This window comes from Trachurus trachurus (genome assembly GCF_905171665.1).
Source record: "Trachurus trachurus genome assembly, chromosome: 18".
In the NCBI taxonomy this organism is placed as follows: Eukaryota; Metazoa; Chordata; class Actinopteri; order Carangiformes; family Carangidae; genus Trachurus; species Trachurus trachurus.
The window spans coordinates 14,880,172-14,942,538 of NC_139909.1; the positions used below are offsets into that span (position 1 = coordinate 14,880,172).

General features: G+C 41.4%; 3 protein-coding genes across 3 annotated transcripts; 2 read left to right on the forward strand and 1 right to left on the reverse strand.

Annotated features, from left to right (window-relative positions):
- Positions 1-7,077: 7,077 nt before the first annotated feature.
- LOC311001576 (vang-like protein 2) lies at positions 7,078-11,488 on the forward strand (the record flags this gene model as incomplete). The annotated part of the gene is made up of 7 exons (XM_083992660.1): positions 7,078-7,163; positions 7,316-7,439; positions 7,544-8,151; positions 9,148-9,284; positions 10,128-10,263; positions 10,348-10,597; positions 11,231-11,488. The coding sequence occupies exons 1-7, from the start codon at positions 7,093-7,095 to the stop codon at positions 11,486-11,488; spliced, it is 1,584 nt and encodes a 527-aa protein (XP_083848786.1). The 5' UTR covers positions 7,078-7,092.
- A 2,730-nt stretch (positions 11,489-14,218) lies between these two features.
- LOC311001691 (CD48 antigen) lies at positions 14,219-18,704 on the forward strand. Its single transcript, XM_083992807.1, has 8 exons — positions 14,219-14,267; positions 15,122-15,340; positions 15,440-15,550; positions 16,893-17,159; positions 17,611-17,697; positions 17,792-17,824; positions 17,906-17,953; positions 18,081-18,704. Exons 1-7 carry the CDS (start codon positions 14,231-14,233, stop codon positions 17,941-17,943), a joined length of 792 nt encoding a protein of 263 aa, XP_083848933.1. The 5' UTR covers positions 14,219-14,230; the 3' UTR covers positions 17,944-17,953; positions 18,081-18,704.
- Positions 18,705-19,631: 927 nt separating this feature from the next.
- LOC311002203 (SLAM family member 6-like) lies at positions 19,632-24,687 on the reverse strand. Its single transcript, XM_083993473.1, has 7 exons — positions 24,575-24,687; positions 22,664-22,969; positions 20,931-21,218; positions 20,396-20,512; positions 20,257-20,315; positions 20,065-20,139; positions 19,632-19,955 (listed from the first exon to the last, which is right to left on the reverse strand). Exons 1-7 carry the CDS (start codon positions 24,651-24,653, stop codon positions 19,881-19,883), a joined length of 999 nt encoding a protein of 332 aa, XP_083849599.1. The 5' UTR covers positions 24,654-24,687; the 3' UTR covers positions 19,632-19,880.
- Between the last annotated feature and the right edge of the window lie 37,680 nt (positions 24,688-62,367).

Here is a 62,367-nt window from a genome sequence, read left to right on the forward strand (position 1 = left end):
CTCTCTCCTGTGGTGGCACCAAACAGTGTTTATATCCCATTAAGCCACGAGAGGAACCTTCACCAAGTAGCTTTCCAATCTGAGACCTCCCTCAACCGAAAAACTGAAATTAATTTTTAGCAAAGCTGTGTAAAAAAACTGAAATTTCCGATCAAGGACACCTACAGCTAGATGAAACAAAAATGAATTTAAGAAAAAGCTTGACATTTTGATAAATTAGTTTGTTTGCTTTCCCGGCAAAGAGTTGGATAAGAAGATCAACACCTTTCTGATGGTTAATATGGCAGCAGCTGCTTAGCTTAGCTTAGCTTAGCTTAGCTTAGCATAAACATGGAAGCAAAAGGAAAGTATTTTTGTACAGATTGGACAAAAACGATTCAACATGTTAATTAGAGAGTTGTCTAAGTACTGGTAGATGGAGACACAGTGAAGCTGTTTCCAGTGTTTTGGCAAAGCTAAGCTAACATGCTACAGGTTAGTTGTATTGATCTCCTTGTCTAAGTCTTTGCATACAAGCGAATGAGCATATTCCCCAAAAAGTCAAACTGATTTAATATTTTTGGATCATACATTGAAGTTTACTGTCCTTGATGTTGATACATGTTTATTATTAACGTTCGCCTTGGTTGAGGCTCATATAACCAGCAAAAACTGACACTTAGGCCAAGATTTCCTCTTTCTTTTTTTATTTTTCAAAGTGCATCTACAGATCGAAACACACTAAATATAAAATATGTATTTAAACTGCTACAAAGGGGGAACATCTGCACGAGAGGTTCTTCCCTGTACCAGCTGTTTTTTTTTGTTTTTTCTCTGACACTCTGGGCAGAGTCGCACTGGACTGAATTTTTATTTGAGCTGGTTTCAAATACTAATCTCGCAGCGCTATAGTGAGTTACCCAGCGTCTTTACCAGCGTCAGACCTGACACAACAGCACCACCACCACCACCATCAAACTGAAACCACACTAACTAACTATCAGCCACTGAGTCTACTGCTAAAATGATGTTTCACTGCCTGGAGGAAGGTTTTCACTGTTTAGCTAATGCACGTCGCTGAAGAGGAGTTTGACTATCACATATGTACAGGTGTAAGACAAATAACACAATAACAAAAAAAGAAAAAAGTAGTGCTAATGGTGGTCAGGTCGGCTTGAGTTTCACAGCCGAGCCTGGACGGACTGGCTGAAGAATTAGTGCTAAAATGTAAAAATGTTCTACCAAAGTGAAATATCTTTTCAGAGGTGTTGAAGGGAACTGTTTCTTTTCTTTGTCCTCACTTTTTTTTTCTTTGGCTGCTCTGGTTCAATCACCTCAGACCAGGAAACTGAAGTTTAGTCTATGAAATGACAAAAAAAAAGACAAGAAAGACAATTCCTCAATATTAACTTTCTTCCATATTGGTTTTTTTGACCATAGTTTTCGCACAAGGAATGAAAAGCGTCGTATTATCACTTGGTCTGAGTTGGTTGACTCAAAATTACAATCTTATTCTTCTTCTCTAAAACTCTTTCCTTTCCTTTTCCACCTCTATCAGCATTTTCATCCCCAATTTCTACCTCTACACCTCTGTTTATTTGTATCTTCAATTTCCACCCATTTTTTTTCCTTTTCTTTTTTACATTTATCTCATACATTGACATCAGCGTTGTGGCCCTAACCGGCTGTAAAGAAGCTATAACTGATTCCTTTAAAATAAGAAAAAAAAAAGAAAAATGTTGCACAAACAAAACTTCCCTGCACGGTGCAAACTACTGTATGCATACACACAACTTTAACTTTCATCTCATTGTGTTTTTATTTTGTCTTTTATTGAAAAAAAAAATCGTGTTCACTCATGTAATATAGAGAAATCAGACCCACTTGTTTTATATATGTTAATTTTTTCTGTAAAGCCTTAGTCCTCGTATTTGATTTTATTTTTGTAGATATGATTAAGAAAAGGATGTATAAATTATTTTCTTCGCCCTTGTTTTTAAAATTGGTGAGATTGTTAGCTGCACAGAAGGAAAAAGGAGCAAGCTCATGTTTAAGATCCATGTGTTTTGTGAGATTAAAAGAAAATGGATAAAGAAAAATTGTGACTTTTTTTTAATGTATATCAAGGACAAGATTTGTAGAATTTCTACCAATTTACAATAATGACTTTACTCCCTCAGTGTCCATATTGTTTCCATTACTTCAGGTAATTTACCCCACACCATGGTGATCTGCTACAAGATATTAGTAAGTACAGTATAGTAACATAACCAACGTCCCTGTTGTAACATCAGTTCATCTTGGCGCGATGGAGTTCATTGTCTGCAAATTGCAGTAGGTTTTCTTTTATATAAGACAAGAAGAGGTTGTTCTTTCCATATAGAAGAATCCATTGAAATATGTATGAAAAGAACAACCTCTTTTTGTCTTATACATAAGAAAACCTAGCTTTTGCAATTCCTTTTCTGTTTTTTCTGCAGGAGACAGGATTTGTCAGCTCATCCAAAAATAATTGTGTCTTCAGGTAAAAGTTTTCAAGGTTGTGTCCCATGTTTAAACCTTAAATGTCACAGCTGCCTTCATCTGGAAATCAAAAACCTGAACATCTTCATTTAGCTCCTTTGTTTTTGAAACAAACATTACTTATTAATAGCTTTTGCCACTTCATGCATTATTAAAGAGCAGCTCTTTACATGATAACCCAAAATTACATCACCTCAGTTTTGCAGTACACAGTTATTTTAAGGTAGCCTGATGTACATGAACAGTTTAAATCTATTGTAGGCTATATGTTTCATCTTTGAGTGATGTGTAGGCTCCTGTGTATGATTGCACCGCTTTTATTTTGAAAACCCCACACCAGAAACACGGAATGTTGGCAAATTGGATGTCCGGACAGACCCCACCATCCCCATCCCCACCCCCTCTCACACACACACACACACTCCTCTCCGCCCCTCCCCTCCCGCTCAGCGGGGCTGCGCTCCTCTCTCAGCAGCAGCAGCGGCAGATGCGGGAGCCGGGATGAGGTGCGTGTCTTTTGTGCGGCTCCGATGCTTCGACTTGCAAACAAACGAACCGAAGAAAACTGCGCTGGTGGCGGAGCAGGCTCGACTTGACCCGCGGGGGCTGTGGCTGTAGATGACGGTGGACGGGATCCGGGAGAAAGTGAAGCTGGAGCTTTAGGAGACACTTTTTTTTTTGTTGGAGACGCGCGGCTCTGAATCGCTGCTGCTGCTGCTCTTTGTGCTGCCGGTTGCAGCTTCTTCCCCCCGGGCTTAAAGGTAAGACCCCACCCCCCCCACACACACACACAAACACACACTCCCCCGCTGGGCACTAACTCTGTTATTCTGTGCGGTTTGTACAGTAGAAAACTGAATGTAGCCTAATGAGAAACTACAAAATGTACATTTGCTTCCACTTTTATCCCCCAAAACACATTTTTATATCCTCCATTTGTCCACAGCAGCCCATGTGATGGTGATGATGATGAGCTGGCAGAAAACTACTGACCTCACGTTCACTAAAGCTCAGTTTCACCACCAGTGTGCACGCGCACGACGTTTTTTCTTTCTTTCTTCTTTCACTAGCAGCGCGTTCTGTTCATGTTCGTCTCTGTGCGTTTTATCAGCGATGCGCTTTTACGCACGGTGCCAAATTGAGCAGTTTTTCCAGGCTGCGTTTATGGGGGGGTTGATTTTATTTGTGTTTGTGTAGCTGTTGTTGTTGACTGTGGTCACATGCGTGTGAGCTTACTGTGTAGTCACCGGTCTGTTGCTCGCAGCGGCAGCACTTGTCCTCACCCTGGGTGTGTTCCGCTCTGTCGCTCAAAGCGTGCGCAGCCTCGATCACTGGCCACTGTGACCTCTGATTAACTCACACCGACTGTGTGTTTATAAAGTAAAAGCCCATAGAAGCCCGGTGGTGCATGGGTCGGCTCTGTGTAGAGGGGCAGCAGCCACGCCTCGCTGTTCCCACCGCCACCCTGAGGCCTGGAGGGCCCCCGGGAGCCACACAGGGCAGGCTGAGTAGTCACTCCGTTTTTCACCCATATAGCGCCAGTTCACAGCAGAAGTTATCGGAAGGCACTTTAGAAATAGAGCAGGTCTAGACCTTGTCTTTGTAACAGTTTCCACAATGGGCAAGCAAACATGGCAACAGTGGCGAGGAAAAACTTCCTTAAAGAGGCGGAACCAGACTCAAGGTGGGTGGCCATCTGCCCCTAGAGGGGGGTATATGGTAATAAGTATGGACAACATATAATAACATTGATATAAATATATATAGTATAGTAGTAGTGTGTAGTATAATATAGTTGCATTTGAAGCAGGTATTAGACAGGATCACATGGCAGATGGTGGTTCACAGTTTCAGATCCAGACTCTGAAGCTCTGTTTAGTTTAGTTTATTCAATCTTTTGCACAAATTATGTACAGTCAAGCATCAATCACAATCAATCGACCTTCAATAAAACATTCCTTAGTTCAAACTTAGTTCATAAATATTACATAGATCGAAAAGTAGGCTAAAGCTATCCATCTTATGTGATGCCTGCCCTACCCTGTAAATGAGGTAATCTGGAGAACCCTCCAGATCAAAGGAAATATCACACTACTTAAGCATGATTTTAAAGATGATACATCTCATAAAACAAGAAAATATATTGTTTTACAGTGTGCACTTTATTTCCAGGATGATGCTGAACATGAGCTCCAGTCTAAATCAATCAGCTGTGGATTGATTACAGTGGGAGCGGCTCATCGGTGCGATCGATGGCATCGACTGTCTCAGACTGCTGGTCTGGGCAGAGCCGGTTGCGTTCATGTTAATGGAGCTGTAACACGAGCAGTGGAAGCTCCGACTGCTATTACAACTTAACATTCGCCCACAGCCTCAGCTCCAGTGTGCGAACGCATCTCATCCGTCGCCATCTGTGTGTCAGATTCTGCCTCTGGGCCGCAGCGTGAGTCAGTGGTCCGTCAGTGGCGGTTCAGCAGCTCATACTGCACTTTCTCTGATTTGATAATGTATATACAATTATGGGATTCACATGATAATGATCACAGAGTCCAGAGACGACGCCTGCACTGGAGACACATTGTTTACATCCTGAACATGCTCTTCTTGTCCTTTATGTTCAGAGAAACAAACCAGCTGATTCAAAGTCTTTTCCCAAAGATCTACCCTAAAACACTTAGTTAATTGGGGGTTGAAGGATGAAGCTCCACCCCACATGCTCACCCTATGCATTGTGGGATCTGGTCCAGTCACTTTCCTCTGGCCTAAAGATAATCTCTCATGCCGTTAGAGAGTATGAGTTCTTAGGCCATGTGACTTCCATTTTTAACCCGAGGGAGGGAAGGGGGCAGAGAGAAGCTGTGACAATGAGCCACTATATTTGATTTTTTCAAGAATGAATGACTTGTTTTCTCCTGAGCAGCCTCTGTGAAAACATATTATTCAGCCGTCCACACGTTCTCAGTCGGACTCAAGTGGTGTGTGTGGGGGGTGGGTGTTAGTGTTCGCTTTGCTTTTATGCTTCGGTTCAGTGTTTTTCTGGAAAACAAATCCTTTCCCAAGTGGCAGGCTTATTGCACTGGCTGCACAGGCTTTTCCTCCAGTATCTCTCTGTATGAAGATGCATCCATTTGCTCTTCCACACTCATGAGTGGATGTGGTGCGTTAGGGATGAGTTACAATGTTTTGGTTTTTATCAGACCACAATGCCGGCTTTAGATTCTCATGTTTCTGCGGCTGAAATACTGATCGCCTCTCTCTCTCTTTCGCTGTTTAAATCAAACAAGCCCCTCATTGGCTCACAAGGACCCACTAATGTGTCTGTTTGAAAATGTCCCAGGTGAAGAGTCCACATGTGAATCACATGGAAGCCATTACGGAAGTCTGAAGTGTCCTAATGCAGAGGATGGACGCAGGAGGTCATGGTGCAAATGGAGAGCGCGAGGAGATTTGTTATTAGATTAAGAGTCTGCTTGTTCTGCAGCCAGTTGGGAAAGTACCCTGCTTGTTGGGAGCAGAAAATAAAAGCTCTGTGCTCTCTGACTCCAACTTCAAATATCAAACACAAACAGACTTTGGACAAAAGGACGAGCAGGAATGTTGAAAAAAAAAAAAAAAATGAAATCAGACTCGTGGCCTGGTGAGTGATTTCTGTCTCTCTGAGGTGTTTGGTTTGTTGAGGGGAGGAGAGAGAGAGAGCGAGAAAAGGAGGTGGGGGGCTGCTGAGTTGATGTTCCGGTTGCCACGGGAACGACCCCCTCCCTCCTGTCTTTTCTCACCCATAGCCTCCCATTCATGCCCATTGTAGTAGCTAAGCTCTGTTGCCCCTGGAGACCACAGGGGACAGTTGGGGAATGCGGCGTCTCGACGAGTATGTATCACACATGAAGCCCCTCAAAACACACACACACACACATATATACACACACTGCTGCTGAGATTGAGGTATGAAAGCTGAAATCTTGCACAAAACAAACTGTGTTTTCCTTCTCTAGTTCACAGTTTCAGCCTCGCTCCAGTCGTTATTCTACAAAACTGGAGCATTTTTGTCTTGTTCCTCTGATGTTCTCCCTCCACTGCTGCGTGTCCTCCACACTGGAGACTCGAGGCCCAGAATAGAAGGTGGCGTAATTGCCCTTTATTGGCTGAGCACACACTCAGGGACGAATCACTTGAGTTTGCTCATAAAAACTCCCTCAAAGCGGAAGAATGGGCCGGGCTGTGTCTGTCCTGTGTGTTTGGAAGGACAGACTCAGACACTTTCACACACCTCACGCTGCCAGCACATTAAACAATGCTGTCTCTCTTCTTGTCGCTGTTTCTTGGTACGTTTCCCTCTGAGACGCTTTTGCTTCCTGTATGATATGATAAACCATCCTCTGTCTCTCCTTCTCTTCTTTCCCTCTTCATTCATCGTCCCAGGCCTCCAAGATAGATTCCCTCAGGAGTAAAGTGGACTTGCTGCGCCTCCCTCTGGCCCTGTCCTCCAAGTCCATCAGCGATCGCAAGAGCCAGCTGGGCGTGGTCTGGGAGAAGGGCGGCGGCTCCGGGGCAGGAGGGGCTCAGAAACCCCGCCCACCGCCAGCCTCCGACATGGACAACGAGTCGATCTACTCGGGCTACTCCTTCAAGTCGTCCCATTCGAGAAGCTCCCGCAAACACAGGTAGACGACCATAGTGTCCAATGTTTTCTCATCATTTACTCTTTCAAATGTCAAAAAGAGGATCATAAATCCCATCAGGACAGGAAGCCATGCAATGATTATTGTGGATCTGTGGATAATAAACTCCTGATTTGTGTCTCCGATGTCCGCAGAGAGAGGAGGGACAGGCATCGATCCAAGAGTCGTGACGGCAGCGTCCGTGGAGACAAATCTGTGACCATCCAGGCTCCTGGAGAACCGCTGCTGGACGCCGAGTCCACCCGAGGAGATGACAGGGTCAGAATCTCATAATACTCATTCCTTTCTGAAACATCCTCAGTGTGGAGCTACTAACACCGACACCCAACCCCCTCCCTCTCTCTGCCCTCCTCTCTCCTCAGGATGACAACTGGGGCGAGACGACCACCGTGGTCACCGGCACCTCTGTGGACAGCATCTCCAACGAGGACCTGACAAGGATCTCCAAAGATCTAGAGGAGTCCACGCCTCTCGAGTGTCGCCGCTACTTAGGCCTCGCGCTGGGCGCCATTTTGGGGCTCTTCGCTCTGGTCACTCCTCTGGCCTTCTTGGCCCTCCCACAGCTGCTGTGGCGGGACACTCTGGACCCTTGCGGCACTCCGTGCGAGGGCCTTTACATCTCTCTGGCCTTTAAGCTCCTGATCCTCCTCATCTCCACCTGGGCGCTGTTCCTCCGCCCACCCAGAGCCGCCCTGCCGCGCTTCTTCATCTTCCGCTGTCTGCTGCTGGCTCTGGTCTTCCTCTTCGTGGCCTCCTATTGGCTCTTCTACGGCGTGCGGGTGCTGGAACCCAGAGAGACGGATTACAGGGGAATTGTGGGATATGCAGCGTCTCTGGTGGATGCGTTGCTCTTCATTCAGTACCTGGCCCTGGTGCTGCTGGAGGTCAGACACCTGCAGCCGGCGTTCTGTCTGAAGGTTGTGAGGACCACAGATGGAGTCAGCCACTTCTACAGTGTGGGACATCTTAGGTTCGTATGCGCTACCTACTTCTCGACTGAGCTACCGAGCATGGATAAACCACTAATTAAAGGGATAGTTCAACATTTTGGCAAATTGGCCCATTGCCATAATCCCTATAGTTTTAGGAGTAGGTTTGTTACCTGTAATTGTCGGTGCAAGCTATTTTAAGAACGGCGGAGCAGAACCGCGAGCTGCTCAGAGCTACGCTACGGAGGCTTATGGGATTTCTTGGTTTCCCTCATCAAACTCATCAAATACACAATCCAACAACTCCAAAACGCTCTGGTGGACAAGTTGTGACCTGCACATTCACCACGCTATGAGATAATAACAGAACGTTACGAGACAGAGTTGTTTTCGAGGCAAATACAGAGACTGCTAGCTGGAAAACTGCCCTCAACAGGAACGTGCATCAGCTGTTTTGCATGAATTTACCTCTAAAACAACTCTGTCTCATAACGTTACATTATCACCTCATAGCGTGGTGAATGTGCAGGTCACAACTTGTCCACCAGAGTGTTTTGGAGTTGTTGGATTGTGTATTTGATGAGTTTGAAGAGGGAAACCAAGAAATCCCATTAGCCTCCGTAGTGAACAAACCTACTGCTATGACTATGGATTATGGCAGTGGGCCAATTTGCCAAAATGTTGAACTTTCCCTTTAAGGTGGTTGAAAGTCTTATGGAGAGAAAGTGCAAATGTCACCCCCAAAAGCAAACTGTCTTTTGGTGGCTAGAAAGTGTCTTAACACCCGCAACTTTCACCTCCTCTGTGCAGCTGCAGACATATGTAGGCCAGTGGGGTTTTGATACTGAGCCGGAGACACTGCATTGTATTCCCATAGCGCAGCAGACGTTTCTTGTCATGAGTGCCGCCCCCACACAGCCTCATTTTCATGTTCACCACTTCCCTTATTGGACGTGACACTATGAGGCTGTCAAGTTGATCTAAAGCCTTTCTGTTTTAAAATGTGTATTTACCTTCCACTTCCTTGTGTAACACAGTATTCAGAGGGCAGCCGTGTGGGTTCTGGACCAGTACTACAGTGACTTCCCGGTCTATAACCCTGCCCTGCTCAACCTGCCCAAGTCCATCCTTACTAAGAAGATGTCTGCTTTCAAGGTCTACAATCTGGGGGAAGGTAAAATAATTGAACCCACACATTGAACCCGAACAGTTCCTACCATGTGCATATTTAAAACACACCAAATGTGGGTGGACATACTCACACATGACACAAACAGAAGCCCTAACCCTAACCCTAACCCAGAAAAAAGCAGGAATATATAAATTTACTGTATTCATTTAGACATGAAAGCAAATGTGCCTTGTAGAAATTGGCGGATTGGTCAGGTTGCTCCACCCGTTCACTATTGATTATGGATTGGTCGACTTTAAAGGAATAGTTCACCCAAAATTGAAATTTCACTCATTATCTACTCACCCTCATGTCGACTAAGGGCTGGGAGAAGTTTCAGAGTTATCCGTGGCTTCTCTGAGTTAAAGGGGGTCTCGGCGTAGCAGTGCATGTCCATATAACGGTTGCAAATGGATACCAACTGTCTTCGTAACAAAAAGACACACCAAAAAACATCCAAATACCTCCATGCTGCTCGTATGTAATGTCCGTCTTGTATTGAAGCCCCGAAATGCGAAATTGTCCTGAAAAAATTAAATAGGTCTATATTTCAAGCTTGTTTTGTAGCGGAAGCTTCTCGAAGCTCCTCTTCCCGGTTCGTCAAATTTGGACGAACTGGGAAGAGGAGCTTCCGCTACAAACAAGCTTAAAATATAGACTTATTTAATTTTTTTCGGGACAATTTCGCATTTCGGGGTTTCAATACAAGACGGACATTACATACGAGCAGCATGGATAACTCTGAAACTTCACCCAGCCCTTAGTCGACATGAGGGTGAGTAGATAATGAGTGAAATTTCAATTTTGGGTGAACTATCCCTTTAACATCGCTGCTTCTGTCCACAGAAAACAGCACCAATAACTCCACGGGTCAGTCCAGAGCCATGATCGCAGCCAGTGCTCGGAGAAGAGACAACTCCCACAATGAGTACTACTACGAGGAGGCGGAGGTGGAGCGGAGGGTCCGCAAACGCAAGGCCAGGTGAGGACACAACCACACACATGTAAAGATTTAAAGCCGGTATAATCCAGTGTCTCGCTCACACTGCGTAACGCCTCCTCCCAGACTGGTGGTGGCAGTAGAAGAAGCCTTCACCCACATCAAGCGTTACCTGGAAGAGGAGGCGACCGTTGCCTCCTCGCCCAAACACCCGCGGGAGGTGATGGACCCCAGGGAGGCGGCTCAGGCCATCTTCGCCCCCATGGCCCGGGCCATGCAGAAGTACCTCCGTGCCACCAGGCAGCAGTCCTACCACAGCATGGAGAGCATCATCAACCACCTGCAGTTCTGCATCACGCACAACATGACCCCAAAGGTAAGGATGGACCATGGTTTCATGGTATGTATTTTATCAATACAAAACCCTTAGGCATTAGCCCTTTAAAGGGATAGTTCACCCAAAATTGAAATTGCACTCATTATCTACTCACCCTCATGTCGACTAAGGGCTGGGAGAAGTTTCAGAGTCCTCCGTGGCTTTTCTGAGTTACAGTACAGGGGGGCTCGGTGCAGCACTGCATGTCCATATGACGGTTGCAAATGGATACCAACTGTCTTCGTAACAAAAAGATTGTCCCGAAAAAAATTAACAAAACAAGCTTGAAATATAGACGTATTTAATTTTTTTCGGAACAATTTTGCATTTTGGGGCTTCAATACATGACGGACATTACATACGAGCAGCATGGAGGTATTTGGATGTTTTTTGGTGTGTCTTTTTGTTACGAAGACAGTTGGTATCCATTTGCAACCGTTATATTGACATGCACTGCTACGCCGAGACCCCCTGTAACTCAGAGAAGCCACGGAGGACTCTGAAACTTCTCCCAGCCCTTAGTCGACATGAGGGTGAGTAGATAGAGTGAAATTTCAATCTTGGGTGAACTATCGCTTTAATTTAAGATACTGTATTAGTGCCATGACTCATTCACATATTTGTTTTTTAAAGGCTTTCCTTGAGCGCTACCTCAGCCCAGGTCCCACCCTCCAGTACCTGGACAACGCTAGGGGGCGCCAGTGGACACTAGTGAGCGAGGAACCGGTGACGGCCTCTTTGCGTCAAGGCCAGGTCTTCACCCTGAAACGCCTGGACTTCTCCCTCGTTGTCACGGTGACACCGCTTCCCTTCCTGCGCTTGGGCGAGGAGTTCGTTGACCCCAAAAGCCACAAGTTTGTCATGAAGCTACAGTCAGAGACGTCTGTGTAAGAGGAGGGAGGCGAGAGGTAGATGGTGAATCATAGATACTAATCTCACTGCCTACTTTTTTGTATGACACTTTTCATTATTTTTATCTGTTGATTCATGTGACACTCAAACATATGAAGTGGACATAGAGGAGCAGTCATAGACTTAAAGAGAATTCTATACTTTGTTGCTCTTGTCTTTCCTGAAAACACTAAAATCACCCTTGCGTTACGTATAAGTGCTGACTGTCATCTTGTGACATGGCACAGCATTCCCAAACTTCCCCTTTCTATTGTACTAACGAAGGCTACTTCTCAGTAGTACGTCATTACAAGTTTAATACGTTTGTACAGTCTTTTGATAAAAATCCCTTGGCTGGAAAAGCACACACTTTGAGTCTATTAACTGGCTTTTGACGACACTGCACACATGCAGGTCATCAACAGGTTGCGGTAAATATTGAAGTCTTCCGAGTTGTGCGATCACTGACCTTTTGTCATGCAACAGCTTATTTTTAGCTTAGACTGTGTCAGATCTGATCGTACTTCTTATTTCCCTTCTTACTTCTTGTTCTGCCTTTTGCATTGTGAACACACAACTGAAAACTCAACTCAGAGGCGTCTTTTCTTTCTCTGACCTTTTTTTGGACAACGACTGGATCCCCTGGCCAAATCAAAGGGAGGTGAAACCACCTGTGACTTGCTTCCTGATTTTCTGTTGATTCCACTCAGTTGTTTACTGAAAAGTGGATGTGCATACAGTACTTCCCATTGAAATTATGAAGTAAAACACTGGAGGAACTTCATGCACTGTGCATTTTTTGTATTATTTACTGTTATGATTCACTCACCTTTCATTTCTGAAACTGTACCCACGTGAATGTGTTGTATGACTTATACTCGTGCACTGGCAACTAAAATAAAAGCACAATGTATGCACGGTGAACAACCAGCTTGTGTCCATACTGTAACACTGGATGTGGATGTTTTCGCCACTGCATATTTAGATTTATAAGCTCAGGCACAATGCAGCCAAGTACCACCAGTGTGCTTCTTTTTGGCAGCTTGATTTTACAGACTCTCTGATAATTTGCTAAATTAGTGTTTGAATGTGTGTGGACTTTGTTTTACTGCTTTGTGAGGTCTGAAAACCAGGATGCCACTGTACTTTGTGGACACAATTAAACGGGTGTTTGAGGGTTAATACTTTTTGCGTCTGGGTTTGGATGTTCAAGGTTAGAGAGACAGGTTCGTGGAAGTATTAAGGACCCACTGAATATAGTAAAACAAGGATGTCTGAGTGTCTATATATTTGGATGTGGTTGCATCACCCCAAAATCTTCGAACCAGTAGCCTCAAGTTAAGGCTAGGAGATAAGGATCAGACTACAGATGTCCTTCGTTGTCACTTCTCTCCAATTACTCACCTGTAGTCTTCAATCCCAACTATTGCTGAGTTAACTGACATTGGAGGAGGGCATTTTCAGGGTCCATGCATAGCAGCTCCCTCTGGAGAGTTAGGGTTAGATGATCTTAGGGGTTAATCCTACAACACTAACACTAGCCCTAAGGTATTCTAAGACTAACTGATAAAAGGCCCTTTAAGTAAATAATTTGGTTTACATTGTGGCTCATGTGTACTTCTAAATACAGCTCAAGGCAAAAAACAGATATTAATTTTATCATTCAGTATAGAAAATGATATTTTTGTAATTCATCAGTTGCAGACGAGCAGATTAATTTGTTTTGTTTTAATTTGTTTTCCAACAGTGCCAGTTTGTCTCCAGGTGTCCGGGGAATGACTGCAAGCTACTTTATGTATTTTGGTGGCCAATAGGGGCCCTTATCATGTTCTCATTGTGCGCCTTGTCATCCTTTTACACTACACAAATAAAGATTGCTCTGCCAATCACAAGCAGTTTACATGTACATTTTGATAGCGTTTTCTAAGCTGTTTTTGATCGATATGTTTGCTGTCAATTTGTTGTACTCTTAACTAAAGTTCCTAACACGTCTGTAAATGTTTGGGGGGGGGGGGGGTTGTTTTTTTTTTTTTTTTTTATAAATGATGGTATCCAAGGCTTATACTGAGTCACAAGTTCTTTGACTTTTTAGAGAAGTGAGAAAATGTGGGAGTGTGTGAAGGTTGTCCGAATGATGTGTAAAAATTTCCACAGTATTCAATATCTTTCAGCAATAGTAAATGGAACTGACAAAATAAAAGAAAAATAGTACCCTCAAAGACACTTTGTAGACACTACACTGGTCTTTGTCAAGTCAAGTCATTATTTATAAAGCACATTTAAAATAACCTAAGTTGCCAAAGTGCTGTGCAGGTAGAAAAGATAAAATAACATATAATGTGAACACAATTTTACACACATGCATACATATATGTGGGACATAACATAAAGCAAAAAGGACTCTACCTTAACCTGAGGTGACAGCCATGGCAAATAAATGAGTCCTCATACCCCTAGGGTCTGGATTGGGCTATTCATTTATTATTTAATATTCTATTTATGCAAAAAGTACCATCCTTTAAAAAAAATATATGAGTGAAACGGAATTATCAAAACAAACACACACAAAATATACATTTATAAAACTTTAAAATATAGATTCATAAAACTAACTAAGACTCTAACACATTTTTCAGTTATAAAAAAGGGGCAGTCTAAGTGACGTCATGAAAAAAAAAAAAAAAAAAAAACAGAAGTAAGGGTCCTTGAATTGTCTCCTGTTAGTCGAGTCAGAACAATACGATGAATCCTCGGACCTCCCTGATTGTGTTTCTCCATGGTATGTACTTTTTTTTTTAATTTCAAAAACTTTAATTCTTCAAAACTTCAAACTATAATTCAGAAAAGCGCATGTAACTTAACTTCCTGAAACAGAAATGCCACGAACACATGACTCTGGTTGTCAAACAATAAGCTGAATAAGCTTTGAAAAAAAACCTATATAGTATATTTATGCTCTTCTTTTAATCACAGGTCTGTTATTCTAGTTTTGAAACGGTAAACATTTAATGTCAGAATGGCAGGAAACTGTGTAATATATCTTAGGGTCCGCCGAACACAGGAAATAGGTCTCTTTCATTCTGAGAACTATAACTTCTTGAAAATGAACTTGTGTCCTGAAGTTTTGAGGGTTAACCTCAGCAGGTGGTTACATAATGTTGGTTTAGACCGCAACACCTTGGCAGCTGCAACATGGACACTGCGAAACATTCATGGTTCCCTAGAAGATTAATTCTCCTGACTTTGCCAAGACCCTGACAGACCCCAAAGTACCGCCACAAGACTAGATAGATGATGATGGCGTCACAGCTTAAGTTATTATCTCAATAATGCCATGTTGTGCCACAAATTTGTATTCACACTGATTTTCCCCAGATGATAACTTGATAATGATCATTCATCTATACAGTAATTGTCTGTTTATCCAGCACTGTGTCTTGCCTTTTCACAAACATTAGCATGCTAACACAGTAAAGATGAGCATTATGTTTTAAGTCTAAGCTGTTAGCTAAATACATCCCTCAGCCATGCTAAACAATGATACTGATGTGTGTAGGTTTCAACTAAATGGTGCTGGAACTGAGTTGTCTTTGCCATCTGTCATGTTGTGATGCTGAATCTCTTTCAAAACAGTTTTCACGGTAGCACTTGCCGAAGTCCTACCTGAAGTCAGTGGTAGCCTTGGGAATAGCATTACCTTGAAGTCAGGAGCAGATCCATCATGGAACCTCACAAAGATCGAGTGGTCGATATTCTCCAACAACACCTGGATTGCCACCTATCGAAGGGGCGTAATAAACACCAGGCGGGTCAACCGGTACGATGGGAGACTTTATCTGGACAGCTCCACAGGTGAGAGGAAAATCTAGCACCTGTCTGTCGGTGTCAAGGAGTCAACATGCTCCTTCTGTCTGTCCTGACAAAGTCTTTTCAATCATTCTTTTTCATTAGGTTTCTTGACGATCGATAAGCTAACCCAAGATGATGGCATGGAGTACACCGTGGACCTCACCAACACAATGAAAAACAATGCAGTAAACAAGATCAAGCTCAATGTTATGAGTAAGTTTGACCCACATCTATAAACCCTTTTTCCCGGAGGGTAAATCCTACTGAACTGGAATTGCCTTGGTGATTTTTTACCTAGCGGTATCATGATTGCTGTAGTTTACCTACAAAACCATGTGCCAAAGTGTTAGCATGCTAACATAGGCCTAGTTAACAATGATTTTAAAGCCCCTACAAAGAACGTTTAACTGGATATGCAAAAGTCTCTTTGCCGATGTCTGTTTGACCTACAACAGCAAATGAGGCCGTCGGTGTGAAGATAATTCTAAATAGTGTAACCGGGAGGCAGTGGTCGGGAAACAATTCATGGCACTCAGATTTGGGCTCAAGACTAACACCGTCCTGTCCTTAAAGATTTTTAAAATGTATTTAAAATTGTGTAAATATCGATAATTACACCTGCATCAACACATTAACACTCTGGAGGCTAAGCACAGCTTCAAAGAGCGCTGATGTGACTTTACACAGCTGTACTCCTTATCTTAAAAAGTGGCGTGAAGCGTGACATGTCTTTGCTGGTATCAGGCCGACACATATGTCATTTTCCTGTGCAGTTTCGCCATATTGTTAATATAGCAATATAATAATATAATATAGCACAGATGCACCCAAATGAGCCCTCGTGGGCATGTTGGTCTCAAAACGAGGTCACTGGGGGTTGCTGAGTGGTGGGTTGGGCAGGCGCCCCTTATGCAGAGGCTACAGTCCTCACTGCAGTCGGCCCTGATTTGAATCCCACATTGGGCGTTCCTTAAGTGCATGTCATTCCCCCTCTCCCTGTTTCCCATTTCCTGTCTCTCTCTACCATCCTATCACATAAAGGCGAAAAACAAAACAAAACAAAAAACAAGGTCATTGGCAGGCATGGTGTTGATGCAATGCTATCTTTGGCTACAAAACACTAGCTGGAAGTCAATGGTGCAGCATTTCACTGTTATTTTAAAGCTATATTAACATATATAAAACTTGTGACATGCTCTTGCGTTGTTAGGTGCCTAACAACGGACTCGATTGATACTTGCACAAGAGTTTTGGTGGAATCCCGGTTGTTGCTGTAGATGTCTGCTCACCTGCTTTCACCTCATTCACAAGCAGATGCTTTATGATGATGGCACTCTGATGGGTTTATTAAGTGTTATGCCCAATACACAACCATGATTAGATAAAAAATTTCCCATTTCGTACCATTTCCCATTTCTGGTGGTGAACTAGTAACAGTGGATTGATGTTAATCATGCTTCATAGGATAAGTCATGTTTCGAATACTTTCAAATGGTTATAGTTTAGGTGTAGAAATTTTCTGTCCAGTTCATAATGGCAATTTATTTCTGTGCAGAACAAGTTGAGGCTCCGTCCATAAAGATAATCTTGAACACACGAGAAGAAGGAGGCTATTGGGTGGCACTGCAATGTTCCACTCAGGATGAAGGTGTTGAACTCTCCTGGGATAAACCTCCCACTGCAGATATCTACAGCATAAATAATACTGCTGAAAAAAACAGCGTTCTTCTAGCATTCCTCAAAGAGACACAAGCCAAGTTCACCTGCACCTCCAGCAGAGCAATGGAGAAGGCCTCAAAAGATGTGACTGTAAAATTACCAGGTAAAGTGATGGAAAACACAACACCATAATATACAATGCATGATGATGAGCAGCAGCCGTTTTTCTTCTTGCGTTAGGAATGTGTAATACAGCTGATGTACTGTAGATTTCTTAATTCAGGCACTTCCTCAAGAAAAGGCCTCATGACTAGATTATGACCTACACCCATGCTAAGCCTCATAATGTGTCCACTTTGCTTACTGGACAATCCTCCCTTAGCACAAATCAATAATATATTCCAAAGCAATGTGCTGAAGTATGACAATAAAAAACATACCAAGCAATTCCCTACTTGTATATGAACGCGATAGGACACCCTATAATTAACAGGAATAAGTGTTTCCCTTTCCCCAATCTAACTGTAGCATCAACATCCCTCTGTCTTGTCAGGGTCAACAGGTGAAATGAAAAGCTGACTTCACATTTTTTCTCCTAACTATCTGTCTTGCAGACAAGCCTTGGAACCCAAGTGTTCTTTGTTTTTTTATTGGGCTTTTCTTAGGACTCGCCATACCACCACTAATATACATCAACAGAGGTGAGAGGAAACTACATATCATAGTACTTTCTTTTTTTTTTTTTTTTTTAATTTTGTGACAATGTTGACAATGTCTGGTTTGTTTTAATTACAGAAAAACTAAAAACTGCATGGGAACATGTAAGAGGTATTTAACTCGCCTTGGTCATTTTCAAACTGAAATTATACTAATTATTGTTACTTATTTGTGTTCTCCTTTGTTTTTCAGAAAGGGTGTCTAAATTATTTGGTAGTGAAACAAAGTGATAATCTGGAGGTACATTTTCAATTTCTCTCGTCAACGGTGCTTTATAAATGCACCTGTTCTTCTTTTGGTTTTTTTTGTATGTCTAGATTTCTGGAAATGAGTGATAACATGATGCTGCTGTCCCTCCTTCCCATAGGTAGCCTGATTCATGTAAAAAAACAACAACAACAACAACTTTGAGAAGCATCAGCAATGTGTAACTGTGACTGTGACAATGACTACAGTGCTTATATGGGGGACGTCATACTTAAAATGAACACCCAGATGTAAAAATGTATGTTTATCATATGCAGCTGGGCTGTCACGTGAACAGAGTTTTTTGTTGTACATATGTATATTGTACATTTAAATTGATTTACATTATAAAATTAACACATCATTTACAATTTTTTTGGATGTCAAACATTTTGAATGAGCTTTAATTTTCTTTTTGTGTGTTTTGTCTCATTTTCTGGCAATTTAATTTGACTGAAATATAAGTGTGGAATCATAACATCATACATATTATCAACTCAATATTATCAATAAAATGTAATTTCCTGAATGAAAACTATCAGTTATCATCACTGTCTTGACACCACTTATCTGCAAAACACAGGATGATAATGTTTTTTATAAATTATTTTATTGTGGACATGATGATCAGCTCATCTTATGTAAATACTTTTTTAAAACACTTTTTTTCATATGTATTGACAGTATCTTCATGGGTTTTTTTGGTCATTATTCTGTCAAATGTGAAATAAATGTACAACTATAAATATGTTTATTGTAGACCCATCACAATGAAAGAAGTATTTTCAAAGCTTATGCCTCCCTCAGTTTTATATATGTATTTTTAAAATCATGTTTTTTCCACAGAGTTCAGTATTATGTTTGACACTGAGCCAATAATAAAGGTGGTGAGCCAATATTAAAGCAGAAGTAAGCGATCCGGTCGTTTTGGCTAATGCTGCGTTCCAGGCAGGCTTTTGAAACCGTAAATTACAGCTTCAAGTCACAACTTACGATTTTGTAGCGTTCCAGGCAACCCACTCGTGTTTTTCCGACCTGTTTTACCTGTGAAAGTCACTATAACGGCCACTCGTAACTTCCGACCCGTGAACTCGTACCAGAGCAAACTGGTACAACTTCACAGGTCAGAAAAACAGGAGTTACGAGTTTCCTTGAACGCACCATAACAGTCCTCGTCCCTACGTCACCACATTCACGGCGTCCCTTGGCTGCACACACAGCCCTGCATGCCGTTCTCTCTCCTCATTGGATAAAAACTGTAGGATACGATAAATGTTTTCTCTTCGGCTCAGAGCAGAGCAGAGTGACTGACAGACCCGTGTTTCAGTCCAAACACTCTATGTAAGTGATTGCTGTCGGAAGATATAACTATTTAAGACTTATATTAACACAAATATATCACTTACTTCTGCTTATTAAGGTGGTGTTTTCACATTTTGCCCTCCACCCTAATAGGCTACTGACTGGTACACAAGGCTTCAGACAATAAATAAATAATAAGTAAAAGCCTTCATGAATCTAATCGTCTCATTGCCTCAACACAATACATAGAAAATACAAAGTAAGAATTTAAAAGTAAAATCAATCACTAATTGATAAAATAAAATAATGACACACAACACAACAATAAAAGTACTGTAAATGTTATTTAACATGGACAACTTTGTACAAGATGACAAGCATAAAATGCACATTAAGCATTAAAAATATATAATCTCTGTATTTACAGAATTTACAAAATTGCGTGTGACATACTGGACTTCTGACATAAGAAACGAAAGCTCTGGCAAAAAAAATAAGATTTACAAAATCACAGTGTTTGAGTATGTGCCCTGTTATTACATTTTATTACATTTCCTGTTGGCTGTGCCTTTTCCAAATGTCTCGAGGTCTGTTATTCATTTGGCAGCACATTGATCTCTTAAATGTCCTGGTAGGGTGACGGTGCGGGCATCCTCATGTTACTGAACTGAATCTTGTCATACACAGTCTGTGGCTGGGAGGGGAGGAATCATCAATGTGACAATCAGAATTTTATTAACTCACATTACAGGGACTGATATTGCCATATTTGCAATCATTTCAAAGATAGTTTTTCCTCTTACCCCAGGTGTGTCTGTGTTGACTCTGTTGTCAATGGTTTCATACACCGAGCACGGCTTCATGGCAGGTGATGACCCCTGGAAATTTCAACATGCATGCATTTCAGTGAAAGACAAACGGCAACTTATGTATCAAAACTGAAGCTGATTATTTGTGCAAAACAACTTGCTACACAATAACTACACAATACTTACGCCTTCACCTACAACATCGGAGATATCGGCATACACGGTGAGGTCATTTGCATCGCTGCCTGGTAAAGAAAAAACAAAATACCATGAGTAACATTTCACAGTTAATATAAAAAAAGACCCATATTGAGACACTTCTTACCAGCTTGGCCTTTTTTGTGGAGACAAACCCAAATAACTATGGTGATGACAATGACAAGCATCAACCCAGCTCCTGCAGCCACACTCAGGTACAGGACAAGGTTTTCTGGCACTGGCTCTAGAACTAAAGATATGATCATATTATTGCTCTTATTACTGTAAAGTAAATAATAAAAGATACAAGCAGGGATAGTAATACACAATGTGCACCAGTGGAAATCACAGGTTCAATACATAAAATGTACTTTAATTTTTTTTCCTCATATTTCAAATAAAATATTAGGGGATTTATTTGAACATACAATTACTTTATAAATAAATAATAACTAATAATTCTAAGACTATGCAATACAGCACCAGATGGATCTTCTAGGGTATAAATATTGTCCTCATAATTTTAATGGAGAATGTCAGGATTTAACTCCTCAGGTTTCATTCAAAGTTAGATCATGTTTTTCTCAATCCAATAGCAAAAACAAGATATTATCATTCAGTGAAATACATAGTACGTTAAAGTTGTAGAGAAAGAAATTCACCTTTATCATCTGGGTTGACTTGGTCTGACGTGTTGCTGCACCTGACTGTGACGGATGCAGATTGCTCACTGACCATGTTCCCAACGGTGCAGGTGAAGTTGACGTCTCCATCTTGTGGCCTGATGTGGCGCTGCAGTGAGCTGGGGCCATTGAAGGTCTCCTTCCCCACGGTCCATTTGTAGCTGACTTTGCTGCCAGAGCCTGACGTGCACTTCAGCGAAACTGTGCAGGATCCATTTTGGGAATGAAGGGTGGTGTTTTCAGTCAGGTCGGGTCGAGTTATGCGGTCTAGTGAGGCAATAGATAATAGATTATTATTTATTTATCCTTCCATCATTCCATCCTATCCACCATTGTTGTTTAAAAAAAAAAATGTTTATGTTCATTTTATGCCTTGTATTTCTTGTATGTACATGTAACAAATACAGTTTCATATTGTTATTATCATTAATAGAGCATTACACATTCACCATACATCAGATTCCAAACTTGCAGCAGAAGTAAGAACTGAGAAAGTGAACAACATTATCAATCCACTTTTCCCAAACCCATGAAACTGTAGCAATCCTGTAAAGAAACTGGAAAAGTGTTGTTTACTGATTCTTTTTTTGACCTTGTTCACATGTGTTTATAGTCTGAACTGAGAATCACAGGGGAGCTCACTTTTGTTGCCACGGTCACAGGTAAAGTCACTGTAATCAATGTTGTACTTTTACTTGTACTGTCTGTACTGTCTGTCTTTTACTTGTACTGTCTTGTACCTGTTTTTTTTAATTGTAGCCTACAACTGAACAGTTGTGTGTGTGCTATGTCAGGGGTTCCCAGACTTTTCCATGGCAAGGCCCCTGCCGTATATTAGCTTCTGGACCTCCTTTGCAAACCCACTGAGTTTTGAAACAGTTAGCAGTTAATTGTCACGATGTCATGAATGATAATTTGCCTGGCAGGCAATTAGAAAGATGAGCATCACAAATAAGGTTTCGGTATGTTATATTATCATAAATTAGATTTTATAATAATCCCCAAAATACAATTATTTTATTTTATTTTGTTATTTGCATCCTAGGACCCCCTGGCGGCCCCTGGGTGAAAACCACTGTGCTATGTAATCGAATGCACTTCATTTTTTATCATTAACATGACAGCTGAGCTCAGTGCAAGCAAGAGACACAATTAGATGTTAAATGAGACTTGTCTGACTATCTTTTAAAAATATATTTTGCTAATATTTATAAAGCTGAGGCGCAAAGGTTAAAAAGAGATGCATCAACCTACATAGCTAACAGGCTAACTTATTTTAGCATTTTGTATGAAGTGGCTGGTGACTGAGCTTTATAGGCCTACGTAGGATTGATGGTTATGGCGAGTCTAATGATCTCTATTCTGCATCGACCAGCACTTTTTGATTGCATCATCATGAGCTGGTGGACAGAGTGTTGACTTTAGCCTAATTTTTTTTTTAGCAAAATGTGCAGTATGTGGCAATCATATGCACATTTGAGACCCTGTTAGAACAGCAGCTAAAAGACTGCTGGAAACAGAAGTTTATCTCTCTGAGCTGACTTGATAAAAATCTGCCCCAAAGCTCTGCCTTCATATGAAACTGTTATGTAGCATATCTCATGCTAAAAATATGTCACCTCTAAATCATAGGCCAGTGAATAACCGTCAATGAATGGATAAATATAATCAATGCACATGTATGAGTTATCAGGTTGACAAAAGCATCTTACCATGAACTTGTAGAGTGATGAAGACAGTTTTTCTTTGAGCGTCATTTGTCTCTGAGACAAAACTGAAAACCCCAGAATCTTGAAGAGTCAGTTTTCTCACTGTTAAACTAAAGTTTGTTGGGTTTAGTTCAATTCTGTCTTTGAACTGAGCATGAAAATCTACCCCTTGGTCCTTTTCTGCAACTTTTTCAATTCCATATTTCCACAATGCAGCGATGACACCTTTAGTTGGTAAACAAGACGACAGCTCCACCGTGTCTCCAACTTGTTTATGGATGACACTTGGACAGCTGGAAGCCTCCACATCTGGAACACATGATCAAACAACAGAGTGAGTATCATCTTTTTTATTCTAATTTCTATTGTCATATTGTATGCATCACATAATCTCAAGAGAGAACACAACTCATCACCAAACTACATGAAACCACCTCCTCTAGGTCTACCATGCAAAGCTCAGATCTAGTTGCTAATTTAACATAACATAAGAAAAGCAGGATGTAATGTACATGATCTGATGCAACAACAGTTTAAAATAATTACATGGCCCCGTTTCATCACGTGAATAACATGATAATGACATACAATGACATCACACAACATGACATCCTGACATAACATAACAGCATACAAACTATTTTCCTTCACATGTTTGTGTATTGTTTCCTGTCAACAGTCAGCATTTTCCTTTGATGACGGTGCTGACATTTCTCTAATTATAGTTACTTGAGCTCACAGTATCTTTAGTGGGAGGATTTGAAAACACTCATATGAGTCGGATTTTGAAATCAAGAGTTGTTGAGGCCGTACAAACAAACAATGTTATTAATATTTTAGTATTATTGATTGAGAAGCTCAACTATAAGTCAGCCATTATTGTGGCTGTATTGTAGCTTCTCATAAGCAGCTGATGATGTTGACATTTTGAAAACAGTTTGCTGTAGCACAACAGTAATCTTCTGCAGTCTTCATGTCGGTCAAAACTGGTCTGTTTACCACAAGATATTTCCCGTAGTTAACGTATAGCGCAGCCACAAACACTGACCTCAGTGAAAAACCAAACCCTTGTGCTGCCTTTAGTGCCTGTCACTTTCAGTCAGTGCTGCTACAACTAGTGCTCAGGAAATGTCTGGTTTACTCTTTTGTCTTCAGTGTATTTTTAATGTCCTCGGCTGAATGCTTACTGCTTTGCCTCACAAACCTTTATGATTATAATGGTGCATGTAGATGCATGAATATTGGCACAGTAATGAGCCAGTGGTTTATTTGTGGTCTGTACATAGAGCGCAGACAAGTCTAACACTTCCACACCCTCCTCTACTTCTTCAAATATCTTGACAGCATGCCCGTTCCTCTTTTACTCAAACAAAAAATTTACTGGAATAAAAAATGCATATTATAAGCAAAATATTATATTATAAAACAAACAAAAAAACGACAGATACACAAAGGCAGGCATCTATGTGTCAATAATAACTGTACAATTTGTGTTAGATGCAGCAGAAACATGCTGACATATGTTGTTTTTTTTCAAAAATAGAAAATGCAAAGCACATTTGCAAATTAAGATCTTCAAAAATAGTTTCCCTACTCATGGCTATAAACACTCAGTGAAGAAGTAGGCTGCTGAAATGTTTTCCAACATTGTATTATGACTCTTCTTATGAGCAGAGAATAACTAGTGCTCACTGAACACCACACACTTTGTGCCTTGAATATATTTCTTTGATTTGGATGGCCAAGCTTTCAAATTATGTAACAAATCCACAGATGTATTTTTCATTGGTGATCTTTTAACTCAGGCATCTTGCACTTGCAAACACGCATGCCTTTTCCAAGTAGGATATGTCATTCCATGGGAAACTCTAATAATCATGATCTAGATGTCATAACAGTAAAAGTGTCACATACCGTAGAGACAGACCCCAAGAAGCAGCACAATGCTGTAGGTGAAAAGGCAGCACTGGCAGTAAATGCGACCACCAACCATCTCTGTGGCGAGAGGAACAACGTCTGTTTCCTCTTCTGGTCTATCAAACTGAGCTCTCAGTCAGCACTTAGAGAAAAAAAAGAGAGGGTGGAGAGTGGGGGAGGTTTTCTGTCAGCGAAGAAGCAGAAGAGGCGGCTTTATTTTCTCAGAAATTAAAGGCAGAACTGGAAAATGTCTAAAGAGAGTATTAAATAAAAAATCAGGGGTGTTCCTTAAATCCTTGTCAACTGTTCTATCTTTTAATTGTACTATATTATCATCTCACAAAGCTATAAATCAAAAGTTCATACTTGCTTCACTTGAGTGCTTGTCATTATCCTGGTATTGATTACTAATTATATGAACGTTCTTCTATCCTAACAAAGTGGAGCTAACAGTATATCTGTTGATGACTGCAAGCAACTGCATCTCGATGGTGAGAAAACTCACAAGGATCCATATCTGATCACTTTTGAGGAAGGAAAACGAGGCCACATCCTGTCATCAGATATTCCTAGATGAAAAGATACCGGTCTAGAGTAAGAGCTGTCAACAAGTCTTGATGACGTTAGATTATTCACGTGTCACTAATAGTGAAGATGGAAGACGTGGAGCCCCCAGACGATAAAAGCCTGGATAACCTTGTTGGATCGAAGAGACCACGATTTGTTGCATATTTGTTTATTTTTGCCATCTGCAGTGTGTTTCCATGTGCTTTTGTGTATTAAAACCAATAATTGCGTGCACCTGAAGCGAAAGTTGTGTTTCACATGCTCAAATAAGGAAATGGACAAGCCAACATTGAGATAAGACCACAGACTCAGTGCTGCTGGGAAAAAGGATGTGTGCCTATGGTGACCTTGTTGTGACCAAGTATCAGGTCGCCTGCATCTGAATGACCTTGCCTATAATGATTTCTATATGCCAGAAAGTGAAGTCGTACGTAGTTAACATAAATATTTAAAGCTAGATTTCCTGCACACCTCAGCGTGTCCCCCATGGTAGCGACTCGAGGGTTTAGCATGGACCCCCCCCCCCCCAAAAAAAAAAAACCCTCTTACATCTAGACTTGACACCTTCTGGTGTGGCGATCCTGCAGACATGCAATGGTGTTTGTGCACTGTTTGCATGGTGGCTTGATTTCCTATGAACTTTAAGGCCCTTTCACAGATCGACAATGACGTGAAACCCACAGAAGAAGAAGCTGTTGCCCACCAGATTTAGCAAACTGTTTGATGCCTCTCACAACTGTGTCTCCGTCTCTAACTTGTGTTGTCTATAAATTCAAACCATTTTATGACACGTGAGCAAAGCTGAGAGTCTTCGTAGCCACATCACAGATCCCTTGAATCCAGTCTACAAAACTGTTGAATAGCATGATTTCATTGAATTCAGTGAAATATAATTTATATTCTGAACCACACTGGTGTTATGCCTTTGGGGATAGTGATGTTAGTCACTCCACATGAAAATTTCTCAACAACTCTGTGAGGGACTGCTATGTAACTATGTACAAACGTACGAGAGAGGGTCCGATCTGGCCCGCGGGACAAATCTTCATCAAATGTTAAGCCGTCAGTGTGTATTTAGCTTTGGAGTTTCGCTTCTCTCTGCCGTGTCTCAGCATTCTGCTCAGGCTCACTCCCCCGCCCTCGCAGAAAACTCTGTGAGGGCGGGGAAGTGAGCACCACTTCTCCTCTCCCCCCTCCCCTCTCTCACAAAGTTGCAGCAGACAACAGAGAGACACAGAGCCACCAACACCAACACTCACATATTGACCACAACACAACAACAGCGGCTTGTTGCGTAGTGTAAACGCAGCACTGACATTCACCGTAAAGTCCTGCTCTTGGCCCATGCAGCTCAGCTCGAGTGCCTCGCTGGGCCTGAAAATTAAAAACCAACACAGTCTGACCTACGGATGATGGCTGGTCTCATTAGCGCTAATTTATCGATCCGAACCAGCGTGTCCGGTCGGGCTGGTGGGGTCGCACCGGCTCGGTGACAAGCCAAATATAAACCCAGTTATCCATGCACAGCTGGGAGCTCAAAGCAACAAATGAGGGGAACAGAGAGACAGACGGAGAGAGACAGCTCAGCGACGAGTGTGTGTGCGTGTGTTTGTGTGTGAGAGGAGGGAGATGTATTTTTCATGTATACATTTTTATATCAGCCCTCAACCAAAACCTACAATTGTCTGTGTGTCATTGGTGACATGTGGTCTTGACCTAGAACTGACTGCCTTTGTGAGGGTTTGCCTCCGACAAAAATATTAAGCCACTACTGGCTGCTAATTGGGGGGAAACTCTTAATTACGTCACGGAAACACGATATATCCAAAATTTCCATCACAATATCACTTTTGGTCCATATCACCCAGCACTAGTTGAAATTATATGTATTTTTCTCAAGAAATTTCAAGTTCATAATGTTTTGTAAAAATAGTTCATAAACTGAAAACATCTTAGTAATGTATTTTGCACAAAGTACAAAGGGAAAATGTGGACTTGTTATTTACAGGTTATTGTGCGATTATTTTACTGATCCGGCCCCCTTGAGATCAAATTGGACTGTATGTGGCCCCTGACCTAAAATGACTTTGACACCTGTGGGTTAGAGGCCGACTTTGACTTGGTGATGATGCGTCTTACCATTAAAAGTACAGCAAAGAAAGAAAAGAAACTACAATTTCACATAATAAAAGCTAAATTATGGGAAAAATAGAAATAAAAAATTAATGTGACCCTTAAGGTTACTCTTAAAGCAGAAGTAAGTGGGAAATTTGTGTTAATATAAGTCTTAAATAGTTATATCTTCCGACAGCAATCACTTACATAGAGTGTTTGGTCCGAAACACGGGTCTGCTAACCCGCGGGGACTGCTAACTCCATCGGCTGACAAGAAGTTAGCCAAAACGACCGGATCGCTTACTTCTGCTTTAAGTGAAGCAGCCAAAAGTCACTAACAAAGTACAAACTGACATGTGCATTTACTAGTGAGGTCAGATTTACTGAAATGCTTTGAGGGGATCTCTTAATTTGGAAAGTGGAAGATATTAGGTCATTTCCTTCTGTTTAAAGAAAGCACTATTTTAGCACTATTCATGCACCAGGAACTCCCACTCTCATCTGTCACATTATTTTCTATTCCAAACTTAATTTTCAAATAGTCCATGTTATGTTATGTAGTCCATCTGGACATTCAGCTAAATCAGCTGACCATTTAGGAAAACACCCTGAAGTAAACCGTGGATCGTTGCTCACGTTCATTCTGAAAGAAGAAGTAATAACACTGATGGTAAACTGAAGCTGGCCTGTGAGTCATTAGAGAAACAGAACCAGGACAGACACTCCCCTATGCTTCATATCCTTTACAAAACTCTGCAGCCGTGACCAGCTGAGTTAGAAAGTAGGCTATACGGTTATTTATTTCACAATAATATTTGTCATTTACATAAGAATTATTCTCAATATCATTACATTACTCACACATAGAAACCAATAAATAAAATACTGTATATGAAATGTTCTTTACCCACATGAAGGAATAACAACTGACTTGGTGACAATGATCTACAGACCAGTAATAGAACAGAGTTAAACACATTCAACATGCACAAACAATAAATTATGCATCATACATGCACTCATAGCTGAAGCTGCAAGGATACTGTAGCTGAAAAAAGATAAGGGCACCATCAAGTGGGTAAAAATGGAAACATGCAGACATTCAATTATCAGAGTTTGACTCCTGTTGTATAAGGTACAATTAGATTAAGTGTATGATCCGTTCTCCTTGACCTCAGATAGTCAAAATGGAAACAACATGATGCCTGTCCCTGTGATTTCCACTGAACTCTGACTCAGGCACCAACCTTTTGCTCATTTATTCCAAAATACCACCAAACATCATAAAATAACCACCAATCTTGTCATATTCTATTTAAGATGCAACACGCCTACACAATAATGTATAATAATCTGTGCTTCTCTTCTTTGTAGATGATGCACTTGTATACCGACCTGGAAAAGAATCAGAGTAAACAACTGAAAAAGACACATAAAGAGCTATAGGTGAATAAACATGTCATTGAATCTTTTACTGTACCATTTCCTCTGTCCTCAGAGCCTCTTGTTGATTCAACCATCACAGCATTCTGTGATTTCAAATATTTAAAGCAACATTAAACTTTAAAATCAGCTGAGTTCTAGAGTAAAAGCCTTTAAAATTTGAAATAATCCCATTTTAATCAAGGTGTAAATCCAAAACAGGAGTCTCAAGCCTTTCAACACACACATATACTGGCAACCAGAGATAATACAACCTTTGGCCGAGTACGAGCGGGTAAAACTCGTCAAGACAGTTCCTCTTACAGATCTGTGTTCCCACATTAGTAACATTTTGACAGCTTATAAAACATGTATGTGCATTACAGTTTGGATGTACACTGCAGCCAAATGTCAAAACAAAATCAGGTTGTGCAAGCACATCGCAAAAAAGGAGATGAGGAGAAGGAGGGGGAGAAGCTGTTGCTCAACAAAATGACTATGATAATTAGGAAGGTTATACTACTATCTAAGTACTTCTGCATACCTTCCCCAGCATCTTCAGGGCCTCTCGCCGTTTCATAGACACAAACATCACCTGCAGAGAAGTCATATTTGTGACTTCAGTAGAAATAATAATAGCAGTGAAACATCAGGGTTGGATGAAGGACTGACCGTGGAGAAGAGAGGAGTAGACTTGCTGCTGTGTTTCATCCTGATTGGTTGGTGGAGGCGGACTGAGTCTGAAACATAAAGTTAAAAACAATGGGTCTTAACAGTATTTAACTACATTTACTACTATTAAAGTGTATTTCTGCTGTCAAGTTGAAACCAAAAGAAGAGACCAACCTGTGAGAACATGCATCTACGAAAAAGACAAATGTTGTCACAAAATTTAATTTTTGATCAATTTCATGACTCCACCATGATCTTGTTATCCATCGAATGTCAACAGAAGGACGATTCACCTCTTAACTTTGTGTAGTAAAGCAACAAGAGCACAAGTAGAAGGACCAGTGAAATCCCAACAATCAGCCGAACAACTACCAGGACAAGAGATGAAGGGCTGGATGCTGCAATGATGAATTCATTCTTCATTCCTTATTATTAATGTTGGTAAAATTTCAAATTTACAGCAGAATTGAAACTTTTCATTTCATATGCTTTGAAATATCTAATCCCATTATGTCATATTTTCATTATTATAACATGTAAAAAAATATATATATCCAATAGCAAAAACAAGATATCACTCACTGAAATACATAGTACGTTAAAGTTGTAAAGAAAGAAATTCACCCTATCATTCAGTGAAATACATACTACATATGAGATGTAAAGAAAGAAGAAGTTCACTCTCATCATCTCTACATACCTGGGTTGAGTTGGTCTGACGTGTTGGTGCACTTCACTGTGATGGCAGCAGATTCCTCATTGACCATGTTCCAAACGGTGCAGGTGAAGTTGACGTCTCCATCTTGTGGCCTGATGTGGTACTGCAGTGAGCTGGAGCCATCGGAGGTCTGCTCCCTCATGGTCCATTTGTAGCTGACTTTGCTGCCAGAGCCTGACGTGCACTTCAGTGAAACTGTGCAGGATCCATTTTGGGAATGGAAGGTGGTGTTTTCAGTCAGGACGGGGGTAGTTATGCGGCCTAGTGAGCAACAAGAGTGAGGCCACCTTCAAGATTATTTTATCCTTAAAGTAATGACTGATGGAAGAAGTTAATAATAGGACAGAATCACCACATTTCCAAAAAAAGAAAAACACAACACAAGATTCTTACCATGAACTTGTAGAGTGATGAAGACAGTTTTTCTTTGGACGTAATTTGTCTCTGAGACAAAACTGAAAACCCCAGAATCTTGAAGAGTCAGTTTTCTCACTGTTAAACTAAAGTTTGTTGGGTTTAGTTCAACTCTGCCTTTGAACTGAGAGTGTAAATCTACACCTTGGTCTATTTCTGCAACTTTTTCATTTCCATATCTCCACAATGCAGTGGTGACACCTTCAGTTGGTAAACAAGATGGCAGCTCCACGGTGTCTCCAACTTCTTTATGGATGACACTTGGACAGCTGGAAGCCTCCACATCTGGAACACATTCAGAGTGAGTTCATCCTTTTTTATTCTTATTTCTATTATCATATTTGTCTCATCACATAATCTGAAGAGAGAACACACAATATCACCAAATTATGTGAAACCACCTCTACTACGCAAAGCTCAGTTCTAGTTGCTACATAATATAAAGAAAGCAGGATGATATAAAATATCTACATGATCTGATGCAACAACAGCTTAAAATAATTACATGGCCCTGTGGCATCACATTAATAAGATTATAATGACATACAATGGACATCCTGACATAACAGGATAACATGCAAACTATTTTCCTTAACATGTTTGTGTCTTGTTTCCCGTCAACAGTCAGCATTTTCCTTTGACGACGATGCTGACATTTCTCTAATTATAGTTACTTGAGCTCAGTATCTTTAGTGGGAGGATTGGAAAACACTCATATGAGTCAGATTTTGAAATCAAGAGTTGTTGAGGCCGTACAAACAAACAATGTTTTAAATATTTTAGTATTTATTAATTGAGATGCTCAATCTGAACTATAAACCCTTGCTGCCAGCCATTATTGTGGCTGTATTGTAGCTTCTCATTAGCAGCTAATGTTGTTGACATTTTGAAAACAGTTTACTGTAACACAACGGTAATCTTCCACAGTACTATTGGTCAAAACTGGTCTGTTTACCACAAGATAGTTTCCATAGTTAACGTAGCGCAGTCACAAACACTGACCTCAGTGAGAAACCAAACCTTGTGCTGCCTTCAGTGCCTGTCACTTTCAGTCAGTGCTGCTACCACTAGTGCTCACTAGTCTTTGTTGGGTTTAGTTCAACTCTGCCTTTGAACTGAGAGTGTAAATCTACACCTTGGTCCATTTCTGCAACTTTTTAATTTACATATTTCCACCATGCAGTGGTGACACCTTCAGTTGGTAAACAAGACGACAGCTCCACGGTGTCTCCAAACTTGTTTATGGATGACACTTGGACAGCTGGAAGCCTCCACATCTAATCAAACCAAACTTTATTTGCATGGCACTTTTTATGCATAAAAGCAGCACAAAGTGCTTCACAGAAGCTAAAAAGAACAAAGAAGAAAACCCAACCCTCCCACCGACACAAATACATACAGAGACACAGAAACATACAGACGCACATGCACAAGCTCACACCCACACACACATAGAGACAGAGACATGAGGTGAGAAGAACGCCTCCATTTGGGGACCGACCACACTGAGAGGGAGACCACGCCTCGACAGGAAGCCCCACACCAAGGTGCAGAGCCCTCTAGCCACCCGGGCCAGAGCCGTCCACAGGACAGCGCCCCCATTGGCAAACCAAAAGCAACTCCCAGTGTGGTAGGACCCCATGAGGAAACACTGGAGCTAAAAACTAAGGGGCTGCAACAGTAAAAACTAAGGGACTAAATCAGTGAAATAAGACAAAAGGTATAAAATAAACAAAGTAGAAAAAATGCTACAACTCAAAAACTCACTCTAAAGAACAGGCATAAAAACGTAATTAAAACATGTAGCTAAAATCATTTAAAATAAAGATTAAATATTATATAAAGCCTTATTAAAAGGAATAAAGAAATACCAGAAATCAATTAAAATCCTGATTGAAAAGGTGGGTCTTGAGCTTTTTTTTTTTTTTTTTTTTTAAACATCAACAGTCTCTGCGGCCCTGAGGTTCTCCGGGAGGCTGTTCCACAATCGGAGGCTTAATAATTCTTCAAATTTTAAATGAATGACAGAGAAGGCTGTAGGTACACAGGCACTTTTTTGTCTCAATGGGGAAGTAACAAAGAAGCGACTCTCTGATAGAGCCACTAAACAGAGACAACAGTGGCGTGCTCATACATCCTTATGCAGATACATATATATCCATACAGACAGAGTCATATGTACATTTGCCAAAATCTTATTTTCAAACTGAGGAGTGAACACAATGCTATCATCCTGGAACAATTGTAAGCTTAATCTGGTGTAGTTCAGCTGTGCACTTCAAAATTCACATGAGGTTGCATCAACAGCATGCTGCAAAGTAATACTGAGTTCAGGCAGGCATACGTACCGCGGAGAGAGACCCCAAACAAGAGCAAAGTCAAGCATGGAAGGAAACAGCTATAGTACTGTGGCTGACCACCCGCCATCTCTGTCGAGGTAAATGTTAACTTCCTCTTCTGGTTCATCAAAGTCATCGGAAGGAAAAAAAAGTGAAAAGAGTTGATTGGGTGGGACAAAAAGATCATGAACACTGAATAAATAATAAGATCCTACAGCTTTAACAAAATTAGAGTGAACTGTTTAGCAATATATTGCATAATTTTAGACAAAATCAGATGGAAAGTTAAAGTTAAAGTTTCCTGCACTACACCAGATCACACAGCAATAAAACTCAGGCACCTGTGTTAATGTTATAGCTAATCAGTGCATAGACCAGCATTAAACAGCCAAAATAAACTATACATGCACTAATGCAACAAAACACTTTATTTTTAAACAATTCAAATATGGTGCAACATATCATGCATGATGCATCATGTTTGCACTCTTGCAAAGACAGTTGACCACAGGAAGTAAATGAAAGCAACAGCACCACCAAGTGGCTGATATTGTAAAACAGGCAGGGATGATAAATTTTTTTTTAAAAAACGTCATACATTTGTTTGAAGATTCCGATTCCTGAAGTGGAGGATCATCAGTCAAACATATTAGAAATCCATTGGGGAAATGGGTGTGTGGGTGTGTAAGTAAAAAAAAAAGCAAACCACTGTTTGACTCAATGTGGAGATTGAAATTATTGAAACTATAGCGAGTAACTTTACGGCATGCTTTGAAGTGGACATAGTGTAGGTACTATGTCAACTGGATTTGAAATAAAAATGTAATAGATTACACCATGCAGGAGTCCGGACATATAGATTAGTTCTTTTTAGTGCTCTGACTGTAATTTTCCATTCATGCATTTGATTTCTGTATCATGCTATAGCCAATGAAGGACAAAGTCATAGCTCAGTGTGTTTTGGGCGATGATACATTTCACACCTAATTGGACAAAACAGAGGTGACAAAGAGTGAGAGGGAGCTATGACAACCACAGGACACCTTCAAAGGTCTTGTGGAGTCCACATCTTTACAGACAGAGCTGTTTTAGCAGCCTGAGTTGGACCAACACAACACGAGGCAGGTATATCATGACCGCAACAGTTACGTAAACACACAATGGATACTTTACATTGAGAACACATATAAATACATGCAAACAACACATGTGTCATGGACAAAGCACAAGAGAAGGTAAGAGGTGTCAACATTGATCTGTAGTCAGTGCAGAAAAAAGGATGGCTGTTCCAGGGAATAAATACATTCTGATCTCATACACCATATGAAATGCAACTTCTTCTGTACGAAACTCTCCGCCTCATTCTTTGGAACCAAGGGTCCACTACAGTAGATTAAATCACAAATTGAAACATGAAACTCCAGGACTCCTTTTTTTCCCTTGGAAATACCATACATTTTGACAATATTTCACACTTTCTTATATCACAGGTCCCTGGTTGATGAGTAATCAATTTGTAAATTCAGTTTTTTTCACCAATTCATCTGCTGGAAGGACAAGGTCTTTACACAAGTTGGAACTTTTTTGCTGAAAAGAGTCGAGTCGAGTCCAAAAGACTGATATTTCTTATTAATACTGGTGTTAGTCAACACAATATGATCTTCTGTATAAAAGGTTTAGTAATAAGCTGTACAAAATGTTCAATAATGAGAAACCTGTACAATTTGTGCAAACACTTCTCTGAAAATGGAGTAATATGCATTCAATATTCATTCACATGCAAAGGCAAACCATCAAAAACAATTTTTTTTCTTTTCTTTTCTTTCTTTTTTTTTTACTGCTGTTTAGCTTCATAAAATCTCTTGTTTTTCATGGTGATATCCATGCCCGTCTTGTTATGCTGTTGATCCTGTTTTTATTGACCTGGGAGAAAATCATAATAAACTGCTGTAAAAATGGCATATATATGGTATTATATGGAATCAAAACAATATACATACGTATGTTCAACTAATACAATAATTAAAAAAATAAAACACCTATAACATTTTGAAATCAAGAAGGTATAATGTCATTTTTGAAGAAAATAAAAGTGACAAATGAGAAAAACAAGACAAAGAGGTAAAAGGTACCTCTGGCTGAATCTGGATCCAGATAAATGCTGTCAGAGCTCCCCTGTGCTCCACCGCATTGACCTGTTGAACATGAGATGAACACATCAGTTTTAATAGGGGGATGTGACAGTGCTGAAAAGAAAAATGTTTTTTTTACTGACCTAAACATTAATCATTCATTTGTTGTCAAATTATATACATAAATTTAAGATATTTGGACATTAGTAAAGGTTTATACTGAACCCTGTCCAGTGTTTTCTGAGCCTTCGACTGCTTCATACACACAGTCACCTATTGGCCAATCAAAATGAAACAAAGTCATATCAGTCACCTCATGTCTGTGATCATGATTATGATATTTTCTGGTGTCTCTTAATGAGAAACAGATTTATAAATAAACGTGAAAGTGTTGGAAGCTACATGAACAACTGACCTTGGAGGAGAGAGGAATAAACCTGCTTTTGGTTTTCATCATGGTGGACTGAGTCCTGATTCTCACTCTGAGTCTGAGTGACTCTGAAACATAGAGTTTAAAAACGTCTATTAGCAGTGATGAGCAGGAACATTTCATAGTAAAACATAATAAAGATGTGAAATATAGAAGTGCTTTTAATTGGAGATGAGAGTTTGTTGTATGAACCTGTTGGCACATGGACCTGTGAAACACAAAGTAGAATATGTATTAAAAACTGAACCACTACTCCATGATGTGACATCTGAACTTATCAGTGATTGATCAATAATCAATATCTCACCTGTTGATCTTATGCATGTAAACAGCGGAAGAAAAATAATCAATAGTATTCCACAAACCAACCTAATGATCTGCCAGAATTCAGGTCTTGGCAAAGCTGTGGTGAAAATTCGACAATGATTAAAAGTTAAGAAACATATCAATAAAAACGTTTTATGATATTTTTTTCATCTGAGCAAAATCCCTCAGAAAAAATAGACACAAGTGAATTCAAATCTTAGAATAAAGTAAAACACATTTATGTTGACACTGTTTCTTTATCAGACAACAGTCAGACAACTCACCTCTGACTGACAACCAGCTCTGTGCAGACTCTTGTCCTGAGGACTCACACCTGTAGAAACCTTCATCAGACTTTGACACTGCAGAGATATTCAGCTCCGTCCTGGTGTCGTTTTGGATCAGTTTGTTATTCTGGTAGAAAAACACACTGGAAGGATTCAAGACGTTTGTCTTGAATTCACAGCTCAGAATAACACACTCTCCCTCAGTCACAGGATGGACGGGGCTCGACAGGATCAAACCAGAACCTGTAAAACAGTCAGAACATGAAGCTTCAGTCAGAGATCAGCTGGTGCAGACCAAGAGATGACGTTGGTGTTTTGTTGCAGCAGCCACAGATGACAGGGTTATATTGTCAACGTAAACAACAGTAAAAAAAAACAAAAAAACCTTTATCCGAGTTTGTACAGGTAGAGGAGCTGGTGCGCACACGTCACCAAGACCTCAGGCAGGTTTCCACAGTTCCAGGCACATTTAAATGGAATTAATAATCACAATAACCCCTATTTATTCTAACTATCTGAATCAGCACATACACGTTTATCTATATCGATTGTCCCGCCACACTGATGACAGATCAAAGGCTGTCGGCATGCGTAATGGAAACTCAGCCTGACTGAATTAACACAGATGAAAGATGAGGATGGATTAATGCTGTGTTGACACTATACACTGGCCTCGTAAACCAGCCTCTCGCGGAAATGCATTTCATTTCATTTCTCGGGAGAGTCTGGCCTCATCCCCCCTCTAAGCGTTTGGGCTGGGCGGGAGTAGTAGCAAAGACGGTTTAATATCTTTGGTAGTAGCGTTGACAGACAACCCCATTCAGCCAATTAGCAAGTTGGTGTAGTGACGGGGCTTTGCACCAGTCGGTCCCTGATTGGCGAACGTGCTGTGTCAATCCTTCTGCCTTCTGAGGGTTTCAGTCCAAACGCTTAGAATGGGGATGAGGCCAGACTCTCCCTCGGAATGAAATGAAATGCTCTTCCGCGAGAGGCTGGTTTACGAGGCTAACTATACACTGCTGTTGCGATGATCTGCTATATTTATTTATTTACTTATTGATTTATTGAGCCATATCGTCATGCGACCATAACAAATAAAACTGAAAACAAATAAACTATCATCTCTCACAGCAAGTGAGACGGGAGGAAACTGATGTTCTGGTCCGGTCCAAGCTGGCAGTGTCCGGTCGCGCGAACAGACCTCACAGGCTGGTGATGCAAAAGTAGTCTGGGAGGGAGGAGGTTATGATGTTATCCAGGTTTGCTCTGACATATTGAGAGCTGTTGCCGAGTAAAAAAACAAAAACAAAACACACACACACCTTTTCCATTAATAAAGACACTCATATTTAGTAACCTACTATTTAAACCAGTGTGCACAGATCACAACATAAACAAACAGCTGTGCGTAAAGGAGGCATCACGGAGCATCTCTCTTTTTCTTTTTTCTTTAGAGTTTGCCTGAGAGGGGAGATGTGAATATCTGCTCACTATCTGATGATAGTGGTTTGCTGTGAGAGATGATAGTTTATTTGTTTTCAGTTTTATTTGTTATGGTCGCATGATGATGCGGCGTCACCCTCTAATAAATCAAAATAAATAAATATAGGGATCATCACAACAGCACAGTGTGTAGTGTCCACACCTGCTCTTGGGACATCCACGGCTGCTTTTTTGTCTCAGTCCCTCCCTGGTTTCATCTGTGTTATTCAGTCAGGTTGAGTTTCCATTACGCATGCCGACAGCCTTTGATCTGTCATCAGTGTGACGGGACAATCTATATAGATATACGAAACCACTCAAGTATGGTGTACATTTTAGGACATCCTCAGGATCAGACTTCAGTGTCAGACCTCAGATGAAAAGGTATATGGTCTGAGGAAAACCTCTGTCATACTCGCACCAAACTTCATCAGGTCTTCATCACTAAGCCTTCAAAGTTAGACTGAACGGCCTCACACGTTACGCTGTCAATTATAAGCTCTCAGAATCATTCTAAACGGCATCGCACGTTACGCCGTCATTTATAAGCTCTCAGAATCATTCTCAACGGCATCGCACGTTACGCCGTCATCTATAAGCTCTCAGAATCATTCTAAACGGCATCGCACGTTACGCCGTCATCTATAAGCTCTCAGAATCATTCTCAACGGCATCGCACGTTACGCCGTCATTTATAAGCTCTCAGAATCATTCTCAACGGCATCGCACGTTACGCCGCAGAGATGGGGACTCGAACTTAAGTCGCACCCACAGAGACTTCAGACTTGACTTGGACTCGTGCCCTAAAGACTTCAGACTCGACTCGGACTTGTGTTTTGAGACTCGTGAACAATCTTTATTTTTTTTGGCTCGTGCCTCCCTCCTGACAGGACGACCGACGACCTTTTTTTTTTCTTTTTCTTTGTTTTTTTTTTTGCCGTTAACACACCACTAGCGGAGCAGCGCCACATGGCCGGTAACGTTATTCAGATGGAGGTTAGATCTTCATATTGAACTCCTACAGAGTGCAGCCACACAGCAGTGTCTAAAGAGAGAGGAACAGCAGAGCTCCTCTGACAGCGCAGTCAGCTGCTGTGGGTGAGTGACAGGTGACTGTGAACTGACTTTTATTTTTATTTTTAATAGCGGCACCGTCCATAGCCTACATGCACAACGCCCGTTTGTTGTGAAACTTTCCTTCACGGGGACTAGCTGCTGAATAACGGGCACATATCAGGCTATTGTAGGCTAAATCCTCCTGTTTATTTATGTTTTTGCTGCGAAATATGACTGAAGGCTCGTATGGAAGTCTGGACGTGTCGACACGCCCCCATGAGTTGACGGAGCTAATTAAAAAAATAATAACAACGATGCGGATCCAGAAAGGTTTTGCTGCACGTAAAGATGTGAGCTATACCACCCAGATCTAATGACCTATAATTAACAGCCTAAACAACAACAACAACAACAAAGCAAAAAAAAAGAGAGAAAAGGCCAGTGCAGAGGGGCAGAGCAGCCTTGATTCTTTCTTGACTCAGAATACAGTTTCCTTTAAAGGAGCTTTCATTGTGTGTTTTCTTCATATTGCATTGCAATATCCTGTTTAAAGTGATCATATACTAAACAACTAATCAATACTGTATAGATAAAGGAGTGATAATAATACAGTAAATGCTTTGAATCTCTTAGATATAGCTGTGCAGTATCTTTAGTAGACCGGGTAGCAGCAGATGATAAAGGGTCATTACAACCAGAAGAGACAGGAGACTTTTATTTTTTAGAGACTTGAGACTTGACTTGGACTCGTGACCAAAGACTTGAGACTTGACTTGGACTTGCAAAAAAAGACTTGTGAACATCTCTGTTACGCCGTCATCTATAAGCTCTCAGAATCATTCTTAACGGCATCGCACGTTACGCCGTCATTTATAAGCTCTCAGAATCATTCTCAACGGCATCGCATGTTACGCCGTCATTTATAAGCTCTCAGAATCAGCCTCAACGGCATCGCACGTTACGCCGTCATCTATAAGCTCTCAGAATCATTCTCAACGGCATCGCACGTTACGCCGTCATTTATAAGCTCTCAGAATCAGCCTCAACGGCATCGCACGTTACGCCGTCATCTATAAGCTCTCAGAATCATTCTCAACGGCATCGCACGTTACGCCGTGTGCAATATCATGTCTGACAGACAGATGGGGAAGCAGGCCAAACAACAGCTCTCTGAGGGGCTGGCTAAGATTGACAAAAGCCAGCTTCCGGGGAAGCACAAGGTATGGTGCTATCAGCACACACTATACCAACGAGTGATGTGGCCTTTGAAGATCTGCGAGATCCCCACGTCAGAGGTGTCTAGCCAACAGCTACATCAGGAAATGGATGGGCTTGCCCCGCTGCTTCTCCGATGTAGGCCTGTTTGGATGGAACATGCTGGAGCTCCCGCTGAAATCCATCACTCTCGGGTACAAGCAGGAGAAGGCACGCCTTGTACTGGAGATGAAGGACTCTGCTGACCACCTAGTAAGAAGCGCAGAAGTCCCAATCCGCACAGGCCGCAGATGGAAAGCACCTGAGGAAGTAGAGAATGCCATCTCCAGGCTGCAACACAAAGAGGTGATGGGGGCAACCCAGACAGGTTGTGCTGGGCTAGGTTGGGCGGTGCCACAACGGTTTTGGTCCAAAGCCACCAGGAGGGAGCGGAAGACCATGGTGGTGGACGAAGTCACCAGAGCGGAGCAGGAGCGCTTCCACATAAAGGCTATATCCCAAGGCAGTCAAGGAGCCTGGACGCGATGGGAGGCCACCGTGCAGAGGCGCATCAGCTGGGCAGACATCTGGAGGACGCCACAGAGCTGGGTAAGCTTCCTAATTAGAGCAGCCTACGACACCCTCCCGTGCCCCCGGAACCTCACCCAGTGGTTTGGGAGTGAGGTTGGCTGCCCACTGTGTGATACCACCAAGGCTAACCTCCAGCACATTCTGTCAGGATGTAAGGTGGCACTGACCCAGGGGCGCTTTAAGTGGCGCCACGACCAGGTGCTAACCAAGTTGGCAGAGCTCCTGGAAAGATGCAGGGTGGCAGCCAAACATAACCAGGAACCAACAAGGCCTGCACTAGCCGCCTTTGTCAGACCAGGCGAGAGGAGCAGAACATCCACGCAGGAACCTACCATCTTGAGACCGGGCAAGGAGTGGCAGATGCTGGCCGACCTCAAAAGGCAGTTAGTCTTCCCGAGAGAGATCATGACAACTACGCTCAGACCGGACATAGTCATGTGGTCACCTGTGAAGAGGTTAGTCTTAATGATTCAGCTCACCGTCCCCTGGGAAGAGGGCATGACAGCAGCCCATGAGAGAAAATACCTCAAGTACTCCGAGCTGGCAGCGGAGTGCCAAGAGACTGGCTGGAAACCCAGGGTATGTCTGGTGGAGGTCGGAAGCAGGGGTTTTGTTGGCAAGGCAGCAGTGCAGTTGCTCTGCAGCGCTGGGGTGACCGGGGCAAGGCTGCGGAAAGCGGTGAAGGAGCTGGGAGATGAGGCTGAGAAGGCGAGCTACTGGTTGTGGCTTCGGAGGAAGGACAGCAGATGGGGGCAAACACCCGTCTAAGGGCAGCTGCAGGGGGTGGTGGGGAGACGTCCCCATTAGCCACTGCCCCCCCCGCCCGGAGATGTACTGGTGTAGGGGGCGAAACATCAGTGAACGGCGGTTTCCAGCTGACGACCCTGCAGCTGCCCACACAGGAGGTGCGACAGGCCAGAAGGCCGAAGCAGGAACCAACACCTGACCTGTGCAATGATCCGTGTATGTGCTGATTCAGATACAATAAATAGGGGTTATTGCCTGTGTGGCAAGGTGAAGAGGGCCCGGGCGGGGATTGAACCCACACCTCCCGGGTAAGAGTCATGCGCGCTTGCCAGTCACCCAAAGGGACATCCCCTTGGCCAAGTAGCCAGGGCACATGATCAATTGGAGGCATAGTGACAGGAACCGTCAACTGTCACATCTCTCCCCCTCTTTTCACAAGCACGTCCTCGTGCTTCCGCGCAGGCTGCCACACATTAGGAATCCATGGACCCACCCCTAGTGCTACATGGATCCTGCCAACAACGCCAGAATGTGGCAAGGTGAAGAGGGCCCGGGCGGGGATTGAACCCACACCTCCCGGGTAATAGTCATGCGCGCTTGCCAGTCACCCAAAGGGACATCCCCTTGGCCAAGTAGCCAGGGCACATGATCAATTGGAGGCATAGTGACAGGAACCGTCAACTGTCACACCTGGAACTGTGGAAACCTGCCTGTGAGGTCTTGGTGACGTGCGCACTGCGAGCTGGGCAGTCAAAATACCAGTCCGCTGGCTGCGCTTCGCCTTGCGCTGAGATTAGACCAGGTTGGAGCTGGCGAGCTTTCGGCGCACTCTCCGCGTGGTCTATCGGCAACAAACTGTCACTACGCCAAGGTGAATCTGTCGACACCTCCCCCTGCTGCGCGACCACTCCCATCTGCACAGCAGTCTGCCAATTTACCAAATCCGCTGCGCACGTTGTTGCACTGGAAGAAAATGCCACTGTGCCAGCTGCGCCAGGGCTCGCCTCGCTGCGCCCCCCGGAGTTGCGCCAGGAAAATAGGGCCCTCAATAATTATTAGCTAAGAACCAATTTATGTTAAATCTACAGACGAAGATGACAAGTGAAGATACAATTACAGAACAAACCAGTCACAGACCAAACTCTCAGAAAGTCACTGTTGATGTAACAACTCAACTCCAAAATAAACCCAATCACATGGGACATTGAAAATTATTCAGATTCTACAAAAAGTGTAAAACAGAAAAATGTAATAAAATGTACCATGTATAGTGATGTTGGCTGAGTTGCTGAACTCTCCTGATCCAGACTCACACCAGTAAACTGCATCACTCTGCTGGGATGTGGAAATTATACATGAGGATCCATTCTTTATTGTCTGGTCAGAACAGGTCCGAGAGCCACCCTTAGGAAACCTCCTCAATCTCCACTCAGTAAAGTTTCCCTCACATCTCAGTAAGATCTCCTGAGAGGTGAAGTGCTGCACTCTGTCAGGACTCACTGTGAGAGACACTGATGGATCAACATCTGTAAACACACACATAACAGTATTACCATGACTGTGCATATTATTTTATTAATCTTGTTTGCTGATGGTCAAAAACATAATCTTTGGAACAAGCACGTATCATCTCAACCAACTGACCTCCAGACCAGACAAACGTTGGTTCACTAGCCTCAGTGTAAATCACTGGGTCTCCTCTTCCAGCCCAACACACATATCCTGCTGTGTGTGTCTGACCATGAACCGTGTAGGAATCCTGTTCAGTCCCACTGCTGCTACCAGGGAGCAGCTCAGAGCGGTAGGAGAGCTGTGATGGATCAGCAACAGCCTTAAACCAGAAGAACCTCCATCCTGCAGATTTAAGTCCAACCTCACACTTGAGAGTTACTGAGGCTCCAGGACTCAGCCATGATGGAGACACAGTGAGGACAGGCCTGGGTTTGACTGTTGGGAAGTTGGACACAATATGGACAAACTATATGATACAGTTTCAGTAGAAAAGAACAAAAATACTTTTTAATGACTTGTTGAGATTTTCAGTTTCAATGAAACATGATTAGCCTAGAGCTAAATCTGGTGTATTTACATTTTGTATGCTCATGAATACGCAGAGTCCCGTTACAAATAAACAAATAAATGAAATGTGATTTACCATCATACACTGTCAGTCTGACTGAATCACTCCACTCTGTTCTAGTAAGTCGATCACTTTTCACTCTGCCCCTACAGCTGTAGTCTCCACTGTGGGATGATGAAGCAGGACTGATCCTGTATTCATGTTGATCTGGAGGTTTGACTGAGGTTGATGTTTGCCACTCATACGTCCACTCAGTGTCTCCTCCCTGGATCTCACAGCTGACAGTGATCGTCTCTCCTCTGTAGATCTCAGACCAGTTGGGTTGAAGAGTAACAACAGCTTCAGAATTTAACATAAAAACAACAAAAGTTTAAACAATTACACATAATATTTGTCAGTCTCACATTATCTGCTTATTGTCATACTCACCAGCATAAACAGCTCTTACATCCTGACTGTTCTCTGTGTGAAACTCTGGCTCTCCTCTCCCTCCTCTGCAGTAGTACAGACCTCCCTCTGATACAACAGCTCTTGCTGATCTAACGTCTTTAAGTTGATCAGCTCTAGAAGAGTGTGAGACTCGTCTGAACCAGTCGTATTTCCAGTCAGGACCGTCCACAGAGCAGGTCAGTGTCACACTGCCTCCTGCTGGTATGATTGTTGTGTCTGCTCCCAGTCTGGCCTTGGGTTTATCAGCTGTTCAGATTGAACCAAAAACAGTAGTTTATTAAAACATCTACTACCATCACATGACAGTTACAAACAGCACATGATTCACAAGGAAAGAAAGGGGTCACCACATAACAAGAGACAGTTCAACTCACCTGATACTGTCAGTTTCCTGACTCCACTCCACTGTGTTAACAAATAGTCTCTTCTACCTCTACAGCTGTAGTCTCCTCTGTGAGACTCAGTAACACTGTTGATAGTGAATTCTCTGAGTGATGGAGGTTTGTATGAGCTGGTTGTTCTCCACTCATACGTCCACTCCTCTAATCCCTGGATCTCACATCTGACAGTGACCTTCTCTCCTTTGTATATCACAGACCAGTTGGGCAGCAGAGTGACAGTGACTCCACTGGAAACTGTTGAAGTAAAAAAAAAAAAAGACAGTATGGAAAAAAATAGGCTTTGCACTGCAGCACTAATGCTCTACATGTGATGTCCTAAAGATTGAAATTCATCAGATCATTTGTTTTTGTTTTTGGCAGGGAGAATTTGTCAATCAACGCTTTGAACTTTTCATTTTCTAACTCAGGAAAGTCTACAATGTGATACCTAAAAGACAAGCCACACCTCAAAGTGAAAAAAAACCAAACTTTTTTTGCTATAACGAATCATATGACTCTTTGGTAATAGACATGAAAGTTCTTGACTTCTTCTTGACTTGTCTTTCACTTCGTCAGGTTGTCCCATTGATCATAAAGTACCCAGTTTGACGTCAAGGTCATTGCAGCCTTTACTCCCCATGTGTACAACAAGTGTACAACAGTGGCCAGAAATGGTAGATCCACAATCTAACACCTTTAACGATGTATGTCTACTTCACAATGAGGCTAAATTAGTGTTCATGTTTGTCACCAATCTAGATTTAACATTTGACAATTTAGTCCTAGACAAGTATACAATATTGTGGACAGTATTGTGAACAGTGGAGGCTGGTCCATAGAGCCGAGGAGGTTGGTCCTCTATTTTTGAGAGGCAAGAGGAAGATCAACAATTGCAAATTGCAAATTGCAATTCTGGACAAACTGTTTGAGGAGAAGCAGTCAGAAAGATTGTTTTCAGTTACGTGACCCACACAGCTGGAGGGTAAAACATTGGTTCAACCACACAACCGGAAACTGTACAGCCCCCCCCCCCCCCCCCCCCCCCCCCTCTTTCCCTTTTTGAATCAGAGGGTGTTGTGTAAAATTCCCATTATGATGTTTACAAGTGTTGAACACTGGCCTGCTCTTTTTTAAATCTCACATCCTTGATAAATGCTCTGTCTTTTTCATTAGGTCTGTGCTAATCTGAAAACAGCAGGATTGAATAAAACTAGAAATTGTATTTCCTGAAGGAAATACGTGTGAATGCTGAAAGCCATTGCTGAACCATGCTGAATTAGCAGAATAAATTGACAAAGACATGCAAGAAACATGTCTAAGGTATGAATTGAACCCACAACTTCATGACTGGTAACTTGACACACTAACCATATGGCCACAGAGCACCTGAGTTACAATGAGCTTTATATTATCAGGAATCAAAGGCTGTCCAATGACAGCAGTTGGAATCAAAAGTCAAGTAATGATGTGACATGACTGAGGCAGGTATCAAACCCATGACCTCATGATCAGTAAACCTTTGTTCTGCCACTCAGCCACAGAGAGCACACACTTATCAAGACTGTTGTCATTCATTGTAGTGTGATGGTGTGCTGCAAACTGTGGTACGAGAAATCAATCAGTCTCTTAATGAACACCTGTAGCTAATTGAAAGCGGGGGAGGGCAGGTGAATTCTGCCAGTGACGTCCATTAGTGGGCAGCGCAGGACGAGAAATTATGGATACAAATCATTTAAGACTTTTGCTTTTGTCTGCTGCTTTGTTGGTTTTCAAAGTTCCAGTGCATTTAAGGCAGTGGTATAAACAAGAAACATGTTAACACAAACCAAGATAGAAAGAGGTAAAGAGCTCTGAAAAAAAATGGTTCAAAAGTTCAAAGAGACTGGCACATTAACAAAGATGACAAGGTGGGACTTAAACCAGTGACCTTGCAGTTGCCATACAGCCATCTTAAACCCCTGGACTATGGAAACACTTCAAGTAAACAGATTGGGACTTTGATGAATGTAAGATAGCTCCCTGGCTGCATTTAAAAAAATATTTAAAATTATTCTCTAAGTCTTTGTGCTTTTTTGACTATATTTTGAGACAAAGGACAAGTGTGGCTACAAACGTGGAGAAAATCATGTGTCTAGAGTTTAATTTGTGGCCCTGCTGACAGTTTAGCCAGAAAAATTCCAGAGTGTTTTTTGACTCTCTCCCACTCTAACGATGATGTCACACAATCTAAGCTCTGCTCGTTAGATGCAATACACACCCATTATAAAGTTGGATTTTGTCAAGATTTTTAATAATTTTAAAACTGCCAAATATCTGAAACTGTTGAAGATATCAATAAGCTGAGTCATAGAGGAACACTTAAAAAGTTTGTCTATAGCTTAGAGTGAGAGTGAGAAAAAGTGAGAAAAAAGAGGAACTGGTTACCTTCAGTCTCACTGTAGATGAGTGCATTCAGACCTAAAATAAAGATAGAAACTTCAGGCAATATTTTGAAAGTGGCAAAATTGTTTAGAATAAAATAAATTTATAATATAATGAATAAGAAATATAATACTTTACAGGATTTACAAATAATACCTTGGACTATACACTTTGCATGCATTGTACAAATATGTGTCCAAACATAACCAAGAATAATCAGAAGCCATGGTCACGTTAACAAATAGTACTACGTTGATAAAAACCCAAATCTGCTTCTAAAAGACACAGAATAGTAAAATCCCAAATCTGCCTCTAAAAGACACAGAATTGTAAAATGACTGATGTACTCACAGAGTAATGACAGCACACAGAGCAAAGTGTGGCCCATCTTCACATCCACCACCGACACCGTCGCTCTGCTTCTTGAAATGTTTCTACTTCACATTAATAATGAGAGAAAAACTGAAGAACGTTACAGAAGAAGAAGTTACATTTCACACATGTATGGGAGCAGCATTTTTCATCTCATTAGGACTGCCTTTAAGGTCTTCCTTCCGTTTTACACATAACTACAGTTTGACAAGCTGCTAAAAAAAATAGTCTCTTGTCCATAGGTTTGTGTCTGGTCCATGATGAGTGTATTGACTCAGTGGTGTATCTATCTAGTAAATGTCTGTGGAGAAGGTGTCCTGTGGTATCAGACAAGTTTCAAAATGAGTCAACATGTTTCAGACTGGTCTTTCCACCATTATATAAAAATCTGGGCAATTTACAGGCCAAAAAATTAGTTATTCTGAATGAAATATTCAAAGTGTTTTGAGATCATTTCATGGTTCAGCTTTTCAAATTGTAAATCAGATATTTATGCTTCCAGAGTCAGTTAAGTGCCTCCCTGTGCCTCCCTACAGTGTGTAATTTTAAAGCAGATATCAGTGGAATGTTTTTGTTAATATAAGTCCTAAATAGTCCTATTTTCCGTCAGCAATCACTTACATGAAGTATTTCAGCCTAAACACGAGTCTCTCCGTCACTCTGCTCTGCTGTAACCCGAGGAGAAAATTTTCCTTGTGGGATACAAGTGTTATCCAATGAGGAGAGAGAACGGCATGAAGGGCTGTGTGTGCAGCCAAGGGATGCGCGTGAATGTGGTGACGTAGCACGAGGACCAATCAAGGGGGCAGTTGTCGGTCTGAGGAGTGAAGCTCACTTCCGCATTCAAAAAGCTGCAATCCCCTCGGCTGTCGCTGGGGGCTGGCTCCAGAAGGGAGCAACTCCAATCGAGCCCCATGTTAAAATAGCCGATTTTACAGCTTAAAAAAACATATTTACAGCCTGGTACATTTTATTTTTTTGGTCTCAATCGATAGTTTCTACCCCCGCACACACTCTGAGGGGGGTGAATTTTTTTAAAACTCTACCGTTTTACTATTATTAAGGTTAAAGTTCTGGCCAATCAGGGCGCAGAACCGTTGAGTGACAGGTCCGGCGACCGCTGCTACGAGGCCAGTGGGCGGGCTCTCGGCCGGCCAACGGCCGCACCGCTCCAAATATGGCAAGCAGAATCCAACATGGCGCGGTTCTAACCCCCGTAGTAGCGGCACAAAACAGACTCCCCCAAACCAATGGGTGACGTCACGGACGCTACGTCCATTCTTTTTACAGTCTATGGGACCAATTGATGCCTGACAAGGGCGGGGGCTGCTAACTCATGGTGCGTTCAAAGAAACTCGTACTTTGTGTTTTTCCTTCCTGTGAAGTCATACCAGTTCGATCTGGTACGAGTTCACGGGTCGGAAGTTACGAGTGGCCGTTATAGGGAACTTTCACAGACAACAGGATGGTAAAAACACGAGCTACGGGTTACCTGGAACGCTACCAAGCCGTAGTTGTGACTTGAAGCTGTAACTTACGGTTTCAAAAGCCTGCCTTGAACGCAGCATTAGCCGAAACGGCCGTGAAGCTGATATCTGCTTTAATCTTGAATCGCAAAATGAAGCTGCAGTGTTGTGATGAATAGTGGTAAAAGCAGTAAAGATATGTTGTTGCTGGGCGTCAATCCTAACATGAATGAAGCCTCATTAGTTTGGGTGACAGAAAAGTTCCTCTTTCCACATTAAGACACTGGTAGAAAAAGGGTGCGTGTCTCAAAGCTGAAAGAATAAGTGTCATCTACTACAGAGGGTATGCAAAATGGTAGACAGATCGATAACATCATGTTTTTTGTTCATGCAACAATGTGCATGGCCAATATTTATTTTTCAGTCTGAAATATTATGAGGAGACAAGCAAAGCCAGAAGACTGAGACTGAGAAGTTCGTTATAAGCGTTCTCCCTCTCTGCTCTGCATCTTGGACACTCCCTATCACCTCCGTCTGGTGCATGTGGTCAGCTCTAGGTGTGAAACATCCCATATGACAGCAAAGATGACATGTATCATTTTTGGTACAGCAGCACCAAGTAAACATGTCTTTCAGTAAAGACATGGTAATTAAAACACTGACACAAAAACGGTCTGTCAGCCCGTCAACAGACACATGAATTAGTACTGTTTTTGTTGATGATGCCACATATTATAATTCAAAATTGATGTACATACATATTTTTGTGAAGTCTCTCTTCAATATATCTGTTGGTATTCTTCTTCTTTTTTTTTTTTACTTGTTAAAAGAGACACTACAGGCAAAAACACAGTTCTTTTTTGCACCAATCAATTTTGAGATTTTGGGCTATTTTTCTTTGTTAACGTGTACTCTTTCACAAAAGAAGAAATGGCAGAAAATCCACATTAAGGTGGTTATTTTGCTTCATTTAGTCTCTTTTGTCAGTAGATTTCTCCTAAATACGTTAGCAGCTACTGTGAAATACTGTGCTGTGCCTGTTGACTGACCCTGACACATGTCAGGTCAGGTATCACTGTAAAGCTCTTTCTCTCCTGAACAATAGGCTCCAAAAATGGTAATTTCCTCTGTATCTGAAACCAATCGTAAAAGTACAATTTACATTAAAGCAGAAGTAAGCGATCCGGTCGTTTTCGCTAATGCTGCGTTCCAGGCAGGCTTTTGAAATCGTAAGTTACAGCTTCAAGTCACAACTTACGACTTTGTAGCGTTTCAGGCAACCCACTCGTGTTTTTCCGACCTGTTTTACCTGTGAAAGTTCCCTATAACGGCCACTCGTAACTTCCGACCCGTGAACTCGTACCAGATCAAACTGGTACAATTTCACAGGTCGGAAAAACAGGAGTTACGAGTTGCCCTGAACGCACCATAACAGTCCTCGTCCCTGCGTCGCCACATTCACGGCGTCCCTTGGCTGCACACACAGCCCTGCATGCCGTTCTCTCTCCTCATTGGATAAAAACTGTAGGATACGATAAATGATTTCTCCTCGACTCAGAGCAGAGCAGAGTGACTGACAGACCCGTGTTCTCTATGCAAGTGATTGCTGTCGGAAGATATAACTATTTAAGACTTATATTAACACAAATATATCACTTACTTCTGCTTTAACAATCTATGGAATTTTACAATACAATTCATTGTAGGTCGTTTTCTCAAAATGAGTTTTTCCTCATCTGAGCCCTAAATCACCACTTAAGTAGCACTTACAAACACAAAATCTTCTGCGTTGGACTTGACTTGGCCCCCTCGATGATATATTGGTGTTTGGAGAAATTAAAATTTTGGGCCCAAAATGCAATTTTTCGACATCCCCGGGGGTTAGAATTTTTTTTGCCTTCGCTGGAGGGGTCATTGGCCATTTTCTCCAAAACAACTGGCCCGATTTCAACCAAACCATCTGAATTGGACTTGACTCGGCACCCCCAGTAATATATTCGAGTTTGGAGAAATTTGAATTCTGGGCCCAAAATGCCATTTTTCGACATCCCCAGGGGTTAAGAGTTTTGAAAATCGCCTGTGGGGTTTTTAATTTTCTCCAAAAACACTGTTTTCAACCAAACCATCTGTGTAGGACTTGACTCGGCCCCTCCGATTAGTGTTTGGAGAAATTTGAATTTTGGGCCATAACGCCATTTTTCGACACCCCCGTGGGGTTTGAATTTCTTAGCATTCGCTGGAGGGGTCTTTGGCCATTTTCTCCAAAACAACTGGCCCGATTAAAACAAACACTGCAGGATGAGGGATCAATTTATCTAATTAAAAACGAAATGAAAACAATGAAATAAGCGCTATTCCTGAACAGTGCGTCAAAAGACATGCAAGCCAGGAAATGTAACGTCCCCGATAGGCTGTCAGCCTGTCACCTTGGTCTCTCTGTCAGACACTGGCCTGCCGCTCTCGGGATCTGAGAGTGAAGAGTGGAAGTTTTGTGCAACTGTGAGCTGAGAACGTGACCGTTGTATTTCATTTAGTGAGGTAAATTAAACATATTCTTCAGAAGATATTCCTTGTCTTTGAGACTTCTGTGAAACGTTAAAGAAACAACCAACCACATGAATCTCTTTGATAATAGCCTAAAATGATGTGTTTTATCTCGATTTTTACTTGAGGACAGTCTCCAACTTGCTCTATGATGAGCTCCATCTATGGCCTCTCTCTCCTGGATCCAGATGAGAACCAGTAAAGGCGCACTGGTAAATATTAGTGACAGAAAATCCAACCAAGGTTTATATTATGACTTCAATGTATTTATTCACAAAGGAAAATGATTTTGGTTGAAACAATTGTGAGAAGATGAAAACACAATGTAAATGTAAAATAATATTCAAGAAAAATAGAGAAATTAATGTTGTTGTTTCTGCTTTTTCCCTGATCATGACACTGTCACTATGATTTTACCGTGACTGCAGGTCTCTACATGCTGCTCTTCTCACAACTACATGCTGATCATCAGAATACAACCATTGCATGAGCCATATATGTGATTTGTGTGATACTCCTTTTTCACGTATTACATAATTCTGATCAAACTTAACTCTGATGTTTAAATCAGCCCATATGATGTACAAACTGAGAAGGAAAATAAAAGCAAACCTGTGTGAAATGTTTAATGATGAGAAACCTATCCTACAACCTATGCTACAAAAGAAAATAATATAAATTCAATATTCATTCATATGCAAAAGAAAAAAAATAAACTTTTTGTTTCATATAAATTGTTGTTCACCCCCATAAAATGTGTAGTTGTTCATAGCTCTCTTGTTTTGTCGACGATGTTCTCCTGTTCATGGACCTGCAATAGAAACACATTTATATGTGAGATATCAAACATTTGAATTACACCTTAACCAAATGTTTCTTCAACAATGTCTTCTAAAACACAGAAAGCATTTTTTTTTTTTTATTGACGGGGGAGCTGATGTTATGTTTGTTACCTGTGGCTGAATCTGGATTCACAGACTTAGAGCTCTGCTCTGCATCATCACATTGATCTGTTGAGATGAACATTACAGACAATTTATATTAGTTTCAATTGGAGATGTCACATTAGCGTCTGAGCTGAAAAAAATAACGTGATTGTTGTCCTGAACATAACTAAAAGGTTTATACTGAACATTGTTTTCAGAGCCTCTGATTGATTCATAGGGGCAGATGTCACTTATTGGCCAATCAAGATTAAACAAAATCCAATCATGTCTGAGATTGTGATTCAGAGATTAGAAATAAATATGAAAGTGTTGGAAGCTGCATGAAAAACTGACCGTGGAGGAGAGAGGAATACACCTGCTTTTGATTTTCAACATGGTGGACTGAGTCCTGATTCTCTCTCCAGGTCTGAGTGAGTCTGAAAGATAAGACAAAACATAAAAAAAACATGATAAAGATGTGAAATATAGAAGTGCTTTTAATTTGGAGATGAGAGTTTGTTGTATGAACCTGTTGACACATGGACCTGTGAAACACAAAGTAGGATTTGTATTAAAAACTGAGGCACTGCTCTATGATGTGACAACAGAACTGATCAATGATTCATAAAAAATCAATATATCACCTGTTGATCTTCTATAGAAAAACAGCAGCAGGGCAATGATCAATACTATTCCACAAAGCGGCAAAACAATCAGCCCCACAGGAAGTGAAGAGCTTTCAGATTTGGACACAGCTGTGGAAATATTCAATATAAATGTATCAATAAAATAGAGACACAGGTCAAGACTAAGTAAAGATCTACATCTTGGATACATGTACAAAATAAAAAAACACTTTTAACACTACTCACCTCTGACTGACACCCAGCTCTGTGCAGACTCTTGTCCTGAGGCCTCACACCTGTAGAAACCTTCATCAGACTTTGACACTGCAGTGATCCTCAGCTCCGTCCTGGCGTCACTTTGGATCAGTTTGTTATTCTGATAGAAAAACACACTGGAAGGATGTTCGTTTGTCCAGATTTTACAGAGCAGAATAACAGACTGTCCCTCTGTCACAGGATGGATGGGGCTCACCAGGATCATATCAGAACCTGTAAAACATTCAGAATATGAAGCTTCAAGTCAGAGATTAGCTGGTGCAGACCTTGTTTGTTTACAACCAAGAGACGAGACTGAGATGATGGTAAGTTGCAGCCACAGATGACAGGGTTATAGTTATTTATTTATTTTTAATACCACTGAACAGTCAATGTTAACAGCAGTAAAAAAAAAAAAAAAAATCCTTGCAGGTTGATAGAGCTCTCTACTCAGCTAACTAATTATTTAAAATAATATCATATCAGACTGAATTAAAAAATAAGACTACATTACTCAATTATTATGAAGACGGACTGAACATTGACATTTAACCATCATTAGGTAAGAACCAATGAATCTACAGATTGTAAAGCCACAATTAATGAACAAACCATGAAACAGTCAACTCCAAAATAAATTATAGCTGCTGCGCAGCAATGGGTCGGGTCCAGGCTATCTTTTGGCAAATTTAGGCAAATTCTGAGCAACAAACAGAATAGGAAGACAGGACAGTTGACTATATAATGTTCAATTTGCACCAGTTGAGGCTTGAACCCAAAACTTCTAGAACCAGAGACCATTGTCTGTCACACTGAGATAATTGGCAAGTGGCAGTGCTACGGTGGCTTCACAAATTGAGTAAGCCATTCACTGTCGTGCAGGCAGATTTGAAACCACTGTAAAAAGAAAAGTCAGTTTTTGAGGTAAGATTCTATTCTATTCTATCTATTTTGTACATTTGTCCATCTGGTATTTTGATGTGTTATCATCAACTCCCTCATTGGGTCTTGAACCCACATCTTCCGACACCAAGAACCAGCTCCTAACTCACTGAGCCAATTGTCTGGATTTGAGACCTGCTGTGTGTCTTCTCAAATAGACTCAGGGAGTCAAAGCCAGGCAGCAGTTGTCAAGGCAGATTTCAAAAATGGTCAAAATGTCAGAAATTCTGTTAACTAAACAAAGATCTGATAAAGTTAAAGTTAAAGATACTTTATTAATCCTTTGCAGGAAATTACGATGTTGCAGCAGCGGAAGACAACACAAGACCACAAACACGCATCATGCACAAAAATACACAATAACAACAATATTGCACAACCCATTACAAACTTATGTCAGTGAATAAGAGCAGCAAGGTCTAAAATGCGATTTAAAGAGAAGTAAAAGTAGCAAGGTCTAAAATAAGATTTTAAAAAGGAGGGAGAGACACTGTCACATGATTACAGATATTAAGAGAAGCCAAAATGGCATATGCACATGATTACTGTGAGATAATACATCAATTCTATCTTGACAGCATAGGAATGTTGCTGATTTGTTTTTAACGATAGGTCTTTTGCTTCACAAGAGAAAATGTGATGTTTAAAAATGCCACTCTTACATTGACTGCAGTTGTTCCCATGAGAGCAGAATTCAAAATGTTCTAGAAAATTCAGTTTTTGAGATAAAATTCTGATATTGGCCAAACTTCATCAACCATGACGCCAAAATATTCTCAATTTTTTTCAGGAAGATTGAAAATGTATTTAGCAGGAATTGGATGGTATATGTTTATAGTACTGTTTACAGTCAAACGTTTTCATGCACTGTAGGCTCAATTTTTGCTTAATCAAAATTCAGAGAAACAAGTTTTGTGGAGGACGATCTGAAGATGCTCTGTAGCGAGTTTGGTGACAATTGAGCAAAAATTGTGGGAGGAGATACATTTTAAAAGTTTTGCAGTTATTGAAAAAAACAGAGTGATGGACTTCATAATTTGTAATAAGTTTAAGTGGACAAAAGTTTCAGCAGTTTTAGGGCTACATTGTGGTGAAGTTTCAAAACTGTAGCATCTACTGTTGGTTTGGTAGGAATTTAAATGCTTATTGTGCCCCCATGTCCTTGGAGTTGAGTAAATCTGGCATGGGCTTGGACGTTTCTGTAAAGTTTGGTGAGTTTTCGCCCATGGGAAGTAGGATTTCCTCGGAAGAAGAAGAAGAAAGAAGAATTCCTAGGAATACAATAGTGTCCTGGCAGCTTAGCCGCCTGGACCCTAATTGTTCAGATCCTACAAAAAGTGAAAAAGAGACAAAATGTAATAAAATGTACCATGTATAGTGATGTTGACTGAGTTGCTGAACCTTCCTGATCCAGACTCACACCAGTAAATTGCATTACTGTGCCGGAATGGAGAAATTATACACGAGGATCCGTTCCTTATTGTCTGGTCGGAACAGGCCCCACGGTCATTATAGTGGTGACCACTGTAATGATCCCAATGGTCATTCAAATGGTCACTCTTAGGAAACCTCCTCAGTCTCCACACAAGAGAGTTCCCCTCACATCTTAGTGAGGTCTCCCGACGGGTGAAGTGCTGCACTCTGTCAGGACTCACTGTGAGAGACGCTGATGGATTAACATCTACAAAAAACCACACACACACATAAAGATATTAACATTAAAATGTTTCATGTCTCATTGTACATTTTCCTTTGTTTATCTGTTGTTTATCATATCAACCAACTGACCTCCAGACCAGACAAACGTTGGTTCACTAGTCTCAGTGTAACTCACTGGGTCTCCTCTTCCAGCCCGACACCCATATCCTGCTGTGTGTGTCTGACCATGGACTATGTAGGAATCCTGTTCAGTCCCACCACTGCTACCAGGGAGCAGCTCAGAGCGGTAGGAGAGCTGTGATGGATCAGCAACAGCCTTAAACCAGAAGAACCTCCATCCTGCAGATTTAAGTCCAAGCTCACACTTGAGAGTTACTGAGGCTCCAGGACTCAGCCATGATGGAGACACTGTGAGGACAGGTTTGCCTGTTGGGAAGTTGGACACAATATGGACAAACTATATGATACAGTTTCAGTAGAAAGGAACAAAAACATATTTTAATGACTTGTTAAGATTTTCATTTTAAATGAAATATATGATTTACCAACTAACACTGTCAGTCTGACTGAATCGCTCCACTCTGTTGTATTAAGTCGATCACTTTTCATCGTGCCCCTACACATGTAGTCTCCACTGTGGGATGATGAAGCAGGACTGATCTTGTATTCACGTTGACGTGGAGGTTTGAGTGAGGTCGATGTTTCCCACTCATACGTCCACTCAGTGTCTCCTCCCTGGATCTCACAGCTGACAGTGATCTTCTCTCCTCTGTAGATCTCAGGCCAGTTGGGTTGAAGAGTCACAACAGCTCTGTTTGGGACTGATCATGGTCAAGGATTTAACAAAAACAACAAAAAAGGTTCATTAAACATCACCAGATATTATGTTTGTTAATCTTAATCTATCATGAATACATAATTAGTTTACATTATTTCTATACCCACCAGCATTAACAATCCTGACTTCTTGACTGTACTCTGTGTAGTAGACTGGGTCTCCTCTTCCTCCTCTGCACCTGTAGACTCCTTCCTGTGAGACACTGATTTCTCCACTTGTCTTGAAAGCAGCATCATGTGGGTTCAGAGATTCAGAGAGTTCATTGTCTCTGTACAAGTTGTATTTCCAACCAGATGATGGGTTCACAGAGCAGGTCAGTGTCACACTGCCCCCTGCTGGGAGGACTGTGTCATTTGCTCTCAGTGAGGCCCGGGGTTTGTTTGCTGTTCAGTTCACAGAGAAAAACAAAACCATTCAAAGGTTAAATGGAGGAATATTACACAAAACCAAGATAGTGGATAGCCCAGGACTTTCCAGTTATCCAGGCTGAATTCAGGACGAAAGCAAACGCACTAGGAAGGCACATCTGTTACCATGGAGATTAATTATTTGGAGCTAGCTTGCTCCCGACCAGGCTAACAGCCAGGCTTGATATTGTAGTTTATTGGTTCAGTCAGATGTTATTCTGATCAGGGATAATATCATTGTGTTTTACAGTTATTTCAGGGTCTTGTTATTAGTTGAGTTGAGTTGAGATTACTTTATTTATCCCATAGGGCAATTCTGTTTCTACAACTGACCGCCACACCACAATCACATACACAAGCATACATACAATTGAGGAGGAACGTGCAAGGACAGTGCAAAATTGAGACCAGGTAAGATAAAAGTACAAAAATATGATAAATACATGAGAGGGCAATATACGTAAAAACACATTGTCAACAACAGTACTAAAAACTACAGCTTCAAGCCAGCTGAGCATTCAACAAACTAATGGCAGAAGGCACAAAAGACCTAGAATAACGATTGGTCTTCCTAAGAGGCTGCATGTAACGTCGTCCTGATGGCATCAAGGTAAATTCACAGGCCAGAACATGATTACGATTATTAGTGGTTATTAGTGTGTATCCAACACCAACACCACAGATCCACCGTCATTCAGTGAAGAAGCCTCTTTTATTAGCCTCGCCTAGTTGAAGTGCCTACGAGGACTTTAGGAAAGCGGAAGCATTTTCACACTACATTTCCCCTGAGCCTCCACATGGACGGTGAATTTCTTGTATTGGTACCAATTGGACGAAAGCGAGACTTGATTTGCCAAGCATGTTTTCATTAATCATGATTGAAAGTCTGAGGTTCAAAGACTATCAGATACCATAGTTCCAATGTAGTTCCAACCATAAACCATAAACAATGCCACCTATAGCAATCTGGCGGCGTATTCCCATGACGCTGCACAAGGTGGCCAGCCCACGCAGTGCAAGTATCGTGCAGCGCAGCCCGGCATACACGTAAACGTAACCTGTAGCCAATTTGAAGTTGATTGGGTGAAATCCTTAGGACTAGTTCGTTCAAATACGAGGTGTGGAAATGGCCAAAACATTGCCATCATTGAAAATTCAATTCAAAATGGTCGACTTCCTGTCGGGATTTCATCATGACATTAAAGGGATAGTTCACCCAAAATTCAAATTTCACTCATTATCTACTCACCCTCATGTCGACTACTAGCTGTGAGAATTTTCAGAGTCCTCCGTTCCTTCTCTGAGTTACGGGGGGGTCTGCGCAGCAGTATTTGTCCATATAATGGTTGTCAATGGACACCACGTTTCTTCGTCCAAAAAGACACACCAAAAAACATCCAAATACCTCCATACTGCTCGTCTGTAATGTCCCTCTTGTATTGAAGCCCCGACATGAGAAATTGTTCCGCCGGTCAGTGCAAATCACGTGAGATTTGCACTTACACAGGCAGAGCAGTGAACTGAGACACTGGGAGCTTCCGCTACAAACAAGCTTAAAATATAGACTTATTTAATTTTTTTCGGAACAATTTCTCATGTCGGGGCTTCAGTACAAGAGGGACATTACAGACGAGCAGTATGGAGGTATTTGGATGTTTTTTGGTGTGTCTTTTTGGACGAAGAAACGTGGTGTCCATTCACAACCATTATATGGACAAATACTGCTGCGCAGACCCCCCCGTAACTCAGAGAAGGAACGGAGGACTCTGAAAATTCTCACAGCTCTTAGTTGACATGAGGGTGAGTAGATAATGAGTGAAATTTGAATTTTGGGTGAACTATCCCTTTAACTCTTTCGTGACCATTGACGAGTAAACTCGTCACAGCCTGCCGAACGTTCATGACCATCGACGAGTTAACTCGTCAAAACCGTTTTTTTTACAGATTACGATAATAGACACTCTGAGGTACCCTGTGTGTGAATATGGTAGTCCTCTGATATGTAAAACTGTTTTAAACTACAATCAAAACATAATGTTTTTTATAAACCGTGTGATCTTGGTTTTGTTTGAGTAATCGGTCTCCTTGAATGCTGCTCTGGGGACAGCGTGCAGCGCTGTGCGGCTGTCGGCTACAGTGTTGCGACTTTCTCGCTGAATCTGGCGACTTTCCAAACCCTCTTGGCGACTTTTGACAAAAGCGACCGACGACAAATCTGGCGACTTTTTCCGGTGCTGTTACAAACGTTTCTGGTTTGGAGACTCGGATCTGAAAGCCCGTTATCACAGCTGTTTTCACGGTGCAGCGGAGCGGGCGCTGTGCAGCGGGCGCTGTGACCGGCCGCCCCCGCCCCAGAGCACTCATCGCCGGCCAGTCACACAGGAGTGTCACGGAGCTGCTCCGCAGCGGCCAGAGACCCGCACCGCTGCACCGCTGCACTCCTTTACTTAGCCGTAGAAATGATTTGGGAGACATGCCACACTGCAGATTACCGGTAAAATGAGCCGATTGCCACTTGACACAAAAGTGTGTTTTTCTCTGAAACTAGAGCGGGAGCTCCGTTTTTGGAGAAACCCAGCTCTCTTCTTCTACTTCGTACTCACGAACGAAACGGCGGAAAAACTCGCCGTTTTTTCGAGGAGCACGTTGGAAAGTCACTCTTCAACCACGTGAAAATCGTTTGTTTCTAGGTGATGTACAGAGTTCGGTTCGACGTGAGAAAAAGGTAAACAAATAGCCAAAAACATGTGGTCCTGAGCGGATGTGCTGAGGAATTAGTGTGGTCGCGAAAGAGTTAAGAGGCTTTTTTGTGCATGTTGACATGTTCTATAAGCCCACCAATTTTCATGCGGCTAATTTTTTTAAATTTTCTATGGGGAGCCATTGAGCCGATTTTACTCAAAAATACGTAAAATTTCGCCAGTCCATACGTGTATGCCAAGAATTGTGTATTTTTGAGTATGGGGAAGCCCCCAAAATGCGATCATTTCAGACAAAGAATAAGAAGAATAAACATAGCAATTTCAATAGGGCCGTTGCCGACACAAAAGGAACATAGAAACATGTATATTAGCCTATGTGTTTTTGTTGTTTTGTTCAGATGACGCTGACAACATTAACAGTCAATGTAATTTTGAATGTAGTGATGTGATTGAACCAAAAACAGCAATTAAATTATAGCTGCTGTGCAGCGATGGGTCGGGTCCGGGCTATTTTTGGCAAATTTAGGCAAATGAGCAACAAACAGGAGGATAGGAAGACAAGCCAGTTGACCTTGTTATGTTCACTTTGCATCACATGAGGATTGAACTGAGCTAATTGGCAAGTGGCAGCATCCGGTGGCTTCACAAATTGAGTAAGCCATTCACTGTGGTGCAGGAAGATTTGACACCACTGCAAAAAGAGGTAAAATTCTGATATTGTTAAACATCTACTGTGACTCTAAGATTTTGAACATTTGTTTCACCATCTGGTATTATAGTCAGTTCCCTTGTTGGGTCTTGAACCCACATCCTTCAACACCAACAACCAGCTCCTAACTCAGTGAGCTAATCATCTGGAAGTGAGACCTGCTGTGTGTCTTCTCAAATAGACTCAGGGAGTCAATGCCCGGGCAGCTGTTGTCAAGGCAGATTTCAAAAATGGTCAAAATGTCACAAATTCTAATATCTAAACAAAAATATGATAATACATAAATTGCATCTTGACAGCATGGAAATGTTGGTGATTTGTTTTTAAAGATACGTAAGTGTTTTGCTTCTCAAGAGAAAATGTGATGAATGTCACTCCTACATTGACTCCAGTTGTTCCCATGAGAGCAGAATTCAAAATGTTCTAGAAAATTCAGTTTTTGAAGATGAAGATGCTCTCTAGTAAGTTTGGTGACAATAGAGCAAAAATTGTGAGAGGAGATACATTTTAAAAGTTTTACAGTTATTGAAAAAAATGATGGACTTCGTAATTTGTTTTGAGTTCAGCAGTATTGGGGCTAAATTGTGGTGAAGTTTCAAAACTGTAGCATGTAGCTACCATTGGTTTGGTAGGAATTTGTAAAGTTTTTAAATGTAAACATTTATTGTGCGGGGGGGTATGTCTTTGGAACTGAGTGAATCTGGCATGGGACTGGACCTTTGTGCAAAGTTTGGTGATTTTTCAGCCATGGGAAGTAGGATTTCCTCGGAAGAAGAAGAAGAAGAAGAAGAAGAAGAAGAAGAAGAAGAAGAAGAAGAAGAAGAAGAAGAAGAAGAAGAAGAAGAAGAAGAAGAAGAAGAAGAAGAAGAAGAATTCCTAGGAATACAATAGGGTCCGGGCTGCTTGGAAAATTAAAACAGCTAACATGACAGTTAGCAGCAGATTCATTAGTTGATAAGTGAATTAGGAAACAGAGGAGTAACCACATAACGCGAGATGTTTTAACTCACCTAATACTGTCAGTCTACTGCTCCACTGTGTTGACAAATAGTCTCCTTTACCTCTACACCAGTAGGATCCAATGTGAGACTCATTGACACTGTTGATAGTGAATTCACTGAGTGATGGAGGTGTGTATGAGCTGGATGTTCTCCACTCATACTTAGTAATTCCTAAATCAGTGTCTCCTCCCTGGATCTCACAGCTGACAGTGATCTTCTCTCCTCTGTAGATCACAGACCAGCTGGGCAGCAGAGTCACAGTCACTCTACTGGAGGCTGTTGATGTCAAAAATACATATTACTCGAGAAACAGAAATTCATCAGATATTGCCATGGCTTTGTGCATCTAATTATGAATTGTCTGTTAGATGAATCAAAAACATTTGAACAACATCAGCTCAAGTTACAGACAAAGACATGAAATTATTGAAACAACTAAAAGCAACAAAATCATGAAAGAGAAAAGTAATACTTTAGTAATAATAGTAATAATAGAGGTCCCAAAATTTCGCACATGGGGGACTTTGTGATCATGTTTTTTACTGTGACTGTCAGATACTAACAGCTGATACTCACACAGAGGGCGACAGCAGTCTCCATCACACTGGACTCAAGTCTGACATCAATACGTGAATCATGGTGATTTTGTATTTAACATATCAGAATAACTCCAAAAAGGACAAATTAATTTTTTATATGTCTTTGCTCTTAGATTGTATTTTGAAAGCATCATCAGGAGCAACTGTTAGGAAACAGCACCTAATAAATTAGAGCTGTTTGTTCAGTGAACCTGATGTGTCACAGAGCTGACACTGTTAGACTCAACATCAACATCCAAATTCTCAACTTCATGTAAAAAAAAAAAATCATGTTTCTTAGAAGCTTTGAAATCATTGTTTAAGTCAAGTTTTAAGGCTTTTTTGTCCGAGCTTTTCTTTCCTCACACCTCCATCACAAAAAGCTTTTTTATTCCTTGTTTGCTGTTGGTATCAAAATGTCTCTCTTACACTACTGATGAACAGAAGAACAGATTTTACAGTGAATGTTTTCTAATGATTAAACTCACCAGTTTCCCAAATGGTGACTTTGTTACTTTCTTGTGTGGTTTTTGATCCTTGTTTCCTTCCTCTGCAGGTGTAGATGCCTCCCTGTCTGACTCTTGTGATGGTTGTCCAGTATTGTACTCCTATAGTCCTTACAGTCTGAGGTAAACCAGAGTCAGAGGTTCGTCTGAACCAGTTGTATTCCCAGCTGCTGGACTGATTCACAGAGCAGGTCAGAGTCACTATGTACCTGTCTGATAGATCTGTGCTGTCTGCTGTCAGAGTGGCCGTGGGTTCATTTGCTGTAGTGTTGAAAGCGAAAAAAAATAATAATTAGGATGTGATTCTGTTTTATTAAATAAAAAATAAAAAAGAGTAAACAGACATAAAACCTCCCACAAAACCAGAGAATTCATCCAAACAATCAAACTGAACATCCACATCATAATTTAGCTTTTACTTCTAAATAAATATTTGTAACAAACTGTGTTACAACT

Bases quoted from the DNA above. Each gene is read 5' to 3' on its own strand.
- LOC311002203 (XM_083993473.1), bottom strand. From the start codon at position 24,653: ATGGTTGGTGGTCGCATTTACTGCCAGTGCTGCCTTTTCACCTACAGC. The intron at 21,219-22,663 runs GTAAGATGCTTT...TTGCCTCACTAG, and splicing joins CATCACTCTACAAGTTCATG to ACCGCATAACTCGACCCGAC. The intron at 20,140-20,256 runs GTAAGTATTGTG...TGAAATTTCCAG, and splicing joins CCGATGTTGTAGGTGAAGGC to GGGTCATCACCTGCCATGAA.
- LOC311001691 (XM_083992807.1), top strand. From the start codon at position 14,231: ATGAATCCTCGGACCTCCCTGATTGTGTTTCTCCATG. The intron at 14,268-15,121 runs GTATGTACTTTT...CTTTCAAAACAG, and splicing joins CCTGATTGTGTTTCTCCATG to TTTTCACGGTAGCACTTGCC. The intron at 17,160-17,610 runs GTAAAGTGATGG...TCTGTCTTGCAG, and splicing joins TGTGACTGTAAAATTACCAG to ACAAGCCTTGGAACCCAAGT.